At 37.4% G+C, this 72,089-nt stretch overlaps 4 protein-coding genes and 2 pseudogenes across 4 annotated transcripts; all 6 read left to right on the top strand.

Annotated features, from left to right (window-relative positions):
• The first annotated feature begins 12,282 nt into the window (after window positions 1–12,282).
• On the top strand, window positions 12,283–16,071 carry LOC129355893 (zinc finger protein 91-like; annotated as a pseudogene).
• Window positions 16,072–26,241: 10,170 nt separating this feature from the next.
• LOC129355925 (gastrula zinc finger protein XlCGF57.1-like) lies at window positions 26,242–26,820 on the top strand (the record flags this gene model as incomplete). Its single annotated transcript, XM_055025568.1, has 1 exon — window positions 26,242–26,820. A coding segment is annotated over one exon (579 nt), but the record flags the coding sequence as incomplete, so codon positions are not given.
• Window positions 26,821–35,600: 8,780 nt separating this feature from the next.
• On the top strand, window positions 35,601–37,797 carry LOC129355920 (gastrula zinc finger protein XlCGF8.2DB-like). The gene is made up of 2 exons (XM_055025564.1): window positions 35,601–36,075; window positions 36,580–37,797. The coding sequence occupies exons 1-2, from the start codon at window positions 35,656–35,658 to the stop codon at window positions 37,027–37,029; spliced, it is 870 nt and encodes a 289-aa protein (XP_054881539.1). The 5' UTR covers window positions 35,601–35,655; the 3' UTR covers window positions 37,030–37,797.
• A 3,526-nt stretch (window positions 37,798–41,323) lies between these two features.
• LOC129355917 (gastrula zinc finger protein XlCGF57.1-like) lies at window positions 41,324–46,508 on the top strand (the record flags this gene model as incomplete). The annotated part of the gene is made up of 2 exons (XM_055025562.1): window positions 41,324–42,654; window positions 46,233–46,508. Coding segments are annotated over 2 exons (1,515 nt in total), but the record flags the coding sequence as incomplete, so codon positions are not given.
• A 4,999-nt stretch (window positions 46,509–51,507) lies between these two features.
• On the top strand, window positions 51,508–52,948 carry LOC129355913 (gastrula zinc finger protein XlCGF8.2DB-like). The gene is made up of 2 exons (XM_055025559.1): window positions 51,508–52,018; window positions 52,091–52,948. The coding sequence occupies exons 1-2, from the start codon at window positions 51,563–51,565 to the stop codon at window positions 52,766–52,768; spliced, it is 1,134 nt and encodes a 377-aa protein (XP_054881534.1). The 5' UTR covers window positions 51,508–51,562; the 3' UTR covers window positions 52,769–52,948.
• Window positions 52,949–63,664: 10,716 nt separating this feature from the next.
• Window positions 63,665–64,470, top strand: LOC129355924 (gastrula zinc finger protein XlCGF8.2DB-like; annotated as a pseudogene).
• The last annotated feature ends 7,619 nt before the right edge of the window (window positions 64,471–72,089 follow it).

Genomic DNA, 72,089 nt, shown 5'->3' with positions numbered 1-72,089 from the left:
GCACCTCTGAGCCAGGGCGTAACCACATTGTGTGTGAAAAATTAGAAGAATTTGAAAATTTGAAGAATAAGAATAGAAATCCAATAGGTGGCAGTAGTGCGCCAATAATGGATACAAGCTGCCGTTAAAATCCAAAGAAGAAGAAGACCAAGCAGCAGAAGAAGAGGGAAAGAAACGAGAGTGTACGGAACCATCAAGGCGGAAGGATTTGAATTTTGGCGGATCGCATAAGCTGTACATTGACTGTAGCAACATCACATCAGGAGGAAATAGTGGGAATGAGATGGATTGGATGATTTCTAGATCACCACGAAGGAAAGAGCAATTAGGAAAAGACAAGAAAGAGCAAGAAGTTGGTCAGAAGAAAGTGAGGCAAGAGCAGACATTAGCAAAAGGACAACAACAAACAAAATGGCGAATTCAGAAGAACAGAGTCAAGTTAATTTAGAAGCAGAATTTAAAGTTATGGCAGAATTCAAGCAAGAGGGGGGAGCTATACATCCCATAAAACTGACCAAAGCAATAGAGGCAGAAATAGGAAAATTAAAATGGCTAGGATCATGAACAACAGAAGAGTGCTAATACATGCTAACAGCGAATCACAGCAACAGAAGATCATGAAAATGAAAACCCTGATGGGGGAAAGAGTTAGAACTCATATCCCAGGATTGTTAGCCAGACTAAGCGGCTTAAAGACACTATGGCAGTAATTTTACAGTTTGAAAATAGTGTGCCAGGAAATATCCAGCTGGGTTATATGAACTATAGAGTTAGAGAGAATATACCTAAACCCCTCAGGTGTTTTCAGTGTCAAATAATGGGACACACTGCAAAGGAAAAATCAGGTGTGCAAGATGTGGAGGTCCACATGAATGTGAGAAAGATGCGAAAATCAAACGTAATTGTGGAGGAGAACACAGTGCAGCTTATGGTGGTTGTCAAACACAAAATGAAGCTAGGGAAGCTCAAAGAATTAAAATAACAGAAAGAATTTCATATGCTGAAGCCTTAAAAAGAGTAAAGAAAGACAGTGATAGAGGAATGGGAGAAACAGGTCAAAGAAACTCAGCGTGGAATACAAATCAAGTGCAGAACGGGCAGAGACAAAGCTTGGTTCCAAATGCATGCTTGCATAAATGTTGAGTGGATGATGATATAATGGTGGTGAAAAAAGAAAACTTTGTAGCATTTCTATGCCATAAATGTGACATTGCAAATGAAGAAGTGATAAAATAAAGGCAATAGTAACAGCAGCTGGAAGATTTTTAGATATGAAAGAAATACAAGCAGATCAAATACATACCATTCTGAGTGCCACTGAAACTACAGAAAATACTCAGGATTAGGATCCTAGTGTTCTTTTTGATGGTTTTTCATATCCTTCAGTGGAATGCTGGAGGCTTAATAGCCAATGGACAAGAATTTAAAAAGTATATTTATGAATTAGAAATGATCCCTGATATTATATGTATTCAATAAACATGGTTAAAACCAAACCTAGATTTTAAGATTCCTGGATATAGCATGGAAAGACAGAATATAAATAATTGTGATGGAGGAGGATGTGCTACTTTAATTAAAGATGGAATAGCTTATTAGAAAATCCCAACGGGTAATAAAATAGAATGTGTTATTATAGAAATATTTAATGAAAGAAAATATGGAAGTATTAAAATTATAAATTGTTTTAAGCTATGTAAAAATCTCGATTGTAAAATGCTTAAAGAAATGGCTGGAAATTAAATAGAAGAGAATTATGGTGCGGTGATTTTAATGCCATAATAATGTGGGGTAGCAAGAAGACGGACCAAAATGGCAACATAATTGAAGAAATAATGGATGAATGATCATTAGTTTGTCTTAACAATGGAAAGGTACCAGAGTAAATATGCATAAAAATACAACCTCATGTCTAGATATTACATTAGTATCTGACTGTCTTGTAGGTTCATGTGAATGGGACATCAACAGGGAATCTACAATAGAGAGTGATCACTTTCCAGTGCGTACTATCATTAATGATAATATAAAGAGGCAAGAAGATGTCATAATCACAAGATGGTGTTTTAATAAAGCTGATTGGAAAAAATTTAAAGTAAATTGTGAGAAAAGCAGACATTTGGTTACATCAAAAGGCAAAATAGAGGAGCGTACAAGTCAGATAACAAAACATATTTTAAATGCTAAAAATTCAAGCATATCAAAAATAATAATAAAAGGGAAGAAAAAAGTAGTCCCTTGGTGGAATGATGAATGTACTAGAGCGGTTAAAGATCGTAACAGGGCATTTAAAATACTGCAAAAAATTAACAGTTGAAACTAATATTGATTATAAAGAAAAAGCAGTGGCTCGTAAAACTATTAAGAAAGTTAAAAAGAAAATGTGGAGAGAATATTGTTCCTCAATAGGATCAGAAATAAAATTACAGAATGTTTGGTCAATGTTTAGGAAATAGATTGGGAAAAGGAGTGATGTTAAAATACCAGCCTTAGTTACATCAGGAAATAGTAGTGTTAAATAAAGATAAGGCAGATTTGTTGGGTGAATCATTTGCTGTAGTGCATAGTGGCAAACATCTTACACACATTCATAGACAACTGAAAATTAAAAAAATTAGTAAGCATAAAAATATATTGGAAAAAAGTCAAACATATAACTCAACATTAGACATGAATATAACCATGAAAGAAATTAAAACAGTATTGAAAGGACAGGATATTCAGCTCCAGGGGAGGATCAGCTATGCTATGCTATGTTTAAAGATTCCTGAAGTAACATTAGAATTCATTTTGAAACTGTTCAATAAAATATGGAAAGAAGGTTTAATACCAATAGCTGGACGAGGGCAATAATCCTACCGTTTAATAAACCAGGGAAAGATCCTATAAATCCAAATAATTATAGACCGATAGCATTAACTTCACATTCAAGTAAGTGGATGGAGAAATAATAGTTAATAGATTAGAATTTACTCTTGATCGTAAGAAATTAATTAATGAAAATCAGTGTGGATTTAGGAAAGGGAGATCAACAATGGATGCAATAACCAGAGTCAGTAATGACATAGAGAAAACTTTAAAAAATCCTTATGGACAGAAGGTCTACTTATAAAAATTAAGCAGATGGGAATAGGTGGGAAGATGTTTAATTGGATAGCAATTCTTTGTCAGATAGAAAATAAGAGTAAAGATTGGAAATGATGACCCAAAAGAATTTAATGTTGAAAATGGAATTCCACAAGGCAGTGCAATTAGCCAATACTATTTGATATCATGACAAATGATATCTTTTCTGAAACAGAAGAATATAAATTCTGCATTATATGCTGATGACGGGGTTATATGGATGAGAGGAAGAATATAAAACATGTGGAAAGAAAAATTAAGAAAGCAATTAGTGAAGTAGAAAAATGGTCCAATGAATGGGATTTTAAATTATCAACAAGTAAATCTTGTCATAAGGTTTTTACAAATAAGAAAAATATTGATATAGGAACAATAACATATTATGAATAGTTGGAAGGGTAGCAGAATTTAAATATCTGGGATTATGGTTGGATCAATCATATACATGTAAAACGCATATAGATAATCTGGAAACTAAATGTAAGAAAGTTATAAATTTACCAAAGGCTGGGCTGGAAATAACTGGGGTGCAGATAGACAGTCATTATTAAACATATATAGGGAACATATATATTATGGTAGTTTATATATGGAGAAGCAGCTAAAACAACATTACAAAAAATAGATACATTTCAGGATAGGGCTTTACGTGTATGTACAGGAGCAGTGAAAACGACACCTATTAATGCTCTTCTTATAGAGACTGGAGAGATTCCACTGGAAATAAGAAGAATAAAATTAACTCTGACATATTGGATGAAAATAAGAAGTAGAAAGGATGGAAATGTAAATTCAACAATGTTAAAATATTGTTGGGAATACTCAAAGTTCCAGAGTAATGGATTTGGATGGATTTTAATCCATCCAAATTCATAAATTTTAATGGATTAAAATGTATGGATTTGAAGATAAAGAAATAGCTCAATTGAATCCCATTCGTGTTAGTCCTCATGGATTTTTCCGGAGGTAAATGTTGACATGAAACTCCTTAAAATGAAAAATGATTGGAATTTAAATGAAATAGGGGTAAAGACTGACGTATATTTAAGAAAACTCATATTATAATCGCATTCAAATATATTCAGATGGTTTTAAGAATTTAAAAGGATGTGTGGGAATAGGAATACATATATATGAGTTTAAAATTGACATTTCTAGAAGCTTATCTGATCAACTATCTGTATTCACAGCAGAAATGGTGGCAGTTATTATCAGCTTACAGTGGTAGATGAGGTTTGTCCAGACAGAGTAGTAATTTGCACAGATTCCAAAGCAGCAATAGAAAGTATTCAGGGAAGAGGAAATAATAGGAAAGATCTAGTACTTGAAATTCAACATACCTTATTTAGATTATATAGAGGTGACATTGATATTCGGTTCTGTTGGGTATCAGCACATGAAGGTGTAAAAGGCAATGAAAGGGCAGATAAATTAGCAAAAGGGCTTTAGATCAGGCAATAAGAATTAAAATACCTATTTGGAAAGGGGAAGGAAAATCAATTATTAAGAATAAAGACATTGATATATGGTTAAAAAAAAGGTGGAATGAAGATAAGAAAGGAAGAAATTATATAAAATAAAGAAGTCAATATTTAGTAGAAATATTAAGGAGAGAAATAGAAAGGAAGAAATAATAATGATTAGATTAAGAGTAGGGCATACATATTTAAATGATACTTTATATTTAACAGGGAAGAAAAATAGTGATATGTGTGAAGAATGTGGAGAGAAAAGAAAAGAAAATGTAGCATGAGCTGTAAACATGAAAGTGAAAGTGAGAAATTGAGAAGAATAGTTGGAAGGTCAAATCAAGAATAGAGTTTGAAAGGAATACTAGGAAATGATGGGAATATGATGTATATTTGCATATTAAGGAAAGCATTATTTATTTATCTACAACACACAAAATTAAAAAATAGAATCTGACAGATGTAAAATACTGTTGCTACACACTCGTGTACAGTAGGTCGCGGTATGCACCTTAAAGTTGATTGTAATCCGCCATAATAGAAAAGAAGAAGAAGAAGCAGCAGACGAAGTAGAGGAAGCAGAAGATGGCACCTGGTCTGTTTCGTTGAATGTTGGAGAGTTGAGTGAATAAAAGTTTGAAGAAACATTGAAAGAGTTTAAAGAAATCATCGTCCAGTCGGAGGAAGAGATGGATGATCAGCGCAGACTGCTTGATTTCTCCCGGACTCCCCAGATCATCTTACACCGAATAGGTAGGAAACAGCAGCGTTTGGATGCAGGTTAAGGTCTAAATGTCTAGTGTTACTTCACTATTGTATCCCACTTTATGTTGGATAATTACATAAAATTCTTATGAAATATTTTCAGATGTGTTTATGTGATAAAATTTGGAAAAGTTCAAGGGTTAATACTTTTGAAGCCACGGGAGAATCAATGCAGTGAAGATGTGGCGCACCTAAAACTGCCACCATTATTTTATTTTGGTTGTATTAATATTTATTAAATAATTTTAAAATATTTTAATGTATGACTTATTGGATTTATTCCAAAAATGAACAAGTTATATTTTGTTTGTTTCTGAGCAGCAGTGGCGAAGCGGAACTTATGTTTGGGGACGTTGCTCCCGGGTTGGTTTTACGGTGGAGTTCCGGTTTTCTTTTTCTTTTTTTTGTTTTGTTTGGGTGACTTCTCTCTTAAATGATGGAAGTTTTTTATTTACTTCAATGAAGTGAATTCCTAATTTTCTCTGTTTTCTTCTCCAGATCACCTACAACATGATGTTTATGAGGATGAGCTAAGTCAGCAGGAGAGGAGATCCACTCTGGACCAGGAGGAGTTAGAACCTCTGCAGGTGAAACAAGAACAGGAAGAGCCAGAAAATCATCAGATAAAAGGAGAACCGAAGGATCTAGAACACCTGCAGATAAAAGTGGAAGAGAAAGAAGTTTACTACAGTCAGGGTGAAGAGCTGATTGAATTAAAAAAGAAGACTGATACCTGCATGGTGGTTCCTGTTGATGAGCAAACATACCAAACTGAATCAGAACCAAACAGGAACCAAGACATGTTAAAAAAGCCTGATGAAACTGAGAACCAAAATCAGGACAGAAGAAAACCTTTCTCATGTATCATTTGTAAAAAGCGTTTTGCCTTCAGATCTCATACTGGTAAAAAGCCATTTTTATGTCTGACTTGTGGAAAACGTTTTTGTCAAAAAGAGGTTTTAACTCGACACATGACGATTCACACAGGTAAAATGCCGTTTTTGTGTGTGATCTGTGGTAAATATTTTTGTCAAAAAAGGCTTTTAACTGGTCACATGAGGTGTCATACAGATGAAAAGTCTTTCATGTGTGTGATCTGCGAAAAGCAATTTTCTTTCAAATCTGCTTTCGATGCTCACAAGAGAACTCATAGGAAGGAAAAGCCTTTTTCATGTGGTACCTGTGGACAATCTTTTAGCCAAAAACACGTTTTAACTAATCACATGATGGTTCACATCGGTGTAAAGCCTTTTTCATGTGAGAACTGCGGAAAATGCTTTACTTTCAAGTCTGCTTTCAATGTTCATGTGAGAACTCACACAGGAGAAAAGCCTTTTCTATGCTTCATCTGTGGGAAAAGTTTTAGTTGCAAACAATATTTATCTGAGCACATGACGATTCACTCAGGTGAAAAGCCGTTTTCATGTATGACCTGTGGAAAGTGTTTTGCTTTCAAATCTGCTTTTGATGCTCATAGAACTCACACTGGGGAGAACCCCCTTTTAATGCGTCACTTGTGGGAAATGTTTCAGTCAAAAACATGTTCTACTTAATCATATTGTAATTCACACAAATACGAGGCCTTTTTGGTGTCTTATTTGTGGAAAAGATTTGAATAAAAAATTTATTTAACTTTCCACATGAGAAATCACTCGGGTAGTTATTAATTTAGAGCGCAAAAAAAAAAGAAATTCTAATAAAAAAGCCTAATTTGTCATTTTATTCCTGACCATAACATGGTTGTCATGGGTGACATGAATGCAGACATCTCAGATAAAAACTCAGTTTGCTAAACACCATTTTTTTTTACAATTCTAATCTAGTATTGTCAAGTAAAGAGCGTCTGCCAGCTGCTAGCTACATTTATGTAAATGAAGCCTGGCATACTGTGTCTTGGTTGGACCATTGTATGACTACAGCAGATGCTCATCTTGCTATGCTATACCTAAATATCTTATGCAATATGTCCACTGTTGACCACATCCCCTTCGAGGTGTCAACTAAATGTGAACAGTAATCAAATAGCTCATTACTATGCCCAACTGATCAATTGTTATGTACCATTAAAATACCAAGAGAGGCAGTTACTTGTTCAGACGATAACTGCTCTATTATTGGAATATAACTGGATTAGAATATAAGTGGATTATATTCTAATATAATTGAAGCTACTGGGAGCTGGCCTTCCTTATGATAAAAGTAATATAAAGATTCAAAACAGACCAGGCTGCAACACCTATGTGTCTAAATACCACAGTGAAGCTACTACTTCTTGGGCTCTAGCAGGTAAACCTAGGCAGGGCCCTTTATTTGAACATAAAAAGCGGTCTAATGCAAAATACAAATATGCACTATGGTTCATTATCCAGAATAAGAAAACCATGAGGGCTGACTGCGTGGCAAAAAAGCTTATAGGTAAGGATACAAAAGCCTTTTGGAAAGAGGTTAAAACCATCAATAACAGTAAATCCTCTCTCCCTTGCACTGTCAATGGCGCTTCTGGGACGAATATGATTGTTGATTTTTGGCAACGTCACTACAGAAAATTATTTTCCTGTGTATACAGTGAACCCTTTCAAGTTGACAAGGTTAGTACTGTAGAAATGATCAAAACACACGAGGTCTATCAAGCAATTAAGGAACTGTCTGTAAATAAATCTGAAGGAATGGAGTTCAAGGGTCGCCCCTCTTCTTGCCTTGTGTTTCACTGATTTTATTATTCCTGTTTTTATTCCTGATAGCTTGATGAATGTACTTCTACTTCCGGTGATTTAAAAAAAAAGCTGGTAAAATAGGCAGCTCTGATAACTATAACCTAGTACACACTCTGAAGTCTTTGAACTTATTCTTTTGCCAAAATTTGCAGATTGTTATGTCTGTAGACAATCAATTTGGGTTCAAGTCCAACCTGATACATGAGAATTACTGGATAATTATAACAGTAAAAACTCTACAGTTTTTCTGTGTTTTTAGACGCCACTAAGGCTTTTGATCGTGTAAATCAGAAAAAACTAATTTTAAAATTGTGCAACGCTGTTGTGGGCAAATATATAGTAAGATGTCTGTCCTATTGGTGTGCTAATCAAACTATGCAGGTCAAATGGGACAAGTGTATGTCTGCATCCTTTCGTCTGAGATAAGGAAGCATTTTATTTCCTATGTTGTTTAATTTTCATGTGAATGATCTCTCTAATCTCCTGAACCTGTGTAGAACTGGCTGCATGGATGGTGAAACTATTATTAATCATTTAATGTATGCTGATGACCGAGACGTTTTTAGTCCCAGTTCAGCTGGTCTTCAGAAACTGCATCATGTTGGTAACCTACATGATAAATTCAATCCATCAAAAAGTATCTTGATCTGTTGCACTAAGGAGGAAAAATATAGGGCATTTCCAAATTTCAAGCTGTCTGGGACTCTATTGAATTTCTCTAATGAAGTAAAATATCTTGGTCATGTGTCGACAGACTGTCTGTGATTTACCGTCAGTCCGAATGTCATCTGCTCAGGCAAATATCCTTGTTTAGATCATATTGTACATCACTGTATACTGCACATTTGTGGTGCAACGTTCAAAGAGCCAGTCTTCAAAGATTGAAGGTGGCTGACAATGACTTTTGTTAAATAAGCCCAGATGGACCAGTGCCAGTGAACTGTTTGTATCCGCTCGCGTCAGCATTTTGATGGCTGTTTTAAGAAAGCTTATGTTTAATTTTATTTGTCATATAAACGAGTCTAATAATAGCATTATCCTACTGTTGATGAAATATATTGCAGTAAAATATATTGCAGTAAAATACTCATCTGTACTCTGGAGACATTGGTATGACTGCCTCCTGAAACGCTAGTAGCCGTTATTTTATGTATTTTTTCTACTTTTATCAATTTGTTTTTTCTTCTTCTTTTTTTTATGTAATTTGGACTTTGAGTCTGTAATAAAATCTATCTAAATCTATCTATAGTCTTCAACTTATTGAGTAAAATCTGCTAAGTGGCTTGACTTAGATAGGTTGGCTAAGGAGGCTATTAAACAAGAAGTTATTGATATGCCAGTAAAATGATTTAAATCTGAAGACAAAGGTATAGTTTGGAGAGGAAGCAAGAAGATTTGGAAAATTACGTGGAATAATGAAATAAATGGAAGGCATTTATATACATTTGATGTAGTAATGGTTAGAGGAATAAACAGGAGGGAGGAGATAATTATGAATAGAATAAGAACCAGTCAGTTTTTTTTAAATGGAACTCTTTTTAAGATGGGGAAACATCTTACTGGTTTATGAAGTTGGTGTGATTTTATGGAACATGTTTTTATTAGGTATAGAAAATATGTAAATCAAAGATATTAGAGTTTGAGACATAGATATGAGGATCCAATAGGTGGCAGTAGTGCAAGAGCAATGGATGCAAACTGCCGTTAAAATGTAAAGGAGAAGAAGAAGAAAAAGTAGTAGAAGAAGAAGTAGAAGAAGACAAAGAGGACAGCACGTGGTCTGTTTTGTTGAATGTTTGAGTGTTTCTCTAATAAATATCTCCAGTCCAGCTTAAACCAGTGAATCAGCGAGCAGTGAACTGCAGAAACATTGACAGAGTTTAAAGAAATCATCGTCCAGTCGGAGGAAGAGATGGATGATCAGCGCAGACTGCTTGATTTCTCCCGGACTCCCCAGATCATCTTACACCGAATAGGTAGGAAACAGCAGCGTTTGGATGCAGGTTAAGGTCTAAATGTCTGCATCTTTCTGCATGAGGATCATTTTAGTAAACGCTCTTTTCCCGGATAAATGTTTTGTTAGCAGGTAAATGAACGCAGACATCACAATGAGAATGGCTGATTTATGGAGAGAAAATGGAGTTTCTCACAATCTGAGCTTTGTGCTGCGTCAGTGTTTCGTTGTGTAGTGGAAGTAGTGTCAGTAGTCAGTTAAAACGTTGTAGCTCTGGAAGAAGGGACTTTGTAACGGCAGCCCCAAAACAAATACACACTTCATGTGCAAATAAAGTTGCCGAAAGTGAAGAAGAGTCTGTTTCGTGAGTGCAACACTATTTGTGTGTTTGGTTTCCATCCATCCGTTTTCTAACTCGCTTATCGCGAGAGTTGCTGATGCATTTCCAGCAGTTGGATATTTAGGTTTATATTGTACATATTTCATACTTTAGTTGCACTTTTACAACTGGATTTTCTTTCATTGTACATGTGTAAATCCAAATTAATTCAAAGTCTTTATATCTTGTTATTAGAGGATGATCAGGGTCTCTGCTCCAACTCTTTATTTCTAACGGGTCGATTTGTTCAATTTTAGATATTTTTTCCTTGTAGCGTTTTTTTTTGGGGGGGGGGGGCTTCTGGGAGAAGCTTTTCGCAATATAGCCCACTTTGTTTCAAACTGCTTTTCAGCATTATGGGAGAGGAGGATACAGCGGAAACGCTATAAAACCATCAGAAAAGGTTTGTTTTGGAATGTTGCCATACAAGATGGCGCCCAGCGACGTAAACGTCACACGCAGTGAACAGATAAAAATTAAGAAATGATTTAAAATCAATTTTCTAGATCTGGGAAGCAATTCAAACAAATTAGCGAGCTTCACACATTTGAAATTTTAAGTGTCAGGTGTTTTAAACAGACATTTGATGAAGTACATCTGTCGCCTTTCTTGTTGATGCATAAAATATACACATATAGAAAAACTTTCATACATAACATGTATTGCATGCATGAGAAATATTTCACTCAGCAAACTGACAATGACTGAGAGCTCTGGCTCGGATGAAATTTACAGTTCGGACAACCACCTCCATTACATGGTGCATTTTTAGCGACTTGCAGCTTAATGCTTCCTGATGCAAAATACAATGAAATGTCCAAAATTCCCCCCTTTTATTTGCAGCTTGTACTTTCTCTCTGAACTTTGTCACAACACCTGTCTTTTTCCCAATCACTGACGGCGCACCATCAGTAGCCAGGCTTACGGCGCGGGACCGGTCCACCCCGACTCGGTCCATCCCGACTCGGTCCGGCGCTCCAACAACAGAGCAGAAAATGTCTTCAGATGTCGTAGTGTCGGCCATTTTTATTAATTTTTTCTTCAATGGTAATGGTCCGGCTGGGGGCATTTAGACCCCGGGCCGGGCTAAATCGTTCATCGGGCCGCTTCCTGTCTAACTTAGAAAAGCAAATAATAAAGGAACAAAACTAAACAACTATTAACCTACAAATAAATTCATGTTTATAACTCAACCCCAAGGATTTAAAGTGCACAAAAATTAGATTTAACTATTATTCAAAGTAATAAAAGAAGTAATGTATTGAAATAATACAGTTTACTATTAAATACTAACAATAATCCCTACGACATTTAATTTTGTAATCAATAAAATTATTTTTTTAATCCGTTCATTTGAGAATTCTCCAAATGTCAGCTGGATTTGTCGACTGATGTGTATCTCTGTCTACGTTGTTGAATTTTCAATGTTATTTTGTTCATTTGTGTCTTAAACTGTGAACAATTTCTACTATTTACTTCAGTAAAGTTAACAATTATTCTTTTTATCTGTTTGCTTGTCCAGATTCCCTGAAGTGTAACGTTTATAACCAGGAGAGGAGATCCACTCTGGACCAGGAGGAGTTAGAACCTCTGCAGGTGAAACAAGAACAGGAAGAGCCAGAAGATCATCAGATACAAGTCGAAGAGAAAGAAGTTTACTACAGTCAGGGTGAAGAACTGATTGCATTAAAACAGGAGACTGATACCTGCATGGTGGTTCCTGTTGATGAGCAAACATACCAAACTGAATCAGAACCAAATGGGAACCAAGACATCTTAAAAAAGCCTGATGAAACTGAGAACCAACATCAGGACAGAAGAAAACCTTTGTCAGGTGTCATCTGTAAAAAACAATTGATTGTCAAATATGCTGTCAGTGATCATATCAGAATTCATAAGGGTGAAAAGCCGTTTTCATGTCTGAACTGTGGAAAAAGTTTTAGTCGTAAACAGCATTTAACTCGGCACATGAGGATTCACACTGGTGAAAAGCCGTTTTCATGTGTGAACTGTGGAAAAAGTTTTAGTCAAAAACAGCATTTAACTCGGCACATGATGATTCACACTGGAGAAAAGCCGTTTTCATGTGTGAACTGTGGAAAAGGTTTTAGTGAAAAACAGCATTTAACTCGGCACATGATGATTCACACTGGAGAAAAGCCGTTTTCATGTGGGAACTGTGGAAAAAGTTTCAGTCATAAACAGAGTTTAACTCAGCACATGAGAATTCACACTGGTGAAAAGCCGTTTTCATGTGTGAACTGTGGAAAAAGTTTCAGTCATAAACAGAGTTTAACTCAGCACATGAGAATTCACACTGGTGAAAAGCCGTTTTCATGTGTGAACTGTGGAAAAAGTTTTAGTGATAAACTGAGTTTAACTCGGCACATGAGGATTCACACTGGTGAAAAGCCGTTTTCATGTGTGAACTGTGGAAAAAGTTTCAGTCATAAACAGAGTTTAACTCAGCACATGAGGATTCACACTGGTGAAAAGCCGTTTTCATGTGTGAACTGTGGAAAAAGTTTTAGTCAAAAACGGCATTTAACTCGGCACATGATGATTCACACCGGTGAAAAGCCGTTTTCATGTGTGAACTGTGGAAAAAGTTTTAGTCATAAACTTTGTTTAACTCGGCACATGAGGATTCACACTGGTGAAAAGCCGTTTTCATGTGTGAACTGTGGAAAAAGTTTTAGTCATAAACTTTGTTTAACTCGGCACATGAGGATTCACACTGGTGAAAAGCCGTTTTCATGTGTGAACTGTGGAAAAAGTTTTAGTGAAAAAAGGCATTAACTCGGCACATGAGGATTCACACTGGTGAAAAGCCGTTTTCATGTGTGAACTGTGGAAAAAATTTTAGTCAAAAACAGCATTTAACTCGGCACATGATGATTCACACTGGTGAAAAGCCGTTTTCATGTGTGAACTGTGGAAAAAGTTTTAGTGAAAAAAGGCATTAACTCAACACATGATGATTCACACTGGTGAAAAGCCGTTTTCATGTGTGAACTGTGGAAAAAGTTTTAGTCATGAACTTTGTTTAACTCGGCACATGAGGATTCACACTGGTGAAAAGTCGTTTTCATGTGTGAACTGTGGAAAAAGTTTTAGTCATAAACTTTGTTTAACTCGGCACATGAGGATTCACACTGGTGAAAAGCCGTTTTCATGTGTGAACTGTGGAAAAAGTTTTAGTGAAAAAAAGGCATTAACTCAACACATGATGATTCACACTGGTGAAAAGCCATTTTCATGTGTGAACTGTGGAAAAAGTTTTAGTCATAAACTTTGTTTAACTCGGCACATGAGGATTCACACTGGTGAAAAGCCGTTTTCATGTGTGAACTGTGGAAAAAGTTTTAGTCATAAACTTTGTTTAACTCGGCACATGAGGATTCACACTGGTGAAAAGCCGTTTTCATGTGTGAACTGTGGAAAAAGTTTTAGTCAAAAACAGCATTTAACTCAGCACATGATGATTCACACTGGTGAAAGGCCGTTTTCATGTGTGAACTGTGGAAAAAGTTTTAGTGAAAAAAAGGAATTAACTCAACACATGATGATTCACACTGGTGAAAAGCCGTTTTCATGTGTGACCTGTGGAAAAAGTTTTAGTCATGAACTTTGTTTAACTCGGCACATGAGGATTCACACTGGTGAAAAGTCGTTTTCATGTGTGAACTGTGGAAAAAGTTTTAGTCATAAACTTTGTTTAACTCGGCACATGAGGATTCACACTGGTGAAAAGCCGTTTTCATGTGTGAACTGTGGAAAAAGTTTTAGTGAAAAAAAGGCATTAACTCGGCACATGAGGATTCACACTGGTGAAAAGCCGTTTTCATGTGTGAACTGTGGAAAAAGTTTTTGTCGAAAACAGCATTTAACTCGGCACATGAGTATTCACACTGGTGAAAAGCCTTTTTCATGTGTGAACTGTGGAAAAAGTTTTAGTCGTAAACAGAATTTAACTCAGCACATGATGATTCACACTGGTGAAAAGCCGTTTTCATGTGTGGACTGTGGGAAAAGTTTTAGTCATAAACTGTGTTTAACTCGGCACATGATGATTCACACTGGTGAAAAGCCGTTTTCATGTGTGGACTGTGGAAAATGTTTTAGTCAAAAACGACATTTAACACGTCACATGATGATTCACACTGGTGAAAAGCCGTTTTCATGTGTGAACTGTGGAAAATGTTTTAGTCAAAAACGGCATTTAACACGGCACATGATGATTCACACTGGTGAAAAGCCTTTTTCATGTGTGAACTGTGGAAAAAGTTTTAGTAGAAAAAAGGCATTAACTCGGCACATGAGGATTCACACTGATGAAAAGCCGTTTTCATGTGTGAACTGTGGAAAAAGTTTTAGTCAAAAACAGGATTTAACTCGGCACATGATGATTCACACTGGTGAAAAGCCGTTTTCATGTGTGAACTGTGGAAAAAGTTTTAGTCAAAAACAGCATTTAACTCAGCACATGATGATTCACACTGGTGAAAAACCGTTTTCATGTGTGAACTGTGGAAAAAGTTTTAGTGAAAATCGGGCATTAACTCAGCACATGATGATTCACACTGGTGATAAGCCGTTTTCATGTGTGAACTGTGGAAGAAGTTTTAGTCATAAACTTTGTTTAACTCGGCACATGAGGATTCACACTGGTGAAAAGCCGTTTTCATGTGTGAACTGTGGAAGAAGTTTTAGTCATAAACTTTGTTTAACTCGGCACATGAGGATTCACACTGGTGAAAAGCCGTTTTCATGTGTGAACTGTGGAAAAAGTTTTACTGAAAAAAAGGCATTAACTCGGCACATGATGATTCACACTGGTGAAAAGCCGTTTTCATGTGTGAACTGTGGAAGAAGTTTTACTGAAAAAAGGCATTAACTCGGCACATGATGATTCACACTGGTGAAAAGCCGTTTTCATGTGTGAACTGTGGAAAAAGTTTTTGTCGAAAACAGCATTTAACTCGGCACATGATGATTCACACTGGTGAAAAGCCGTTTTCATGTGTGAACTGTGGAAGAAGTTTTACTGAAAAAAAGGCATTAACTCGGCACATGATGATTCACACTGGTGAAAAGCCGTTTTCATGTGTGAACTGTGGAAAAAGTCTTTGTCGAAAACAGCATTTAACTCAACACATGATGATTCACACTGGTGAAAAGTCTTAAAAGTTCACTATAAATGTCATTGTAATAAAAATGTGTTATTTACTGGAGGGTTTACATCTATAAAGTGGTGGAAATTTTTTAATTAAGTTGTTAAATGTGATATTTATTTGCACCAAGGATGTGTGTTTGTAGCAGTAGGAAGCAGGCCGATTTGAGAAGCAAAATGCCTGAAGCCGCAGCTACACTGATAGCTTGACTAGACGATAAATGCCAGTCAGAAAGAAAATGTTATCACCTTAGCAGGAGAATGGATCAAAGACTAGAAGTCCTGAGAAACTCTTGTTTTGTAGCCCAGAGAAACAAGAAACAAGAGAAAAGTTTTATAACCTCAAGAAATTGACAGGATCTTCAAGAGCTACGAAAATGTGCTTGGAAGACAACAGCTGCATGGATGCAGGATGACAACATTGTTTGAGCAGAGACTTGTGACTGAAATCTGGTCTCCTTCTATGCAAATGATTTGTAAGCAACGCCTCAATGTAATAAATATTGAGTGTATGAGAGCACGTTAGAACTGGCCTGGAGACGGAGATAGCAGACGTCCTGAAGCTGGCTCTCCATTCAATTCTATTGCATTTAAAACTTCAACTGTATCTTTTGTCATATTGTGAAATGTTTGATAAATGTTTTGTGTTCAGATCCAACAGTTTCCTTGAGAGATTTTCTTGCTGTTGTTTTGTAATTGTTTTGCTTACAAATATATTCATGCCTTACAATAAGTAATTATCTTGTTTGGATTAAAAACATTTAATCATTCTTATTCAGCGGTTTCATTTATGCATTATAACAAGTAATCGTCTCACAAAGTTTCAATGTTCCAGAATCTTATTGTGGCATTCATATTAATGTTATAATATTGTGCTTTTAATGCTTCTTGGGATTATTGAACATTGTTCTGCAAAAGCAGTGAAAAGGTCAACTGCCATTCTCAGTGCTCTTGTGGTCCATTGTGACTAATTTCATGCATTAACAGAGTTTGACTGGACATGGACTCCCTTCCAGAACATTCTCACAAGATTGGACTTGAGGATTAATTTGTATTATTCTATTCTGTATAGAGAAAGTGTGAGGGATGGATGTTGTTTATCTTAATACACTAATTATCAAAAATACAATGTGCTGTTATGCACTGACTTTACATTTTCTTTGATGATTAGATAAAAAATCCATGTATAAACTTTATGAAATCACTCATTGATTGTTCATGATTTTTTAAAAGTTTGGTTGATTATTATTGTCTTCAGTAATTCTCTGTGTGTCTTTTGTCTTAGTTGTATTTTTGTTTTTTCTGCTCTTTTGTATTACGAGGAAAACATTTCACGTTCTGCCACGAGAAGTGGCACTGAGAAAAATCTGTAGATGTGATGATCGTAGGATCCACAAGGTGGCAGTAATGCAATGACATGAATGCAGTTAGTCATAAAACCCCAAAGAAGAAGAAGACAAAGCAAAAGAGATGAAACGAGGTTATGGCTGTTCATAACAGAATTATTTAAATCTGAAGACAAAGGTATAGTTTGGAGAGGAAGCAAGAAGATTTGGAAAATTAGGTGGGATATAAATAAATGGAAGGCATTTATATACAATTGATGTAGTAATGGTTAGAGGAATATACAAGGGAGGAGATAATTATGAATAGAATAAGAACCAGTCAGTTTTTTTAAATGGAACTCTTTTTAAGATGGGGAAACATCTTACTGGTTTAAGAAGTTGGTGTGATTCTATGGAACATGTTTTTATTAGGTATAGAAAATATGTAAATCAAGATACTAGAGTTTGAGACATAGATATGAGGATCCAATAGGTGGCAGTAGTACAAGAGCAATGGATGCAAACTGCCGTTACAATGTAAAGGAGATGAAGAAGAAGACAGAGGACAGCACGTGGTCTGTTTTGTTGAATGTTTGAGTGTTTCTCTAATAAATATCTTCAGTCCAGCTTAAACGAGTGAATCAGCGAGCAGTGAACTGCAGAAACATTGACAGAGTTTAAAGAAATCATCGTCCAGTCGGAGGAAGAGATGGAGGATCAGCGCAGACTGCTTGATTTCTCCCGGACTCCCCAGATCATCTACACCGAATAGGTAGGAAACAGCAGCGTTTGGATGCAGGTTAAGGTCTAAATGTCTGCAACCTTTCTGCATGAGGATCATTTAGTAAACGCTCTTTTCCGGATAAATGTTTTGTTAGCAGGTAAATGAACGCAGACATCACAATGAGAATGGTGATTAATGGAGAGAAAATGGAGTTTCTCACAATCTGAGGTTTGTGCTGCATCAGTGTTTCGTTGTGTAGTGGAAGTAGTGTCAGTAGTCAGTTAAAACGTTGTAGCTCTGGAAGAAGGGACTTTGTAACGGCAGCCCCAAAACAAATACACACATCATGTGCAAATAAAGTTGCCGAAAAGTGAAGAAGAGTCTGTTTCGTGAGTGCAACACTATTTGTGTGTTTGGTTCCATCCATCCGTTTTCTAACTGCTTATCGCGAGAGTTGCTGATGCATCTCCAGCAGTTGCATATTTAGGTTTATATTGTACATATTTCATACTTTAGTTGCACTTTTCCAACGGATTTTCTTTCATTGTACATGTGTAAATCCAAAGTAATTCAAAGTCTTTCTATCTTGTTATTAGAGGATGATCAGGGTCTCTGCTCCAACTCTTTATTTCTAACGGGTCGATTTGTCTAATTTTAGATATTTTTTCCATGTAACATTTTTTTTGGGCTTCTGGGAGAAGCTTTTCACAATATATCCCACTTTGTTTCAAACTGCTTTTCAGCATTATGGGAGAGGAAGATACAGCGGAAAGGTGATGAAACCATCAAAAAATGTTTGTTTTGGTATGTTGCCATACAAGATGGCGCCCAGCGACGTAAACGTCACACGCAGTGACATAACTTCCAAGCCTCTAGAGCAGGGGTGTCAAATTCATTTTGGTTTAGGGGCCGCATTCAGCTCAACCTGATCTCAAGGGCCGCACAAAATTAACTCATTGCAAGATTAAATGGAACTAATGAAAGTGGACTCGTTGATTTTAAATTAAACAAATTTCACTTTTACAAAATATATTATGAATAACTTCAGACTTTTTAAGAAAAGTATATACATTTCAACAATCATTTTACTCAGTTAAACATTTATTTAAATGCATTATGCATAAGAACTGATCACAGTGATTGTACAAAGTTGCAAAACATTTATTCAGTTTTTGGAACTTCAAACACTGTCCTGCATGACAAAATACATCAAACAGATAAAAATTTAGAAATGATTTAAAAATCAATTTAAATCATTTCCACCCCGACTCTGTCCATCCCGACTCGGTCCACCCGACTCGGTCCGGCGCTCCAACAACGAGCGGAAAATGTCTTCAGATGTCGGTCATGGGCACCAACTCTAGAATCTCCTCTGTGACAGTCAACGTCTCATCAACTCCACGGATAAATATGGCCAGTTGAGCGACAAGAGCAACATCAGTACTCTCTCTCATCAATTGCAACAGAAAATGCCAGAAATGACTCCCTTTTGGGTTTGAGCTGGTTGTCCAAATCTGCCGATAATTCTGAAATCCTGTCTGCGACGGTATTTCTAGTCAAGCTAATCTTGGCAAAAGCTTGTCGCTTCTCAGGAAGCACAACTTGAGCAGCTTCAGCATGCAGTTCTTGACGAACTCTCCCTCACAGTGAGGCTTTGATGCTAACGCTATTTGGCTAGCAGTTAGCTAGCTGGCTTTCACCGCAGCATCACTGGCCTCGACTCTGGCTGAAAACAGATTGCTGTTTCCTCAGACCGTCAACATTTCATTATCTTCTGATTTCTCAGTTCTCCTTGCAAGTGCTTGTATTTTTCACCATGCTGAGTTTCATAGTGGCGGTGAATATTGTATTCCTTAAGCACCGAAACCTGCTGCAGGCACACAAGGCACACGGGTTTTCCATTCACCTGCATGAACAAATAAGCAGTCAATTTTTCTTGAAAAATCCGACACTCTGTGTCTACTTTTCTCTTTTTTGAGAAAGACATGTCGTTGATGAGGCTGCCGGGGCCAAATAACACGCGGATGAAGCGATACAATCGAAGCTGTTTACAGAACCTGAAGCTCATTTGAGAATTCTCCAAATGTCAGCTGGATTTGTTGACTGATGTATATCTCTGTCTACGCTGTTGAATTTTCAATGTTATTTTGTTCATTTGTGTCTTAAACTGTGAACAATTTCTACTATTTACTTCAGTAAAGTTAACACTTATTCTTTTTATCTGTTTGCTTGTCCAGATTCCCTGAAGTGTAACGTTTATAACCAGGAGAGGAGATCCACTCTGGACCAGGAGGAGTTAGAACCTCTGCAGGTGAAACAAGAACAGGAAGAGCCAGAAAATCATCAGATAAAAGAAGAACAGGAGATCTAGAAACACCTGCAGATAAAAGTGGAAGAGAAAGAAGTTTACTGCAGTCAGGGTGAAGAACAGATTGAATTAAAACAGGAGACTGATACCTGCATGGTGGTTCCTGTTGATGAGCAAACATACCAAACTGAATCAGAACCAAACAGGAACCAAGACATGTTAGAAAGCCTGATGAAACTGAGAACCAAAATCAGGACAGAAGAAAACCTTTATCAGGTGTCATCTGTAAAAAACAATCGACTGCCAAATATGCTGTCAGTGATCATATCAGAATTCATGAGGTGAAAAACCGTTTCATGTGTGAACTGTGGAAAAAGTTTTAGTGAAAAACGCGGCATTAACTCAGCACATGATGATTCACACTGGTGAAAAGCCGTTTTCATGTGTGAACTGTGGAAAAAGTTTTAGGACAAAAACTTTGTTTAACTCGGCACATGATGATTCACACTGGTGAAAAACCGTTTTCATGTGTGAACTGTGGAAAAAGTTTTAGTCAAAAACAGCATTTAACTCAGCACATGATGATTCACACTGGTGAAAAGCCGTTTTCATGTGTGAACTGTGGAAAAAGTTTTAGTGAAAAACGGGCATTAACTCAGCACATGAGATTCACACTGGTGAAAAGCCGTTTTCATGTGTGAACTGGAAAAAGTTTTAGTCATAAACTTTGTTTAACTCTGACATGATGATTCACACTGGTGAAAAGCCATTTTCATGTGTGAACTGTGGAAAAAGTTTTAGTCGTAAACAGCATTTAACTCGGCACATGATGATTCACACTGGTGAAAAGCCGTTTTCATGTGTGAACTGTGGAAAAAGTTTTAGACATAAACGGGCATTAACTCAACACATGATGATTCACACTGGTGAAAAGCCGTATTCATGTGTGTGAACTGTGAAATGTTTTTGTCGAAAACAGCATTTAACTCAACACATGATGATTCACACTGGTGAAAAGCCGTTTTCATGTGTGAACTGTGGAAAAAGTTTTAGACATAAACGGGCATTAACTCAACACATGATGATTCACACTGGTGAAAAGCCGTTTTCATGTGTGTCCTGTGGAAAAAGTTTTAGTCGTAAACAGCTTTTAACTCGGCACATGAGGATTCACACTGGTGAAAGTCTTAAAAGTTCACTATAAATGTCATTGTAATAAAAAATGTGTTATTTACTGGAGGGTTTACATCTATAAAGTGGTGGAAATTTTTAATTAAGTGTTAAATGTGATATTTATTTGCACCAAGGATGTGTGTTTGTAGCAGTAGGAAGCAGGCCGATTTGAGAAGCAAAATGCCTGAAGCCGCAGCTACACTGATAGCTTGACTAGATGAAAAATGCCAGTCAGAAGGAAAATGTTATCACCTTAGCAGGAGAATGGATCAAAGACTAGAAGTCCTGAGAAACTCTTGTTTTGTAGCCCAGAGAAACAAGAAACAAGAGAAAAGTTTTTATAACCTCAAGAAATTGACAGACAGGATCTTCAAGCGCTACAAAAATGTGCTTGGAAGACAACAGCTGCATGGATGCAGGATGACAACATTGTTTGAGCAGAGACTTGTGACTGAAATCTGTCTCCTTCTATGCAAATGATTTGTAAGCAACGCCTCAATGTAATAAATGTTGAGTTGTATGAGAGCACGTTAGAACTGGCCTGGAGACGAGATAGCAGACGTCCTGAAGCTGGCTCTCCATTCAATTCTATTGCATTTAAAAACTTCAACTGTATCTCTTTCGTCATATTGTGAAATGTTGATAAATGTTTTGTGTTCAGATCCAACAGTTTCCTTGAGAGATTTTCTTGCTGTTGTTTTGTAATTGTTTTGCTTACAAATATATTCATGCCTTTACAATAAGTAATTATCTTGTTTGGATTAAAAACATTTAATCATTCTTATTCAGCGTTATTCATTTATGCATTATAACAAGTAATCGTCTCACAAAGTTTCAATGTTCCAGAATCTTATTGTAGCATTCATATTAATATTATAATATTGTGCTTTTAATGCTTCTTGGGATTTATTTGAACATTGTCTGCAAAAGCAGTGAAAAGGTCAACTGCCATTCTCAGTGCTCTTGTGTCCATTGTGACTAATTTCATGCATTAACAGAGTTTGACTGGACATGGACTCCCTTCCAGAACATTCTCACAAGATTGGACTTGGGGAATTGATTTGTATTATTCTATTCTGTATAGACAAAGTGTGAGGGATGGTGATGTTTATCTTAATACACTAATTATCAAAAATACAATGTGCTGTTATGCACTGATGTTACATTTTCTTTGATGATTAGATAAAAAAAATCCATTTAAAACTTTATGAAATCACTCATTGATTGTTCATGATTTTTTAAAAGTTTGGTTGATTATTATTGTCTTCAGTAATTCTCTGTGTGTCTTTTGTCTTAGTTGTATTTTTGTTTTTTCTGCTTTTCTATTACGAGGAAAACATTTCACGTTCTGCCACGAGAAGTGGCACTGAGAAAAATCTGTAGATGTGATGATCGTAGGATCCACAAGGTGGCAGTAATGCAATGACATGAATGCAGTTAGTCATAAAACCCCAAAGAAGAAGAAGACAAAGCAAAAGAGATGAAACGAGGTTATGGCTGTTCATAACAGAATTATTTAAATCTGAAGACAAAGGTATAGTTTGGAGAGGAAGTAAGAAGATTTGGAAAATTAGGTGGGATATAAATAAATGGAAGTCATTTATATACAATTGATGTAGTAATGGTTAGAGGAATAAACAGGAGGGAGGAGATAATTATGAATAGAATAAGAACCAGTCAGTTTTTTTAAATGGAACTCTTTTAAGATGGGAAACATCTTACTGGTTTATGAAGTTGGTGTGATTCTATGGAACTTTTTATTAGGTATAGAAAATATGTAAATCAAAGATACGAGAATTGTGACATAGATATGAGGATCCAATAGGTGGCAGTAGTGCAAGAGCAATGGATGCAAACTGCCGTTACAATGTAAAGGAGAAGAAGAGAAAAAGTAGAAGAAGAAGAAGACAAAGAGGACAGCACATGGTCTGTGTGTTGAATGTTTGAGTGTTTCTCTAATAAATATCTCCAGTCCAGCTTAAACCAGTGAATCAGCGAGCAGTGAACTGCAGAAACATTGACAGAGTTTAAAGAATCATCGTCCAGTTGGAGGAAGAGATGGATGATCAGCGCAACTGCTTGATTTCTCCCGGACTCCCCAGATCATCTTACACCGAATAGGTAGGAAACAGCAGCGTTTGGATGCAGGTTAAGGTCTAAATGTCTGCACCTTTCTGCATGAGGATCATTTTAGTAACGCTCTTTTCCGGATAAATGTTTTGTTAGCAGGTAAATGAACGCAGACATCACAATGAGAATGGCTGATTTATGGAGAGAAAATGGAGTTTCTCACAATCTGAGCTTTGTGCTGCGTCAGTGTTTCGTTGTGTAGTGGAAGTAGTGTCAGTAGTCAGTTAAAACGTTGTAGCTCTGAAGAAGGGACTTTGTAACGGCAGCCCCAAAACAAATACACACATCATGTGCAAATAAAGTTGCCGAAACTGAAGAAGAGTCTGTTTCGTGAGTGCAACACTATTTGTGTGTTTGGTTTCCATCCATCCGTTTTCTAACTCGCTTATCGCGAGAGTTGCTGATGCATCTCCAGCAGTTGCATATTTAGGTTTATATTGTACATATTTCATACTTTAGTTGCACTTTTCCAACTGGATTTTCTTTCATTGTACATGTGTAAATCCAAAGTAATTCAAAGTCTTTCTATCTTGTTATTAGAGGATGATCAGGGTCTCTGCTCCAACTCTTTATTTCTAACGGGTCGATTTGTCCAATTTTAGATATTTTTCCATGTAGAGTTTTTTTTGGGGCTTCTGGGAGAAGCTTTTTGCAATATAGCCCACTTTGTTTCAAACTGCTTTTCAGCATTATGGGAGAGGAAGATACAGCGGAAACGCTATAAAACCATCAGAAAAGGTTTGTTTTGGAATGTTGCCATACAAGATGGCGCCCAGCGACGTAAACGTCACACGCAGTGAACAGATAAAAATTAAGAAATGATTTAAGATCAATTTTCTACATCTGGGAAGCAATTTGAACAAATTCGCGAGCTTCACACATTTGAAATTTTAAGTGTCAGGTGTTTTAAACAGACTTTGATGAAGTACATTTGTCGCCTTTCTTGTTGATGCATAAAATATATACATATAGAAAAACTTTCACACATAACATGTATTGCATGCATGAGAAATATTTCTCTCAGCAAACTGACAATGACTGAGAGCTCTGGCTCGGATGAAATTTACAGTTCGGACAACCACCTCCATGACATGGTGCATTTTTAGCGACTTGCAGCTTAATGCTTCCTGATGCAAAATACAATGAAATGTCCAAAACTCCCTCCTTTATTTGCAGCTTGTACTTTCTCTCTGAACTTTGTCACAACACCTGTCTTTTTCCCAATCATTGACGGCGCACATCAGTAGCCAGGCTTACGGCGCGGGACGGTCCAACAACAGAGCAGAAAATGTCTTCAGATGTCGTAGTGTCGGCCATTTTTATTAATTTTTCTTCAATGGTAATGGTCCGGCTGGGGCATTTAGACCCCGGGCCGGGCTAAATCGTTCATCGGGCCGCTTCCTGTCTAACTTAGAAAAGCAAATAAGAAAGGAACAAAACTAAACAACTATTAACCTACAAATAAATTCATGTTTATAACTCACCACAAGGATTTAAAGTGCACGAAAATTAGATTTAACTATTATTCAAAGTAATAAAAGAAGTAATGTATTGAAATAATACAGTTTACTATTAAATACTAACAATAATCCCTACGACATTTAATTTTGTAATCAATAAAATTATTTTTTAATCCGTTCATTTGAGAATTTTCCAAATGTCAGCTGGATTTGTCGACTGATGTGTATCTCTGTCTACGTTGTTGAATTTTCAATGTTATTTTGTTCATTTCTGTCTTAAACTGTGAACAATTTCTACTATTTACTTCAGTAAAGTTAACAATTATTCTTTTTATCTGTTTGCTTGTCCAGATTCCCTGAAGTGTAACGTTTATAACCAGGAGAGGAGATCCACTCTGGATGAGTTAGAACCTCTGCAGGTGAAACAAGAACAGGAAGAGCAAGAAGATCATCAGATAAAAGTGGCAGAGAAAGAAGTTTACTGCACTCAGGGTGAAGAACTGATTGCATTAAAACTGGAGACTGATACCTGCATGGTGGTTCCTGTTGATGAGCAAACATACCAAACTGAATCAGAACCAAACAGGAACCAAGACATGTTAAAAAAGCCTGATGAAACTGAGAACCAACATCAGGACAGAAGAAAACCTTTATCAGGTGTCATCTGTAAAAAACAATTGACTGCCAAATATGCTGTCAGTGATCATATCAGAATTCATAAGGGTGAAAAACCGTTTTCATGTGTGAACTGTGGAAAAAGTTTTAGTGAAAAACAGCATTTAACTCGGCACATGAGGATTCACACTGGTGAAAAGCCGTTTTCATGTGGGAACTGTGGAAAAAGTTTCAGTCATAAACAGAGTTTAACTCAGCACATGAGGATTCACACTGGTGAAAAGCCGTTTTCATGTGTGAACTGTGGAAAAGGTTTTAGTCATAAACTTTGTTTATCTCGGCACATGAGGATTCACACTGGTGAAAAGCCGTTTTCATGTGTGAACTGTGGAAAAAGTTTTAGTGGAAAACAGCATTTAACTCGGCACATGATGATTCACACTGGTGAAAAGCCGTTTTCATGTGTGAACTGTGGAAAAAGTTTTTAGTCGAAAACAGCATTTAACTCGGCACATGATGATTCACACTGGTGAAAAGCCGTTTTCATGTGTGAACTGTGGAAGAAGTTTTACTGAAAAAAGGCATTAACTCAACACATGATGATTCACACTGGTGAAAAGCCGTTTTCATGTGTGAACTGTGGAAAAAGCTTTAGTCATAAACTTTGTTTAACTCAGCACATGACGATTCACACTGGTGAAAAGCCGTTTTCATGTGTGAACTGTGGAAAAAGTTTTAGTCGTAAACAGCATTTAACTCAACACATGATGGTTCACACTGGTGAAAAGCCGTTTTCATGTGTGAACTGCGGAAAAGTTTTAGTAAAAAAAAGGCATTAACTCAACACATGATGATTCACACTGGTGAAAAGCCGTTTTCATGTGTGAACTGTGGAAAAAGTTTTAGTCATAAACAGAGTTTTAACTCAGCACATGAGGATTCACACTGGTGAAAAGCCGTTTTCATGTGTGAACTGTGGAAAAAGTTTTAGTCATAAACTTTGTTTAACTCGGCACATGATGATTCACACTGGTGAAAAGCCGTTTTCATGTGTGAACTGTGGAAAAAGTTTTAGTCATAAACTTTGTTTAACTAGGCACATGAGGATTCACACTGGTGAAAAGCCGTTTTCATGTGTGAACTGTGGAAAAAATTTTAGTGGAAAACAGCATTTAACTCGGCACATGATGATTCACACTGGTGAAAAGCCGTTTTCATGTGTGAACTGTGGAAAAAGTTTTAGTCGAAAACAGCATTTAACTCGGCACATGATGATTCACACTGGTGAAAAGCCGTTTTCATGTGTGAACTGTGGAAGAAGTTTTACTGAAAAAAAGGGATTAACTCAACACATGATGATTCACACTGGTGAAAAGCCGTTTTCATGTGTGAACTGTGGAAAAAGTTTTAGTCATAAACTTTGTTTAACTCGGCACATGATGATTCACACTGGTGAAAAGCCGTTTTCATGTGTGAACTGTGGAAAAAGTTTTAGTCGTAAACAGCATTTAACTCAACACATGATGATTCACACTGGTGAAAAGCCGTTTTCATGTGTGAACTGTGGAAAAAGTTTTAGTGGAAAAAGGCATTAACTCAACACATGATGATTCACACTGTGTGAAAAGCCGTTTTCATGTGAGAACTGTGGAAAAAGTTTTAGTCATAAACTTTGTTTAACTCAGCACATGAGGATTCACACTGGTGAAAGTCTTAAAGTTCACTATTAATTTCATTGTAATAACATTTTAATTAAGTTGTTAAATGTGATATTTATTTGCACCAAGGATGTGTGTTTGTAGCAGTATGAAGCAGGCCGATTTGAGAAGCTAAATGCCTGAAGCCGCAGCTACACTGATAGCTTGACTAGACGAAATATGCCAGTCAGAAAGAAAATGTTATCACCTTAGCAGGAGAATGGATCAAAGACTAGAAGTCCTGAGAAAACTCTTGTTTTGTAGCCCAGAGAAACAAGAAACAAGAGAAAAGTTTTTATAACCTCAAGAAATTTACAGACAGGATCTTCAAGAGCTACGAAAATGTGCTTGGACGACAACAGCTGCATGGATGCAGGATGACAACATTGTTTGAGCAGAGACTTGTGACTGAAATCTGGTCTCCTTCTATGCAAATGATTTGTAAGCAACGCCTCAATGTAATAAATATTGAGTTGTATGAGAGCACGTTAGAACTGGCCTGGAGACGGAGATAGCAGACATCCTGAAGCTGGCTCTCCATTCAATTCTATTGCATTTAAAACTTCAACTGTATCTCTTTCGTCATATTGTGAAATGTTTGATAAATGTTTTCTGTTCAGATCCAACAGTTTCCTTGAGAGATTTTCTTACTGTCGTTTTGTAATTGTTTTGCTTACAAATATATTCATGCCTTACAATAAGTAATATCTTGTTGGATTAAAAACATTTAATCATTCTTTTTCAGCGGTTTCATTTATGCATTATAACAAGTAATCGTCTCACAAAGTTTCAATGTTCCAGAATCTTATTGTAGCATTCATATTAATATTATAATATTGTGCTTTTAATGCTTCTTGGGATTTATTTGAACATTGTTCTGCAAAAGCAGTGAAAAGGTCAACTGCCATTCTCAGTGCTCTTGTGGTCCATTGTGACTAATTTCATGCATTAACAGAGTTTGACTGGACATGGACTCCCTTCCAGAACATTCTCACAAGATTGGACTTGGGGAATTGATTTGTATTATTCTATTCTGTATAGAGAAAGTGTGAGGGATGGATGATGTTTATCTTAATACACTAATTATCAAAAATAACAATGTGCTGTTATGCACTGACTTTACATTTTCTTTGATGATTAGATAAAAAAAAAATCCATTTTAAAACTTTATGAAATCACTCATTGATTGTTCATGATTTTTTAAAAGTTTGGTTGATTATTATTGTCTTCAGTAATTCTCTGTGTGTCTTTTGTCTTAGTTGTATTTTTGTTTTTTCTGCTCTTTTCTATTACGAGGAAAACATTTCACGTTCTGCCACGAGAAGTGGCACTGAGAAAAATCTGTAGTTGTGATGATCGTAGGATCCACAAGGTGGCAGTAATGCAATGACATGAATGCAGTTAGTCATAAAACCCCAAAGAAGAAGAAGACAAAGAGCAAAAGAGATGAAATGAGGTTATGGCTGTTCATAACAGAATTATTTAAATCTGAAGACAAAGGTATAGTTTGGAGAGGAAGCAAGAAGATTTGGAAAATTAGGTGGGATATAAATAAATGGAAGGCATTTATATACAATTGATGTAGTAATGGTTAGAGGAATAAACAAGGGAGGAGATAATTATGAATAGAATAAGAACCAGTCAGTTTTTTTAAATGGAACTCTTTTTAAGATGGGGAAACATCTTACTGGTTTATGAAGTTGGTGTGATTCTATGGAACATGTTTTTTATTAGGTATAGAAAATATGTAAATCAAAGATACGAGAATTTGAGACACATATATGAGGATCCAATAGGTGGCAGTAGTACAAGAGCAATGGATGCAAACTGCCGTTACAATGTAAAGGAGAAGAAGAAGAAAAAGTAGAAGAAGAAGAAGAAGAAGAAGAAGAAGAAGAAGAAGAAGAAGAAGAAGAAGAAGAAGAGAAGAAGAAGAAGAAGAAGAAGACAAAGAGGACAGCACATGGTCTGTTTTGTTGAATGTTTGAGTGTTTCTCGAATAAATATCTCCAGTCCAGCTTAAACCAGTTAATCAGCGAGCAGTGAACTGCAGGAACATTGACAGAGTTTAAAGAAATCATCGTCCAGTCGGAGGAAGAGATGGATGATCAGCGCAGACTGCTTGATTTCTCCCGGACTCCCCAGATCATCTTACACCGAATAGGTAGGAAACAGCAGCGTTTGGATGCAGGTTAAGGTCTAAATGTCTAGTGTTACTTCACTATTGTATCCCACTTTATGTTGGATAATTACATAAAATTCTTATGAAATATTTTCAGATGTGTTTATGTGATAAAATTTGGAAAAGTTCAAGGGTTAATACTTTTGAAGCCACGGGAGAATCAATGCAGTGAAGATGTGGCGCACCTAAAACTGCCACCCCATTATTTTATTTTGGTTGTATTAATATTTATTAAATAATTTTAAAATATTTTAATGTATGACTTATTCGATTTATTCCAAAAATGAACAAGTTATATTTTGTTTGTTTCGGAGCAGCAGTGGCGAAGCGGAACTTTTGTTTGGGGGACGTTGCTCCCGGGTTGGTTTTAAAGTGGAGTTCCGGTTTTTTTTTTTTGTTTTGTTTTGTTTGGGTGACTTCTCTCTTAAATGATGGAAGTTTTTTATTTACTTCAATGAAGTGAATTCCTAATTTTCTCTGTTTTCTTCTCCAGATCACCTACAACATAACGTTTATGAGGATGAGCTAAGTCAGCAGGAGAGGAGATCCACTCTGGACCAGGTGGAGTTAGAACCTCTGCAGGTGAAACAAGAACAGGAAGAGCCAGAAAATCATCAGATAAAAGGAGAACCGAAGGATCTAGAACACCTGCAGATAAAAGTGGAAGAGAAAGAAGTTTACTACAGTCAGGGTGAAGAGCTGATTCAATTAAAACAGGAGACTGATACCTGCATGGTGGTTCCTGTTGATGAGCAAACATACCAAACTGAATCAGAACCAAACAGGAACCAAGACATGTTAAAAAAGCCTGATGAAACTGAGAACCAACATCAGGACAGAAGAAAACCTTTCTCATGTATCATTTGTAAAAAGCGTTTTGCCTTCAGATCTGCTTTTGAGGCTCACATGAAAACTCATACTGGTAAAAAGCCATTTTTATGTCTGACTTGTGGAAAACGTTTTTGTCAAAAAGAGGTTTTAACTCGACACATGACGATTCACACAGGAAAATGCCGTTTTTGTGTGTGATCTGTGGTAAATATTTTTGTCAAAAAAGGCTTTTAACTGGTCACATGAGGTGTCATACAGATGAAAAGTCTTTCATGTGTGTGATCTGCGAAAAGCAATTTTCTTTCAAATCTGCTTTCGATGCTCACAAGAGAACTCATAGGAAGGAAAAGCCTTTTTCATGTGCTACCTGTGGAAAGTGTTTTGCTTTCAAATCTGCTTTTGATGCTCATAGAACTCACACTGTGGAGAACCCCCTTTTAATGCGTCACTTGTGGGAAATGTTTCAGTCAAAAACATGTTCTACTTAATCATATTGTAATTCACACAAATACGAGGCCTTTTTGGTGTCTTATTTGTGGAAAAGGTTTGAGTAAAAAATTTTATTTAACTGTCCACATGAGAAATCACTCGGGTAGTTATTAATTTAGAGCGCAAAAAAAAAAAGAAATTCTAATAAAAAAGCCTAATTTGTCATTTTATTCCTGACCATAACATGGTTGTCATGGGTGACATGAATGCAGACATCTCAGATAAAAACTCAGTTTGCTAAACACCTGATTCATTTTTTTTTTTAACAAATTCTAATCTAGTATTGTCAAGTAAAGAGCGTCTGCCAGCTGCTAGCTACATTTATGTAATTGAAGCCTGGCATACTGTGTCTTGGTTGGACCATTGTATGACTACAGCAGATGCTCATCTTGCTATGCTATACCTAAATATCTTATGCAATATGTCCACTGTTGACCACATCCCCTTCGAGGTGTCAACTAAATGTGAACAGTAATCAAATAGCTCATTACTATGCCCAAACTGATCAATTGTTATGTACCATTAAAATACCAAGAGAGGCAGTTACTTGTTCAGACGGTAACTGCTCTATTATTGGACACAGAGCCAATATAACTGGATTATATTCTAATATAATTGAAGCTACTGGGAGCTGGCCTGCCTTATGATAAAAGTAATATAAAGATTCAAAACAGACCAGGCTGCAACACCTATGTGTCTAAATACCACAGTGAAGCTACTACTTCTTGGGCTCTAGCAGGTAAACCTAGGCAGGGCCCTTTATTTGAACATAAAAAGCGGTCTAATGCAAAATACAAATATGCACTATGGTTCATTATCCAGAATAAAAAACCATGAGGGCTGACTGCGTGGCAAAAAAGCTTATAGGTAAGGATACAAAAGCCTTTTGGAAAGAGGTTAAAACCATCAACAACAGTAAATCCTCTCTCCCTTGCACTGTCAATGGCGCTTCTGGGACGAATATGATTGTTGATTTTTGGCAACGTCACTACAGAAAATTATTTTCCTGTGTATACAGTGAACCCTTTCAAGTTGACAAGGTTAGTACTGTAGAAATGATCAAAACACACGAGGTCTATCAAGCAATTAAGGAACTGTCTGTAAATAAATCTGAAGGAATGGAGTTCAAGGGTCGCCCCTCTTCTTGCCTTGTGTTTCACTGATTTTATTATTCCTGTTTTTATTCCTGATAGCTTGATGAATGTACTTCTACTTCCGGTGATTTAAAAAAAAAAGCTGGTAAAATAGGCAGCTCTGATAACTATAACCTAGTACACACTCTGAAGTCTTTGAACTTATTCTTTTGCCAAAATTTGCAGATTGTTATGTCTGTAGACAATCAATTTGGGTTCAAGTCCAACCTGATACATGAGAATTACTGGATAATTATAACAGTAAAAACTCTACAGTTTTTCTGTGTTTTTAGACGCCACTAAGGCTTTTGATCGTGTAAATCAGAAAAAACTAATTTTAAAATTGTGCAACGCTGTTGTGGGCAAATATATAGTAAGATGTCTGTCCTATTGGTGTGCTAATCAAACTATGCAGGTCAAATGGGACAAGTGTATGTCTGCATCCTTTCGTCTGAGATAAGGAAGCATTTTATTTCCTATGTTGTTTAATTTTCATGTGAATGATCTCTCTAATCTCCTGAACCTGTGTAGAACTGGCTGCATGGATGGTGAAACTATTATTAATCATTTAATGTATGCTGATGACCGAGACGTTTTTAGTCCCAGTTCAGCTGGTCTTCAGAAACTGCATCATGTTGGTAACCTACATGATAAATTCAATCCATCAAAAAGTATCTTGATCTGTTGCACTAAGGAGGAAAAAAATAGGGCATTTCCAAATTTCAAGCTGTCTGGGACTCTATTGAATTTCTCTAATGAAGTAAAATATCTTGGTCATGTGTCGACAGACTGTCTGTGATTTACCGTCAGGTCCGAATGTCATCTGCTCAGGCAAATATCCTTGTTTAGATCATATTGTACATCACTGTATACTGCACATTTGTGGTGCAACGTTCAAAGAGCCAGTCTTCAAAGATTGAAGGTGGCTGACAATGACTTTTGTTAAATAAGCCCAGATGGACCAGTGCCAGTGAACTGTTTGTATCCGCTCGCGTCAGCATTTTGATGGCTGTTTTAAGAAAGCTTATGTTTAATTTTATTTGTCATATAAACGAGTCTAATAATAGCATTATCCTACTGTTGATGAAATATATTGCAGTAAAATATATTGCAGTAAAATACTCATCTGTACTCTGGAGACATTGGTATGACTGCCTCCTGAAACGCTAGTAGCCGTTATTTTATGTATTTTTTCTACTTTTATCAATTTGTTTTTTCTTCTTCTTTTTTTTAGTAATTTGGACTTTTCGTTAAAATATATCTAAATCTATCTATCTATAGTCTTCAACTTATTGAGTAAATTTGCTAAGTGGCTGACTTAGATAGGTTGGCTAAGGAGGCTATTAAACAAGAAGTTATTGATATGCCAGTAAAATGATTTAAATCTGAAGACAAAGGTATAGTTTGGAGAGGAAGCAAGAAGATTTGGAAAATTACGTGGGATAATGAAATAAATGGAAGGCATTTATATACAATTGATGTAGTAATGGTTAGAGGAATAAACAGGAGGGAGGAGATAATTATGAATAGAATAAGAACCAGTCAGTTTTTTTTAAATGGAACTCTTTTTAAGATGGGGAAACATCTTACTGGTTTATGTAGTTGGTGTGATTTTATGGAACATGTTTTTATTAGTTGTAGAAAATATGTAAATCAAAGATATGAGAATTTGAGACATAGATATGAGTATCCAATAGGTGGCAGTAGTACAAGAGCAATGGATGCAAACTGCCGTTACAATGTAAAGGAGAAGAAGAAGCAAAAGGAGAAGAAGAAGAAGAAGAAGAAGAAGACAAAGAGGACGGCACATGGTCTGTTTTGTTGAATGTTTGAGTGTTTCTCTATTAAATATCTCCAGTCCAGCTTAAACCAGTTAATCAGCGAGCAGTGAACTGCAGAAACATTGACAGAGTTTAAAGAAATCATCGTCCAGTCGGAGGAAGAGATGGATGATCAGCGCAGACTGCTTGATTTCTCCGGACTCCCCAGATCATCTTACACCGAATAGGTAGGAAACAGCAGCGTTTGGATGCAGGTTAAGGTCTAAATGTCTGCACCTTTCTGCATGAGGATCATTTTAGTAAACGCTCTTTTCCCGGATAAATGTTTTGTTAGCAGGTAAATGAACGCAGACATCACAATGAGAATGGCTGATTTATGGAGAGAAAATGGAGTTTCTCACAATCTGAGCTTTGTGCTGCGTCAGTGTTTCGTTGTGTAGTGGAAGTAGTGTCAGTAGTCAGTTAAAACGTTGTAGCTCTGGAAGAAGGGACTTTGTAACGGCAGCCCCAAAACAAATACACACATCATGTGCAAATAAAGTTGCCGAAAGTGAAGAAGAGTGTTTCGTGAGTGCAACACTATTTGTGTGTTTGGTTTCCATCCATCCGTCTTCTAACTCGCTTATCGCGAGAGTTGCTGATGCATCTCCAGCAGTTGCATATTTAGGTTTATATTGTACATATTTCATACTTTAGTTGCACTTTTACAACTGGATTTTCTTTCATTGTACATGTGTAAATCCAAATGAATTCAAAGTCTTTCTATCTTGTTATTAGAGGATGATCAGGGTCTCTGCTCCAACTCTTTATTTCTAACGGGTCGATTTGTCTAATTTTAGATATTTTTCCATGTAGCGTTTTTTTGGGCTTCTGGGAGAAGCTTTTCACAATATAGCCCACTTTGTTTCAAACTGCTTTTCAGCATTATGGAAGAGGAGGATACAGCGGAAACGCGATAAAACCATCAGAAAATGTTTGTTTTGGTATGTTGCCATACAAGATGGCGCCCAGCGAAGTAAACGTCACACACAGTGACGTCACTTCCAAGCCTCCGGACTTTCAGCAATGGACCCACAGTTCTTCCAGTCTAACTTAGAAAAGCAAATAATAAAGGAACAAAAACTAACAACTATTAACCTACAAATAAATTCATGTTTATAACTCAACCCCAAAAATTTAAAGTGTACAAAAATTACATTTAAATATTATTCAAAGTAATAAAAAAATAATATATTGAAATAATACAGTTTACTATTAATACTAACAATAATCCCTACAACGTTTAATTTTGTAATAAAAAAATATATATTTTTTATCAGTTCATTTTGAGAATTCTCCAAATGTCAGCTGGATTTGTCAACTGATGTGTATCTCTGTCTACGCTGTTGAATTTTCAATGTTATTTTGTTGATTTCTGTCTAAAACTGTGAACAATTTCTCCTATTTACTTCAGTAAAGTTAACAATTTCTCTCTTCTCTGTTTCCTTGTCCAGATTCTCTGAAGTGTAACATTTATAACCAGGAGAGGAGATCCACTCTGGACCAGGAGGAGTTAGAACCTCTGCAGGTGAAACAAGAACAGGAAGAGCCAGAAGATCATCAGATAAAAGAAGAACAGAAGGATCTAGAACACCTGCAGATAAAAGTGGAAGAGAAAGAAGTTTACTGCAGTCAGGGTGAAGAGCTGATTGAATTAAAACAGGAGACTGATACCTGCATGGTGGTTCCTGTTGATGAGCAAACATACCAAACTGAATCAGAACCAAACAGAAACCAAGACATCTTAGAAAAGCCTGATGAAACTGAGAACCAACATCAGGACAGAAGAAAACCTTTATCAGGTGTCATCTGTAAAAAACAATTGATTGTCAAATATGCTGTCAGTGATCATATCAGAATTCATGAGGGTGAAAAGCCGTTTTCATGTGTGAACTGTGGAAAAAGTTTTAGACATAAACAGAATTTAACTAAGCACATGAGGATTCACACTGGTGAAAAGCCGTTTTCATGTGGGAACTGTGGAAAAAGTTTCGGTCGAAAAGAGTATTTAACTCAGCACATGAGGATTCACTCTTGTGAAAAGCCGTTTTCATGTGGGAACTGTGGAAAAAGTTTTAGACATAAATATAGTTTAACTCAGCACATGAGGATTCACACTGGTGAAAAGCCGTTTTCATGTGTGAACTGTGGAAAAAGTTTTAGTGAAAAAACGGCATTAACTCAGCACATGAGGATTCACACTGGTGAAAAGCCGTTTTCATGTGGGAACTGTGGAAAAAGTTTCGGTCGAAAAGAGTATTTAACTCAGCACATCAGGATTCACTCTGGTGAAAAGCCGTTTTTATGTGTGAACTGTGGAAAAAGTTTTAGTGAAAAACAGAATTTAACTAAGCACATGAGGATTCACACTGGTGAAAAGCCGTTTTCATGTGTGAACTGTGGAAAAAGATTTAGACATAAATATAGTTTAACTCTGCACATGAGGATTCACACTGGTGAAAAGCCGTTTTCATGTGTGAACTGTGGAAAAAGTTTTAGTGAAAAACAGAATTTAACTAAGCACATGAGGATTCACACTGGTGAAAAGCCGTTTTCATGTGTGAACTGTGGAAAAAGTTTTAGTCAAAAACAGGATTTAACTCAGCACATGATGATTCACTCTGGTGAAAAGCCGTTTTCATGTGTGAACTGTGGAAAAAGTTTTAGTCTAAAACAGAAATTAACTCGGCACATGATGATTCACTCTGGTGAAAAGCCGTTTTCATGTGTGAACTGTGGAAAAAGTTTTAGTCTAAAACAGAAATTAACTCGGCACATGATGATTCACTCTGGTGAAAAGCCGTTTTCATGTGTGAACTGTGGAAAAAGTTTTAGTCAAAAACAGAATTTAAGTCGGCACATGAGGATTCACACTGGTGAAAAGCCATTTTCATGTGTGAACTGTGGAAAAAGTTTTAGACATGAACAGCATTTAACTCAGCACATGATGATTCACACTGGTGAAAAGCCGTTTTCATGTGTGAACTGTGGAAAAAGTTTTAGTGAAAAACGGGCATTAACTCAGCACATGATGATTCACACTGGTGAAAAGCCGTTTTCATGTGTGAACTGTGGAAAAAGTTTTAGTCATAAACTTTGTTTAACTCTGCACATGATGATTCACACTGGTGAAAAGCCATTTTCATGTGTGAACTGTGGAAAAAGTTTTAGTCGTAAACAGCATTTAACTCGGCACATGATGATTCACACTGGTGAAAAGCCGTTTTCATGTGTGAACTGTGGAAAAAGTTTTAGACATAAACGGGCATTAACTCAACACATGATGATTCACACTGGTGAAAAGCCGTTTTCATGTGTGAACTGTGGAAAATGTTTTTGTCGAAAACAGCATTTAACTCAACACATGATGATTCACACTGGTGAAAAGCCGTTTTCATGTGTGAACTGTGGAAAAAGTTTTAGACATAAACGGGCATTAACTCAACACATGAGGATTCACACTGGTGAAAAGCCGTTTTCATGTGTGTCCTGTGGAAAAAGTTTTAGTCGTAAACAGCTTTTAACTCGGCACATGAGGATTCACACTGGTGAAAAGTCTTAAAAGTTCACTATAAATGTCATTGTAATAAAAATGTGTTATTTACTGGAGGGTTTACATCTATAAAGTGGTGGAAATTTTTTAATTAAGTTGTTAAATGTGATATTTATTTGCACCAAGGATGTGTGTTTGTAGCAGTAGGAAGCAGGCCGATTTGAGAAGCAAAATGCCTGAAGCCGCAGCTACACTGATAGCTTGACTAGATGAAAAATGCCAGTCAGAAGGAAAATGTTATCACCTTAGCAGGAGAATGGATCAAAGACTAGAAGTCCTGAGAAACTCTTGTTTTGTAGCCCAGAGAAACAAGAAACAAGAGAAAAGTTTTTATAACCTCAAGAAATTGACAGACAGGATCTTCAAGAGCTACGAAAATGTGCTTGGAAGACAACAGCTGCATGGATGCAGGATGACAACATTGTTTGAGCAGAGACTTGTGACTGAAATCTGGTCTCCTTCTATGCAAATGATTTGTAAGCAACGCCTCAATGTAATAAATGTTGAGTTGTATGAGAGCACGTTAGAACTGGCCTGGAGACGGAGATAGCAGACGTCCTGAAGCTGGCTCTCCATTCAATTCTATTGCATTTAAAACTTCAACTGTATCTCTTTCGTCATATTGTGAAATGTTTGATAAATGTTTTGTGTTCAGATCCAACAGTTTCCTTGAGAGATTTTCTTGCTGTTGTTTTGTAATTGTTTTGCTTACAAATATATTCATGCCTTACAATAAGTAATTATCTTGTTTGGATTAAAAACATTTAATCATTCTTATTCAGCGTTATTCATTTATGCATTATAACAAGTAATCGTCTCACAAAGTTTCAATGTTCCAGAATCTTATTGTAGCATTCATATTAATATTATAATATTGTGCTTTTAATGCTTCTTGGGATTTATTTGAACATTGTTCTGCAAAAGCAGTGAAAAGGTCAACTGCCATTCTCAGTGCTCTTGTGGTCCATTGTGACTAATTTCATGCATTAACAGAGTTTGACTGGACATGGACTCCCTTCCAGAACATTCTCACAAGATTGGACTTGGGGAATTGATTTGTATTATTCTATTCTGTATAGACAAAGTGTGAGGGATGGATGATGTTTATCTTAATACACTAATTATCAAAAATACAATGTGCTGTTATGCACTGATGTTACATTTTCTTTGATGATTAGATAAAAAAAATCCATTTAAAAACTTTATGAAATCACTCATTGATTGTTCATGATTTTTTAAAAGTTTGGTTGATTATTATTGTCTTCAGTAATTCTCTGTGTGTCTTTTGTCTTAGTTGTATTTTTGTTTTTTCTGCTCTTTTCTATTACGAGGAAAACATTTCACGTTCTGCCACGAGAAGTGGCACTGAGAAAAATCTGTAGATGTGATGATCGTAGGATCCACAAGGTGGCAGTAATGCAATGACATGAATGCAGTTAGTCATAAAACCCCAAAGAAGAAGAAGACAAAGCAAAAGAGATGAAACGAGGTTATGGCTGTTCATAACAGAATTATTTAAATCTGAAGACAAAGGTATAGTTTGGAGAGGAAGTAAGAAGATTTGGAAAATTAGGTGGGATATAAATAAATGGAAGTCATTTATATACAATTGATGTAGTAATGGTTAGAGGAATAAACAGGAGGGAGGAGATAATTATGAATAGAATAAGAACCAGTCAGTTTTTTTAAATGGAACTCTTTTTAAGATGGGGAAACATCTTACTGGTTTATGTAGTTGGTGTGATTCTATGGAACATGTTTTTATTAGGTATAGAAAATATGTAAATCAAAGATACGAGAATTTGTGACATAGATATGAGGATCCAATAGGTGGCAGTAGTGCAAGAGCAATGGATGCAAACTGCCGTTACAATGTAAAGGAGAAGAAGAAAAAGTAGAAGAAGAAGAAGACAAAGAGGACAGCACATGGTCTGTGTTGTTGAATGTTTGAGTGTTTCTCTAATAAATATCTCCAGTCCAGCTTAAACCAGTGAATCAGCGAGCAGTGAACTGCAGAAACATTGACAGAGTTTAAAGAAATCATCGTCCAGTTGGAGGAAGAGATGGATGATCAGCGCAGACTGCTTGATTTCTCCCGGACTCCCCAGATCATCTTACACCGAATAGGTAGGAAACAGCAGCGTTTGGATGCAGGTTAAGGTCTAAATGTCTGCACCTTTCTGCATGAGGATCATTTTAGTAAACGCTCTTTTCCCGGATAAATGTTTTGTTAGCAGGTAAATGAACGCAGACATCACAATGAGAATGGCTGATTTATGGAGAGAAAATGGAGTTTCTCACAATCTGAGCTTTGTGCTGCGTCAGTGTTTCGTTGTGTAGTGGAAGTAGTGTCAGTAGTCAGTTAAAACGTTGTAGCTCTGGAGGAAGGGACTTTGTAACGGCAGCCCCAAAACAAATACACACATCATGTGCAAATAAAGTTGCCGAAACTGAAGAAGAGTCTGTTTCGTGAGTGCAACACTATTTGTGTGTTTGGTTTCCATCCATCCGTTTTCTAACTCGCTTATCGCGAGAGTTGCTGATGCATCTCCAGCAGTTGCATATTTAGGTTTATATTGTACATATTTCATACTTTAGTTGCACTTTTACAACTGGATTTTCTTTCATTGTACATGTGTAAATCCAAAGTAATTCAAAGTCTTTCTATCTTGTTATTAGAGGATGATCAGGGTCTCTGCTCCAACTCTTTATTTCTAACGGGTCGATTTGTCCAATTTTAGATATTTTTCCATGTAGAGTTTTTTTTGGGGCTTCTGGGAGAAGCTTTTTGCAATATAGCCCACTTTGTTTCAAACTGCTTTTCAGCATTATGGGAGAGGAAGATACAGCGGAAACGCTATAAAACCATCAGAAAAGGTTTGTTTTGGAATGTTGCCATACAAGATGGCGCCCAGCGACGTAAACGTCACACGCAGTGAACAGATAAAAATTAAGAAATGATTTAAGATCAATTTTCTACATCTGGGAAGCAATTTGAACAAATTCGCGAGCTTCACACATTTGAAATTTTAAGTGTCAGGTGTTTTAAACAGACATTTGATGAAGTACATTTGTCGCCTTTCTTGTTGATGCATAAAATATATACATATAGAAAAACTTTCACACATAACATGTATTGCATGCATGAGAAATATTTCTCTCAGCAAACTGACAATGACTGAGAGCTCTGGCTCGGATGAAATTTACAGTTCGGACAACCACCTCCATGACATGGTGCATTTTTAGCGACTTGCAGCTTAATGCTTCCTGATGCAAAATACAATGAAATGTCCAAAACTCCCTCCTTTATTTGCAGCTTGTACTTTCTCTCTGAACTTTGTCACAACACCTGTCTTTTTCCCAATCATTGACGGCGCACCATCAGTAGCCAGGCTTACGGCGCGGGACGGTCCAACAACAGAGCAGAAAATGTCTTCAGATGTCGTAGTGTCGGCCATTTTTATTAATTTTTTCTTCAATGGTAATGGTCCGGCTGGGGGCATTTAGACCCCGGGCCGGGCTAAATCGTTCATCGGGCCGCTTCCTGTCTAACTTAGAAAAGCAAATAAGAAAGGAACAAAACTAAACAACTATTAACCTACAAATAAATTCATGTTTATAACTCAACCACAAGGATTTAAAGTGCACGAAAATTAGATTTAACTATTATTCAAAGTAATAAAAGAAGTAATGTATTGAAATAATACAGTTTACTATTAAATACTAACAATAATCCCTACGACATTTAATTTTGTAATCAATAAAATTATTTTTTTAATCCGTTCATTTGAGAATTTTCCAAATGTCAGCTGGATTTGTCGACTGATGTGTATCTCTGTCTACGTTGTTGAATTTTCAATGTTATTTTGTTCATTTCTGTCTTAAACTGTGAACAATTTCTACTATTTACTTCAGTAAAGTTAACAATTATTCTTTTTATCTGTTTGCTTGTCCAGATTCCCTGAAGTGTAACGTTTATAACCAGGAGAGGAGATCCACTCTGGATGAGTTAGAACCTCTGCAGGTGAAACAAGAACAGGAAGAGCAAGAAGATCATCAGATAAAAGTGGCAGAGAAAGAAGTTTACTGCACTCAGGGTGAAGAACTGATTGCATTAAAACTGGAGACTGATACCTGCATGGTGGTTCCTGTTGATGAGCAAACATACCAAACTGAATCAGAACCAAACAGGAACCAAGACATGTTAAAAAAGCCTGATGAAACTGAGAACCAACATCAGGACAGAAGAAAACCTTTATCAGGTGTCATCTGTAAAAAACAATTGACTGCCAAATATGCTGTCAGTGATCATATCAGAATTCATAAGGGTGAAAAACCGTTTTCATGTGTGAACTGTGGAAAAAGTTTTAGTGAAAAACAGCATTTAACTCGGCACATGAGGATTCACACTGGTGAAAAGCCGTTTTCATGTGGGAACTGTGGAAAAAGTTTCAGTCATAAACAGAGTTTAACTCAGCACATGAGGATTCACACTGGTGAAAAGCCGTTTTCATGTGTGAACTGTGGAAAAGGTTTTAGTCATAAACTTTGTTTATCTCGGCACATGAGGATTCACACTGGTGAAAAGCCGTTTTCATGTGTGAACTGTGGAAAAAGTTTTAGTGGAAAACAGCATTTAACTCGGCACATGATGATTCACACTGGTGAAAAGCCGTTTTCATGTGTGAACTGTGGAAAAAGTTTTAGTCGAAAACAGCATTTAACTCGGCACATGATGATTCACACTGGTGAAAAGCCGTTTTCATGTGTGAACTGTGGAAGAAGTTTTACTGAAAAAAAGGCATTAACTCAACACATGATGATTCACACTGGTGAAAAGCCGTTTTCATGTGTGAACTGTGGAAAAAGCTTTAGTCATAAACTTTGTTTAACTCAGCACATGACGATTCACACTGGTGAAAAGCCGTTTTCATGTGTGAACTGTGGAAAAAGTTTTAGTCGTAAACAGCATTTAACTCAACACATGATGGTTCACACTGGTGAAAAGCCGTTTTCATGTGTGAACTGCGGAAAAAGTTTTAGTAAAAAAAAGGCATTAACTCAGCACATGATGATTCACACTGGCGAAAAGCCGTTTTCATGTGTGGACTGTGGAAAAAGTTTTAGTCAAATACAGGCATTAACTCAGCACATGAGGATTCACACTGGTGAAAAGCCGTTTTCATGTGTGAACTGTGGAAAAAGTTTTAGTCATAAACTGTGTTTAACTCGGCACATGAGGATTCACACTGGTGAAAAGCCGTTTTCATGTGTGAACTGTGGAAAAAGTTTTAGTCATAAACTTTGTTTAACTAGGCACATGAGGATTCACACTGGTGAAAAGCCGTTTTCATGTGTGAACTGTGGAAAAAATTTTAGTGGAAAACAGCATTTAACTCGGCACATGATGATTCACACTGGTGAAAAGCCGTTTTCATGTGTGAACTGTGGAAAAAGTTTTAGTCGAAAACAGCATTTAACTCGGCACATGATGATTCACACTGGTGAAAAGCCGTTTTCATGTGTGAACTGTGGAAGAAGTTTTACTGAAAAAAAGGGATTAACTCAACACATGATGATTCACACTGGTGAAAAGCCGTTTTCATGTGTGAACTGTGGAAAAAGTTTTAGTCATAAACTTTGTTTAACTCGGCACATGATGATTCACACTGGTGAAAAGCCGTTTTCATGTGTGAACTGTGGAAAAAGTTTTAGTCGTAAACAGCATTTAACTCAGCACATGATGATTCACACTGGTGAAAAGCCGTTTTCATGTGTGAACTGTGGAAAAAGTTTTAGTGGAAAAAAGGCATTAACTCAACACATGATGATTCACACTGTGTGAAAAGCCGTTTTCATGTGAGAACTGTGGAAAAAGTTTTAGTCATAAACTTTGTTTAACTCAGCACATGAGGATTCACACTGGTGAAAAGTCTTAAAAGTTCACTATTAATTTCATTGTAATAACATTTTAATTAAGTTGTTAAATGTGATATTTATTTGCACCAAGGATGTGTGTTTGTAGCAGTATGAAGCAGGCCGATTTGAGAAGCTAAATGCCTGAAGCCGCAGCTACACTGATAGCTTGACTAGACGAAAAATGCCAGTCAGAAAGAAAATGTTATCACCTTAGCAGGAGAATGGATCAAAGACTAGAAGTCCTGAGAAACTCTTGTTTTGTAGCCCAGAGAAACAAGAAACAAGAGAAAAGTTTTTATAACCTCAAGAAATTTACAGACAGGATCTTCAAGAGCTACGAAAATGTGCTTGGACGACAACAGCTGCATGGATGCAGGATGACAACATTGTTTGAGCAGAGACTTGTGACTGAAATCTGGTCTCCTTCTATGCAAATGATTTGTAAGCAACGCCTCAATGTAATAAATATTGAGTTGTATGAGAGCACGTTAGAACTGGCCTGGAGACGGAGATAGCAGACATCCTGAAGCTGGCTCTCCATTCAATTCTATTGCATTTAAAACTTCAACTGTATCTCTTTCGTCATATTGTGAAATGTTTGATAAATTTTTCTGTTGTAATCCAACAGTTTCCTGAGATTTCTTACTGTCGTTTTGTATTTTTTGCTTACAAATATATTCATGCCTTACATAAGTAATTATCTTGTTTGGATTAAAAACATTTAATCATTCTTTTTCAGCGGTTTCATTTATGCATTATAACAAGTAATCGTCTCACAAAGTTTCAATGTTCCAGAATCTTATTGTAGCATTCATATTAATATTATAATATTGTGCTTTTAATGCTTCTTGGGATTTATTTGAACATTGTTCTGCAAAAGCAGTGAAAAGGTCAACTGCCATTCTCAGTGCTCTTGTGGTCCATTGTGACTAATTTCATGCATTAACAGAGTTTGACTGGACATGGACTCCCTTCCAGAACATTCTCACAAGATTGGACTTGGGGAATTGATTTGTATTATTCTATTCTGTATAGACAAAGTGTGAGGGATGGATGATGTTTATCTTAATACACTAATTATCAAAAATACAATGTGCTGTTATGCACTGACTTTACATTTTCTTTGATGATTAGATAAAATAATCCATTTTAAAACTTTATGAAATCACTCATTGATTGTTCATGATTTTTTAAAAGTTTGGTTGATTATTATTGTCTTCAATAATTCTCTGTGTGTCTTTTGTCTTAGTTGTATTTTTTGTTTTTCTGCTCTTTTCTATTACGAGGAAAACATTTCACGTTCTGCCACGAGAAGTGGCACTGAGAAAAATCTGTAGTTGTGATGATCGTAGGATCCACAAGGTGGCAGTAATGCAATGACATGAATGCAGTTAGTCATAAAACCCCAAAGAAGAAGAAGACAAAGAGCAAAAGAGATGAAATGAGGTTATGGCTGTTCATAACAGAATTATTTAAATCTGAAGACAAAGGTATAGTTTGGAGAGGAAGCAAGAAGATTTGGAAAATTAGGTGGGATATAAATAAATGGAAGGCATTTATATACAATTGATGTAGTAATGGTTAGAGGAATAAACAAGGGAGGAGATAATTATGAATAGAATAAGAACCAGTCAGTTTTTTTAAATGGAACTCTTTTTAAGATGGGGAAACATCTTACTGGTTTTGAAGTTGGTGTGATTCTATGGAACATGTTTTTATTAGGTATAGAAAATATGTAAATCAAAGATACGAGAATTTGAGACACAGATATGAGGATCCAATAGGTGGCAGTAGTACAAGAGCAATGGATGAAAACTGCCGTTACAATGTAAAGGAGAAGAAGAAGAAAAAGTAGAAGAAGAAGAAGAAGAAGAAGAAGAAGAAGAAGAAGAAGAAGAAGAAGAAGAAGAAGAAGAAGAAAGAAGAAGAAGACAAAGAGGACAGCACATGGTCTGTTTTGTTGAATGTTTGAGTGTTTCTCGAATAAATATCTCCAGTCCAGCTTAAACCAGTTAATCAGCGAGCAGTGAACTGCAGAAACATTGACAGAGTTTAAAGAAATCATCGTCCAGTCGGAGGAAGAGATGGATGATCAGCGCAGACTGCTTGATTTCTCCCGGACTCCCCAGATCATCTTACACCGAATAGGTAGGAAACAGCAGCGTTTGGATGCAGGTTAAGGTCTAAATGTCTAGTGTTACTTCACTATTGTATCCCACTTTATGTTGGATAATTACATAAAATTCTTATGAAATATATTTTCAGATGTGTTTATGTGATAAAATTCAGTTCAAGGGTTAATACTTTTGAAGCCACGGGAGAATCAATGCAGTGAAGATGTGGCGCACCTAAAACTGCCACCCCATTATTTTATTTTGGTTGTATTAATATTTATTAAATAATTTTAAAATATTTTAATGTATGACTTATTCGATTTATTCCAAAAATGAACAAGTTATATTTTGTTTGTTTCGGAGCAGCAGTGGCGAAGCGGAACTTTTGTTTGGGGGACGTTGCTCCCGGGTTGGTTTTAAAGTGGAGTTCCGGTTTTTTTTTTTGTTTTGTTTTGTTTGGGTGACTTCTCTCTTAAATGATGGAAGTTTTTTATTTACTTCAATGAAGTGAATTCCTAATTTTCTCTGTTTTCTTCTCCAGATCACCTACAACATGACGTTTATGAGGATGAGCTAAGTCAGCAGGAGAGGAGATCCACTCTGGACCAGGTGGAGTTAGAACCTCTGCAGGTGAAACAAGAACAGGAAGAGCCAGAAAATCATCAGATAAAAGGAGAACCGAAGGATCTAGAACACCTGCAGATAAAAGTGGAAGAGAAAGAAGTTTACTACATTCAGGGTGAAGAGCTGATTCAATTAAAAGAGACTGATACCTGCATGGTGGTTCCTGTTGATGAGCAAACATACCAAACTGAATCAGAACCAAACAGGAACCAAGACATGTTAAAAAAGCCTGATGAAACTGAGAACCAACATCAGGACAGAAGAAAACCTTTCTCATGTATCATTTGTAAAAAGCGTTTTGCCTTCAGATCTGCTTTTGAGGCTCACATGAAAACTCATACTGGTAAAAAGCCATTTTTATGTCTGACTTGTGGAAAACGTTTTTGTCAAAAAGAGGTTTTAACTCGACACATGACGATTCACACAGGAAAATGCCGTTTTTGTGTGTGATCTGTGGTAAATATTTTGTCAAAAAAGGCTTTTAACTGGTCACATGAGGTGTCATACAGATGAAAAGTCTTTCATGTGTGTGATCTGCGAAAAGCAATTTTCTTTCAAATCTGCTTTCGATGCTCACAAGAGAACTCATAGGAAGGAAAAGCCTTTTTCATGTGCTACCTGTGGAAAGTGTTTTGCTTTCAAATCTGCTTTTGATGCTCATAGAACTCACACTGTGGAGAACCCCCTTTTAATGCGTCACTTGTGGGAAATGTTTCAGTCAAAAACATGTTCTACTTAATCATATTGTAATTCACACAAATACGAGGCCTTTTTGGTGTCTTATTTGTGGAAAAGGTTTGAGTAAAAAATTTTATTTAACTGTCCACATGAGAAATCACTCGGGTAGTTATTAATTTAGAGCGCAAAAAAAAAAGAAATTCTAATAAAAAAGCCTAATTTGTCATTTTATTCCTGACCATAACATGGTTGTCATGGGTGACATGAATGCAGACATCTCAGATAAAAACTCAGTTTGCTAAACACCTGATTCATTTTTTTTTTAACAAATTCTAATCTAGTATTGTCAAGTAAAGAGCGTCTGCCAGCTGCTAGCTACATTTATGTAAATGAAGCCTGGCATACTGTGTCTTGGTTGGACCATTGTATGACTACAGCAGATGCTCATCTTGCTATGCTATACCTAAATATCTTATGCAATATGTCCACTGTTGACCACATCCCCTTCGAGGTGTCAACTAAATGTGAACAGTAATCAAATAGCTCATTACTATGCCCAAACTGATCAATTGTTATGTACCATTAAAATACCAAGAGAGGCAGTTACTTGTTCAGACGGTAACTGCTCTATTATTGGACACAGAGCCAATATAACTGGATTATATTCTAATATAATTGAAGCTACTGGGAGCTGGCCTGCCTTATGATAAAAGTAATATAAAGATTCAAAACAGACCAGGCTGCAACACCTATGTGTCTAAATACCACAGTGAAGCTACTACTTCTTGGGCTCTAGCAGGTAAACCTAGGCAGGGCCCTTTATTTGAACATAAAAAGCGGTCTAATGCAAAATACAAATATGCACTATGGTTCATTATCCAGAATAAGAAAACCATGAGGGCTGACTGCGTGGCAAAAAAGCTTATAGGTAAGGATACAAAAGCCTTTTGGAAAGAGGTTAAAACCATCAACAACAGTAAATCCTCTCTCCCTTGCACTGTCAATGGCGCTTCTGGGACGAATATGATTGTTGATTTTTGGCAACGTCACTACAGAAAATTATTTTCCTGTGTATACAGTGAACCCTTTCAAGTTGACAAGGTTAGTACTGTAGAAATGATCAAAACACACGAGGTCTATCAAGCAATTAAGGAACTGTCTGTAAATAAATCTGAAGGAATGGAGTTCAAGGGTCGCCCCTCTTCTTGCCTTGTGTTTCACTGATTTTATTATTCCTGTTTTTATTCCTGATAGCTTGATGAATGTACTTCTACTTCCGGTGATTTAAAAAAAAAAGCTGGTAAAATAGGCAGCTCTGATAACTATAACCTAGTACACACTCTGAAGTCTTTGAACTTATTCTTTTGCCAAAATTTGCAGATTGTTATGTCTGTAGACAATCAATTTGGGTTCAAGTCCAACCTGATACATGAGAATTACTGGATAATTATAACAGTAAAAACTCTACAGTTTTTCTGTGTTTTTAGACGCCACTAAGGCTTTGATCGTGTAAATCAGAAAAAACTAATTTTAAAATTGTGCAACGCTGTTGTGGGCAAATATATAGTAAGATGTCTGTCCTATTGGTGTGCTAATCAAACTATGCAGGTCAAATGGGACAAGTGTATGTCTGCATCCTTTCGTCTGAGATAAGGAAGCATTTTATTTCCTATGTTGTTTAATTTTCATGTGAATGATCTCTCTAATCTCCTGAACCTGTGTAGAACTGGCTGCATGGATGGTGAAACTATTATTAATCATTTAATGTATGCTGATGACCGAGACGTTTTTAGTCCCAGTTCAGCTGGTCTTCAGAAACTGCATCATGTTGGTAACCTACATGATAAATTCAATCCATCAAAAAGTATCTTGATCTGTTGCACTAAGGAGGAAAAAAATAGGGCATTTCCAAATTTCAAGCTGTCTGGGACTCTATTGAATTTCTCTAATGAAGTAAAATATCTTGGTCATGTGTCGACAGACTGTCTGTGATTTACCGTCAGGTCCGAATGTCATCTGCTCAGGCAAATATCCTTGTTTAGATCATATTGTACATCACTGTATACTGCACATTTGTGGTGCAACGTTCAAAGAGCCAGTCTTCAAAGATTGAAGGTGGCTGACAATGACTTTTGTTAAATAAGCCCAGATGGACCAGTGCCAGTGAACTGTTTGTATCCGCTCGCGTCAGCATTTTGATGGCTGTTTAAGAAAGCTTATGTTTAATTTTATTTGTCATATAAACGAGTCTAATAATAGCATTATCCTACTGTTGATGAAATATATTGCAGTAAAATATATTGCAGTAAAATACTCATCTGTACTCTGGAGACATTGGTATGACTGCCTCCTGAAACGCTAGTAGCCGTTATTTTATGTATTTTTTCTACTTTTATCAATTTGTTTTTTCTTCTTCTTTTTTTTATGTAATTTGGACTTTGAGTCTGTAATAAAATCTATCTAAATCTATCTATAGTCTTCAACTTATTGAGTAAAATTTGCTAAGTGGCTTGACTTAGATAGGTTGGCTAAGGAGGCTATTAAACAAGAAGTTATTGATATGCCAGTAAAATGATTTAAATCTGAAGACAAAGGTATAGTTTGGAGAGGAAGCAAGAAGATTTGGAAAATTACGTGGGATAATGAAATAAATGGAAGGCATTTATATACAATTGATGTAGTAATGGTTAGAGGAATAAACAGGAGGGAGGAGATAATTATGAATAGAATAAGAACCAGTCAGTTTTTTTTAAATGGAACTCTTTTTAAGATGGGGAAACATCTTACTGGTTTATGTAGTTGGTGTGATTTTATGGAACATGTTTTTATTAGTTGTAGAAAATATGTAAATCAAAGATATGAGAATTTGAGACATAGATATGAGGATCCAATAGGTGGCAGTAGTACAAGAGCAATGGATGCAAACTGCCGTTACAATGTAAAGGAGATGAAGAAGAAAAAGGAGAAGAAGAAGAAGAAGAAGTAGAAGAAGACAAAGAGGACAGCACGTGGTCTGTTTTGTTGAATGTTTGAGTGTTTCTCTAATAAATATCTCCAGTCCAGCTTAAACCAGTTAATTAGCGAGCAGTGAACTGCAGAAACATTGACAGAGTTTAAAGAAATCATCGTCCAGTCGGAGGAAGAGATGGATGATCAGCGCAGACTGCTTGATTTCTCCCGGACTCCCCAGATCATCTTACACCGAATAGGTAGGAAACAGCAGCGTTTGGATGCAGGTTAAGGTCTAAATGTCTGCACCTTTCTGCATGAGGATCATTTTAGTAAACGCTCTTTTCCCGGATAAATGTTTTGTTAGCAGGTAAATGAACGCAGACATCACAATGAGAATGGCTGATTTATGGAGAGAAAATGGAGTTTCTCACAATCTGAGCTTTGTGCTGCGTCAGTGTTTCGTTGTGTAGTGGAAGTAGTGTCAGTAGTCAGTTAAAACGTTGTAGCTCTGGAAGAAGGGACTTTGTAACGGCAGCCCCAAAACAAATACACACATCATGTGCAAATAAAGTTGCCGAAAGTGAAGAAGAGTCTGTTTCGTGAGTGCAACACTATTTGTGTGTTTGGTTTCCATCCATCCGTCTTCTAACTCGCTTATCGCGAGAGTTGCTGATGCATCTCCAGCAGTTGCATATTTAGGTTTATATTGTACATATTTCATACTTTAGTTGCACTTTTACAACTGGATTTTCTTTCATTGTACATGTGTAAATCCAAATGAATTCAAAGTCTTTCTATCTTGTTATTAGAGGATGATCAGGGTCTCTGCTCCAACTCTTTATTTCTAACGGGTCGATTTGTCTAATTTAGATATTTTTCCATGTAGCGTTTTTTTGGGCTTCTGGGAGAAGCTTTTCACAATATAGCCCACTTTGTTTCAAACTGCTTTTCAGCATTATGGAAGAGGAGGATACAGCGGAAACGCGATAAAACCATCAGAAAATGTTTGTATGTTGCCATACAAGATGGCGCCCAGCGAAGTAAACGTCACACACAGTGACGTCACTTCCAAGCCTCCGGACTTTCAGCAAATGGACCCACAGTTCTTCCAGTCTAACTTAGAAAAGCAAAATAATAAAGGAACAAAAACTAAACAACTATTAACCTACAAATAAATTCATGTTTATAACTCAACCCCAAAAATTTAAAGTGTACAAAAATTACATTTAAATATTATTCAAAGTAATAAAAAAATAATATATTGAAATAATACAGTTTACTATTAAATACTAACAATAATCCCTACAACGTTTAATTTTGTAATAAATAAAATATATATTTTTTATCAGTTCATTTGAGAATTCTCCAAATGTCAGCTGGATTTGTCAACTGATGTGTATCTCTGTCTACGCTGTTGAATTTTCAATGTTATTTTGTTGATTTCTGTCTAAAACTGTGAACAATTTCTCCTATTTACTTCAGTAAAGTTAACAATTTCTCTCTTCTCTGTTTCCTTGTCCAGATTCTCTGAAGTGTAACATTTATAACCAGGAGAGGAGATCCACTCTGGACCAGGAGGAGTTAGAACCTCTGCAGGTGAAACAAGAACAGGAAGAGCCAGAAGATCATCAGATAAAAGAAGAACAGAAGGATCTAGAACACCTGCAGATAAAAGTGGAAGAGAAAGAAGTTTACTGCAGTCAGGGTGAAGAGCTGATTGAATTAAAACAGGAGACTGATACCTGCATGGTGGTTCCTGTTGATGAGCAAACATACCAAACTGAATCAGAACCAAACAGAAACCAAGACATGTTAGAAAAGCCTGATGAAACTGAGAACCAACATCAGGACAGAAGAAAACCTTTATCAGGTGTCATCTGTAAAAAACAATTGATTGTCAAATATGCTGTCAGTGATCATATCAGAATTCATGAGGGTGAAAAGCCGTTTTCATGTGTGAACTGTGGAAAAAGTTTTAGACATAAACAGAATTTAACTAAGCACATGAGGATTCACACTGGTGAAAAGCCGTTTTCATGTGGGAACTGTGGAAAAAGTTTCGGTCGAAAAGAGTATTTAACTCAGCACATGAGGATTCACTCTTGTGAAAAGCCGTTTCATGTGGGAACTGTGGAAAAAGTTTTAGACATAAATATAGTTTAACTCAGCACATGAGGATTCACACTGGTGAAAAGCCGTTTTCATGTGTGAACTGTGGAAAAAGTTTTAGTGAAAAAACGGCATTAACTCAGCACATGAGGATTCACACTGGTGAAAAGCCGTTTTCATGTGGGAACTGTGGAAAAAGTTTCGGTCGAAAAGAGTATTTAACTCAGCACATCAGGATTCACTCTGGTGAAAAGCCGTTTTTATGTGTGAACTGTGGAAAAAGTTTTAGTGAAAAACAGAATTTAACTAAGCACATGAGGATTCACACTGGTGAAAAGCCGTTTTCATGTGTGAACTGTGGAAAAAGATTTAGACATAAATATAGTTTAACTCTGCACATGAGGATTCACACTGGTGAAAAGCCGTTTTCATGTGTGAACTGTGGAAAAAGTTTTAGTGAAAAACAGAATTTAACTAAGCACATGAGGATTCACACTGGTGAAAAGCCGTTTTCATGTGTGAACTGTGGAAAAAGTTTTAGTCAAAAACAGGATTTAACTCAGCACATGATGATTCACTCTGGTGAAAAGCCGTTTTCATGTGTGAACTGTGGAAAAAGTTTTAGTCTAAAACAGAAATTAACTCGGCACATGATGATTCACTCTGGTGAAAAGCCGTTTTCATGTGTGAACTGTGGAAAAAGTTTTAGTCTAAAACAGAAATTAACTCGGCACATGATGATTCACTCTGGTGAAAAGCCGTTTTCATGTGTGAACTGTGGAAAAAGTTTTAGTCAAAAACAGAATTTAAGTCGGCACATGAGGATTCACACTGGTGAAAAGCCATTTTCATGTGTGAACTGTGGAAAAAGTTTTAGACATGAACAGCATTTAACTCAGCACATGAGGATTCACACTGGTGAAAAGCCGTTTTCATGTGTGAACTGTGGAAAAAGTTTTAGTCAAAAACAGGATTTAACTCGGCACATGATGATTCACACTGGTGAAAAGCCATTTTCATGTGGGAACTGTGGAAAAAGTTTTAGACATAAACTGGATTTAACTCGGCACATGAGGATTCACACTGGTGAAAAGCCGTTTTCATGTGTGAACTGTGGAAAAAGTTTTAGTCGTAAACAGCATTTAACTAAGCACATGATGATTCACACTGGTGAAAAGCCATTTTCATGTGTGAACTGTGGAAAAAGTTTTAGTGAAAAATGGGCATTAACTCAGCACATGATGATTCACTCTGGTGAAAAGATATTTTCATGTGGGAACTGTGGAAAAAGTTTTAGTGAAAAACGGGCATTAACTCAGCACATGAGGATTCACACTGGTGAAAAGCTGTAAAATTATTTTCTGTACATGTCCTATGTTGAGGTTCACTATAGATTTGATTTTGTTAAAAACTAGAATGAAAGACTGGAGGGGTTTCATGTCTATAAAGCTGAAAATTTTAGTATTTAAATGTGATCATATGGACGTTGTGCAACCATCCAACAATAATGATAAACTGTATGTTATTGTACTTATATACTGTTTATATCAGACTGTATTTGTGTTTGTACAACGTGAAGAGCAAAAGCTCAGCTCAGAGCCCTGAGGAGAGCCAGTACTGATGCTGATAGATGAAGAGACATTGTGGTCCATTGTGACTAATTTCATGCATTAACAGAGTTTGACTGGACATGGACTCCCTTCCAGAATATTCTCACAAGATTGGACTTGAGGGATTGATTTGTATTATTCTATTATGTATAGAGAAAGTGTGAGGGATGGATGTTGTTTATCTCAATACACTTATAATCAAAAATACAATGTGCTGTCATGCACTGACTTTACATTTTCTTTGATGATTAGATAAAAAATCCATTTAAAAACTTTATGAAATCACTCATTGATAGTTCTTGATTTTTTTAAAGTTTGGTTGATTATTGTTGTCTTCAGTAATTCTGTGTGTCTTTTGTCTTAGTTGTATCTCTATTTTTTCTGCTCTCTTATATTACGAGGAAAACATTTCACGTTCTGCAACGAGAACTGGCACTGAGAAAAATCTGTAGATGTGATGATCGTAGGATCCACAAGGTGGCAGTAATGCAATGACATGAATGCAGTTAGTCATAAAACCCCAAAGAAGAAGAAGACAGCAAAAGAGATGAAACGAGGTTATGGCTGTTCATAACAGAATTATTTAAATCTGAAGACAAAGGTATAGTTTGGAGAGGAAGCAAGAAGATTTGGAAAATTAGGTGGGATATAAATAAATGGAAGGCATTTATATACAATTGATGTAGTAATGGTTAGTGGAATAAACAAGGGAGGAGATAATTATGAATAGAATAAGAACCAGTCAGTTTTTTAAATTGAACTCTTTTTAAGATGGGGAAACATCTTACTGGTTTATGAAGTTGGTGTGATTCTATGGAACATGTTTTTATTAGGTATAGAAAATATGTAAATCAAAGATTTGAGAATTTGAGACATAGATATGAGGATCCAATAGGTGGCAGTAGTACAAGAGCAATGGATGCAAACTGCCGTTACAATGTATAGGAAGAAAAAAGTAGTAGTAATAGTAGAAGAAGAAGAAGAAGAAGAAGAAGAAAAAGTAGTAGAAGAAGAAGACAGTGAGGACGGCACGTGGTCTGTTTTGTTGAATGTTTGAGTGTTTCTCTAATAAATATCTCCAGTCCAGCTTAAACCAGTTAATCAGCGAGCAGTGAACTGCAGAAACATTGACAGAGTTTAAAGAAATCATCGTCCAGTCGGAGGAAGAGATGGGATCAGCGCAGACTGCTTGATTTCTCCCGGACTCCCCGAATAGGCACTATATGAGAAATTTGTAGTTGTGATGATCGTAGGATCCACATGGTGGCGGTAATGCGATGACATGAATGCAGTTAATCATAAAATCCCAAAGAAGAAGACAAAAAAAAAAACTGCAGCAGAAGAAAACAAAAGAGATGAAATGAGGTTATGGCTGTTCATAACAGAATACGTGAACAAAATAAAAATGTAATATAATTTTGGATTCCTGCTCATGTGGGTATTTTGGGTAACGAAAGAGCAGATAGGTTGGCTGAGGAGGCTGTTAAACAAGAAGTTGTTGATATGCCAGTAAAGTGATTTAAATATGAAGGCAAAAGTATAGTTTGGAGAGGAAGGAAGAAGATTTGGAAAATTAGGTGGGATAATGAAATAAGTGGAAGTCATTTATATACAATTGATGTAGTAATGGTTAGCGGAATAAACAGGAGGGAGGAGATAATTATGAATAGAATAAGAACCAGTCAGTTTTTTTAAATGGAACTCTTTTTAAGATGAGGAAACATCTTACTGGTTTATGAAGTTGGTGTGATTCTATGGAACATGTTTTTATTAGTTGTAGAAAATATGTAAATCAAAGATATTAGAATGAGACATAGATATGAGGATCCAATAGGTGGCAGTAGTGCAAGAGCAATGGATGCAAACTGCCGTTACAATGTAAAGGGGAAGAAGAAGAAAAAGTAGTAGAAGAAGATTTTGATTTGATTTTTACAAAACATTTATTTACAATAATAATAAAACAATTTTATTTTTTTGTTGTTTTACAATAATCCTATGTCATACATTACAAAAAAATACATTATAATAAAACATCAGTATAAATTAGTTCATTATTTTCTGAAATGATGCACAACACTGTCACATCCCATAACTCTAAAAACCCTGCACATTCCCAGTGGCCCTGTGGAAAGCAAACTCCAAACTCAGCCTCGCCTTGATGTTTACTTTCCACAGAGCCACAACATCAACTTGAGGTCCATCCTGCATCTTGTCTCTTCGAGTTATATATATATAGCTAATTTTGCCTCGGCTAATAAATAATTTAAAAGCCTTGACTTAAAACTAGTCGCTTTACTATGACGTACTCCGTTAATAAATAGTGCATCGGTAAAAATCATTTTAAAAAGACTAAAAACAGTCGATAAAAAAACTAAAAAAGACTATCAATCGTGTGCAATCTATAAAAACATGAAAAACTCTCTGACAACCTACAAAATGGACACTCATTTATAAAACCAGGACTAATCACCGATAAAAACGCGTTGGTGGCTATAGCACCATGGAGTATCCTCCACTGGAGGTCGCCAATCTTTTTTCTAATCGGCGGTTTGTACATTGTCCTCCAGTGGATTGGTTGTCCTTTCAGTCTTTCAACCCACACGCTGACGTCCCTCTTTCAAAGTGTTCTCTTGTTTAGGATTTTCACACAGTTTTTATATAAAGTCTTTGGTGCCACTTTGCACAAATCCATTTCTGAGTCCATGGTCTTTAGCAGAGGACCGCTGTCCTCTTCAAAGCTTGGACTCAGAAGAACCTTAGGAAAAGGATCTGTTTCTTTTGGCAGGCATGCTCCATCCTTGTATGCCTGCAATAAACTCTTCTCTTTTCCAGTCAATTTTCTCTTATTCTCATCAGGACACGTTCCATCATTCTTGTAGACCTTACTTTCAGTGCGGCAGCGACCTCCTGGGCATCGCCAAAGTCTGCTCCTGATGCTCGGATCAGCCTCTTTAAGGTCATCATTCCGGCTCTAGACAGCGTCTCTGTTAGCCCCAGGAACGTGTCCTCTCTAACATCCAGTCTTGCTCCGTACACCAAGGGTTCTTCTAATAGCCAATGCAGAGAATCAGTCATTTCCGCTCTACGCAATCTAAAAAGAGCACATGATTTAAAAACGCTCTGATAAAATTGCGGAGTTCCTTTAAACCTTAAAAGACTAAAATTTGTTAAAAACAGAGCAGCATCCAATCCCAAGGAATTCATGCGTCTTAGAATGCAACTGGCTACATCCTTCCACACAGGAGATCCTATCAGGTACTTTTGTAAAAACTGTATCCTAAACACAGTGACTCTACTGGCCAGGTGGACAAGGCCCTGGCCCCCCTCTTCTCTGGATAAAAACAACACCGACTGTGGCACCCAGTGACGATTGTTCCAGAAAAAATTAATCATTTCCTTCTGTATTCTTGCCAGCAGCCCTGACGGTGGATCTAGTACAATGAGCTTGTGCCAGAGTTGTGATGCGACCAGATTATTAAGCACTAACACTCTTCCTCTGTACGACATTTTTTCATGCAACCATTTCCATTTTGCAAGTTTGTTTGATATTTTTTGTTCTAGGTTTTGCCAGATTTTTTCAACAAAACTTTTCTCGCCTAAATATTTTAGGCCATCTTTTCTCCAGGTCATGCCTTTGGGGAGAGCCGGGAGTCCGTCGGGCCACTCGCCAACAGCCAGGGCTTCACTTTTTCCCCAATTTACTTTGGCGGCAGACAGCATGGAGAACTTTCTTATGATTTCTGTTAAAACGCTGACGTCTTTTTGATCTTTAATAAAAACCACGAGATCGTCAGCATAGGCAGATAAAACCAATTTGTCTTTAAAACCGGGTAAAACCAAGCCGTGAATGTCTGATCGCATCTTCTTTAAAAGGGGTTCCAGGGAGAGTGCATAGAGCATTCCCGAGAGCGCGCAGCCCTGTCGAACGCCTCTCTAAAAGGAGCACACAGGCTGCCATTGATCTTCAGCACACTCTCAATGTCACCGTACAACACCTGGATCTTGGCAATAAGACCCTCGCTGAACCCAAACCTCCTCATTACTTTCCAGAGGAAGTCGTGTTCAACGTGGTCAAAAGCCTTTTCTTGATCTAATGAAATCAAGCCTGTCTGTACACCCAAAATATCCCGAATTAGGTAGACATAGTCCACCATGGACCTGCCGGGGACGCAGTAGGTCTGGTCCCGGTGGATGACCTGCTCCATGGCTTTTCCTATTCTCGTGGCCAGGGCCTTCGAGAGGATTTTATAGTCCGTACAGAGGAGGGACACAGGGCGCCAGTTTTTAATCTCCTGCAGGTTGTCCTTTTTCAGCAGCAGGGTGATGACCGCCCTGCGACAGGATAGGGGGAGCGAACCGGTAGCTAGACTCTCGTTGTACATTTCGAGCATGTCCTGGGCCAGAAGGTCCCAGTAGGCCTTGAAAAACTCCACTGTTAGCCCATCAACGCCTGGGGACCTCTGGCCCTGCATGCTCTGGAGGGCTGTGTGGAGCTCTTGTATGGACCGGTTTTTTCTAAAACCGGTCCAAAAATAAGTTAAAACCTCCTTAAAACTCTGATCGTAAGTCAAAGCAGAATTAAAATGCCAGTATGCGCTTCTAGGTAAAATGTTTCTGATAAAAACACTACCTAAAAGCAGCGAATGATCCGTAAAAGCCACAGGTAAGATCTGGCATGTTTTAAACACATTAAAATGGTGTTTAAAACAATAAAAAACGATCTAAACGAGCTAAAGAGATTTTACTATCAACAATGTGGGACCAGGTAAACTGCCTGGAGCCTGTGTGCATCCTCCTCCATACGTCCACCAGGCCATGAGACGAGACCAGCTGCTTCAAGACGCGTTGGGCCATCGGATGCAGCTCTGTGTGATTTCGATCTAAAAACTCATTCTCAGTACAATTAAAATCCCCACCTATAAAAACATAATCCTCAGTCCCGCAATCCCCCAACCGTTCCCCAATTTTCTCATAAAAACGCTTCTTCTCTGCATTGGCTATCGGAGCATAGATGTTAATTAAAACAAAATTAAAAAGCTCAAACTTTGTCTTCACTAAAAGACACCGTCCTTGTATGATGTGCTCAGTCTCTATGCTAAGTGGGGTAAAAGCTTTAGAAAAACAAACCCTACACCTGCACTTTTTGAGGTGCCATGACTCAACACTATTCCCCCCTCCACTTTAACCCATTCTGTTTCAGTCATTTGATCGCTATGTGTTTCTTGTTTGAACAAAACATCAATTCTTTTCTGATTGATCATTTGGTAAACCAAAGCCCTTTTTTTAGCCTCCCTCGCCCCATTAAGATTTAAAGATGCAATCTTAAACGAATTCATAATGAGTAAAAGGCTAAAAACAAAATACAAAAAACAACCCGTGAGTAATGTTAAAAAGCTATTATGCATCATTAAAACTGTTTTCTAACTTTTGTCATTATTTTCTTTAACCTAAAAAAACCTCTGTGTCCGTAAACTCTGATACTTCTTTGTGTTTTGCATAATATCTTGCAGAGGAATAAAATATTTTTAAGTCAGGAAAATAGCTTTCTATTTTTATACCCCTAAGTCCTTTCGTTTCTTTTATGAATGTTCTAAAAGTTTCTACTGGGTATCTTGGTTCTTTACTCCCTTGTGACATCGAGATCTCACTGGTGTCAGAAAAACAGCTCTCCTCATCACTGCTTTCAGACATTTCTTTCCTCTCTCCAGTTACCTTATTAGCCTGCCTGCTGGCCTGCTCTGCGGTCACCACATTCCTTCTCTTACTCCGTCTCCTTGCCGGAGTATTCGCTTCCAAATCCATTTCCTCCTCTGCCTCACCCTTTTCTTTCTCTGTTCCACCTCTTGCAACTGATTTCTCACTGTTTATTTCTTTCACCTTATCATCCACCTGTCCCTCTCCTCTCTCTCCCATATCTCCACACACTAGATGTATCATGTTCTCTTTCACTCCTTCCTCCTGCCCCACTGTACATCTCCACTCTCCCCTTCTACACTCTCACCACCATCACCAGTCAGCCCACCACCACACACCACCGTGCTCTCATTCTCTCTCTCACACACACTCCTACCACTTCCCTCCACTAACTCAACACTCACTTTCTTCAAAAACTCCCCACCTACCCTCTGTTCCCTTGCTACCGTTGAACCTTGTCTTTCTTGTTAAAATAATGAAAAGTTGTCTCCAGTGGGAGACAACATGTTTAACAATGGCGACTTAACCAGATAAGATCTTTTCACCGGTGACACCACTTTTCCATGTCTCGATAATTCCTTTACCAAAAACTTGTCGCTATGAAAGGAGGAACATTAGATAACAACACCCTAGTGCTCGGTAATGTGAGAGGTGACACCTGTAAAAATAAACCATCAATTGATACACCCTTTCCCACCACCTGTTGTGCGTGCTCCACTTTCTCAACAAACAAAACCACTGCCCCATTTATTCGTGCTGCTGACCTGATGCTCCCGTGCCCAATCATTCACCCACCGCCAACAAACTTCCTCCACGCTGCACACAGAGCCAGCACCCACCTTGATGCGTTCTTCCGTGTCAGCGTGGAGAAAGACCCACCACCGACAACACCCACCATTGTTGTCGTGAGACGCTGGCAAGCCAGGCACGCCCGACGGCCACACCCCAAACAAAGGAACAAAAACCCCTTAAACGTGATAAAACTAAACACAAGAAAAAACAATTAAACAAGTAAATTAAACACCCAAAAAAAAAAAACAGTAAGAAAAGACAAAAGATATAGAAAACCACTCGCTCTCGAGCTCTCTTCCTCGCTCTTCCACTCACGTCCTCCTCACACCGGAAGAAGAAGTAGAAGAAGACAAAGAGAACGACACATGGTCTGTTTTGTCAAATGTTTGAGTGTTTCTCTAATAAATATCTCAAGTCCAGCTTAAACCAGTCCAACTTAAACCAAATTTTTGGCTAATTAAAGTTAGCAAAAAAGTTTTTGTGATAGTTTTGTCTTTAAAGTAAAATGAGATTGAAACTGATTTGAAAAGTCGGAAAACAATCAAATCTCTGACCGGCGGTTGCCCATCTTTGTCTCACTTTTCGAGTGCTAGGTGAATGATATTTCACCCTATTTGCTCAAATTATCCAGAATAAACAATGTGAATGTCGACTGTCATAAAGTCTCCAAGAAGAAGAATAGGAGGAAGAACAATGAGATGGCGGATGTTCTGTTTTGTTGAATGTTTGAGTTTCTCTAATAAATATCTCCAGTCCAGCTTTAACGAGTTGTCATGGAAAAATTACTGCTAGTCATGTCATGTGAAATGTTTGTGAACTCTGACCAAAAGAATTGAATTTCTTGTAAAGAACTATTTGGGTTACTTGTACAAGGCTGGAAGGTTGTTTTCCACAGCTGCATAAGAACCAGACCGTCTTGCCCTTGTTTTTCCTTCCTTATCATTGTATAAAACTTGCATGTTGTCTCTGTAGTATGGTTGATTATTATTGTCTTCAATAATTTAGTGTTTCTTTTGTCTTAGTTGTATTTTTCTCTTTTCTGTTGCAGCTTATTCTGTTACTAGGAAAAGATTTTAGGTTCTGCAAAGAGAACTGGCACTTTATGAGAAATCTGTAGATGTAATGATCGTAGGATCCACAAGGTGGCGGTAATGCGATGACATGAATGAACGACAGTCATAAAACTCCAAAGAAGAAGAGAAAAAAGAAGAAGAAGAAGAAGAAGAAGAAGAAGAAGACAGAGAGGCACATGGTCTGTGTTGTTGAATGTTTGAGTGTTTCTCTAATAAATATCTCCAGTCCAGCTTAAACCAGTGAATCAGCGAGCAGTGAACTGCAGAAACATTGACAGAGTTTAAAGAAATCATCGTCCAGTCGGAGGAAGAGATGGACGATCAGCAGACTGCTTGATTTCTCCCGGACTCCCCAGATCATCTTACACCGAATAGGTAGGAAACAGCAGCGTTTGGATGCAGGTTAAGGTCTAAATGTCTGCACCTTTCTGCATGAGGATCATTTTAGTAAACGCTCTTTTCCCGGATAAATGTTTTGTTAGCAGGTAAATGAACGCAGACATCACAATGAGAATGGCTGATTTATGGAGAGAAAATGGAGTTTCTCACAATCTGAGCTTTGTGCTGCATCAGTGTTTCGTTGTGTAGTGGAAGTAGTGTCAGTAGTCAGTTAAAACGTTGTAGCTCTGGAAGAAGGGACTTTGTAACGGCAGCCCCAACACAAATACACACATCATGTGCAAATAAAGTTGCCGAAACTGAAGAAGAGTCTGTTTCGTGAGTGCAACACTGTTTGTGTGTTTGGTTTCCATCCATCCGTTTTCTAACTCGCCTATTGCGAGAGTTGCTGATGCATCTCCAGCAGTTGCATATTTAGATTTATATTTACATATTTCATACTTTAGTTGCACTTTTACAACTGGATTTTCTTTCATTGTACATGTGTAAATCCAAAGTAATTCAAAGTCTTCCTATCTTGTTATTAGAGGATGATCAGGGTCTCTTCTCCAACTCTTTATTTCTAACGGGTCGATTTGTCTAATTTTAGATATTTTTCCATGTAGCGTTTTTTTGGGCTTCTGGGAGAAGCTTTTCACAATATAGCCCACTTTGTTTCAAACTGCTTTTCAGCATTATGGAAGAGGAAGATACAGCGGAAAGGTGATAAAACCATCAAAAAATGTTTGTTTTGGTATGTTGCCATACAAGATGGCGCCCAGTGACGTAAACGTCACACGCAGTGACATAACTTCCAAGCCTCTAGAGCAGGGGTGTCAAATTCATTTGGTTTAGGGGCCGCATTCAGCTCAACCTGATCTCAAGGGGCCGCACAAATTAACTCATTGCAAGATTAAATGGAACTAATGAAAGTGGACTCGTTGATTTTTAAATTAAACAAATTTCACTTTTACAAAAATATATTATGAATAACTTCAGACTTTTTAAGAAAAGTATATACAATTTCAACAATAATTTTACTCAGTTAAACATTTATTTAAATGCATTATGCATAAGAACTGATCACAGTGATTGTACAAAGTTGCAAAACATTTATTCAGTTTTTGGAACTTCAAACACTGTCCTGCGTGACAAAATACATCAAACAGATAAAAATTTAGAAATGATTTAAAATCAATTTAAATCATTTCCACCCCGACTCGGTCCATCCCGACTCTGTCCGTCCCGACTCGGTCCGGCGCTCCAACAACGGAGCGGAAAATGTCTTCAGATGTCGGTCATGGGCACCAACTCTAGAAACTCCTCTGACAGTCAACATCAACTCCACGAATAAATATGGCCAGTTGAGCGACATCTGCAACATCAGTACTCTCTCTCATCAATGGCAACAGAAAATGCCAGAAATGACTCCGTTTTTCGTTTGAGCTGGTTGTCCAAATTTGCCGATAGTTCTGAAATCCTGTCTGCGACGGTATTTCTAGTCAAGCTAATATTGGAAAAGCTTGTCGCTTCTCAGGACACAACTTGAGCAGCTTCAGCATGCAGTTCTTGCCGAACTCTCCTTACAGTGAGGCTTTGATGCTAACGCTATTTGGCTAGCAGTTAGTTAGCTGGCTTTCACCGCAGCATCACTGGCCTCGACTCTGGGTGAAAACAGATTGCTGTTTCCTCAGACCGTCAACATTTCATTTATCTTCTGATTTCTCAGTTCTCCTTGCAAGTGCTTGTATTTTTCACCATGCTGAGTTTCATAGTGGCGGTGAATATTGTATTCCTTAAGCACCGAAACCTGCTGCAGGCACACAAGGCACACGGGTTTTCCATTCACCTGCATGAACAAATAAGCAGTCAATTTTTCTTGAAAAATCCGACACTCTGTGTCTACTTTTCTCTTTTTGAGAAAGACATGTCGTTGATGAGGCTGCCGGGGCCAAAATAACACGCGGATGAAGCGATAGAATCGAAGCTGTTTACAGAACCTGAAGCTCATTTGAGAATTCTCCAAATGTCAGCTGGATTTGTTGACTGATGTGTATCTCTGTCTACGCTGTTGAATTTTCAATGTTATTTTGTTCATTTGTGTCTTAAACTGTGAACAATTTCTACTATTTACTTCAGTAAAGTTAACACTTATTCTTTTTATCTGTTTGCTTGTCCAGATTCTCTGAAGTGTAACGTTTATAACCAGGAGAGGAGATCCACTCTGGACCAGGAGGAGTTAGAACCTTTGCAGGTGAAACAAGAACAGGAAGAGCCAGAAGAACATCAGATAAAAGAAGAACAGGAGGATCTAGAACACCTGCAGATAAAAGTGGAAGAGAAAGAAGTTTACTGCAGTCAGGGTGAAGAACTGATTGAATTAAAACAGGAGACTGATACCTGCATGGTGGTTCCTGTTGATCAGCAAACATACCAAACTGAATCAGAACCAAACAGGAACCAAGACATCTTAGAAAAGCCTGATGAAACTGAGAACCAAAATCAGGACAGAAGAAAACCTTTATCAGGTGTCATCTGTAAAAAACAATTGACTGCCAAATGTGCTGTCAGTGATCATATCAGAATTCATAAGGGTGAAAAACCGTTTTCATGTGTGAACTGTGGAAAAAGTTTTAGACATAAACAGAATTTAACTCAACACATGATGATTCACACTGGTGAAAAGCCGTTTTCATGTGTGAACTGTGGAAAAAGTTTTTGTCGAAAACAGCATTTAACTCAACACATGAGGATTCACACTGGTGAAAACCGTTTTCATGTGTGAACTGTGGAAAAAGTTTTAATCATAAACAGAGTTTAACTCAGCACATGATGATTCACACTGGTGAAAAGCCGTTTTCATGTGTGAACTGTGGAAAAAGTTTTAGTCATAAACTCTGTTTAACTCAGCACATGAGGATTCACACTGGTGAAAAGCCGTTTTCATGTGGGAATTGTGGAAAAAGGTTTAGTCAAAAACAGCATTTAACTCAGCACATGATGATTCACACTGGTGAAAAGCCGTTTTCATGTGTGAACTGTGGAAAAAGTTTTAGTGAAAAACGGGCATTAACTCAGCACATGAGGATTCACACTGGTGAAAAGCCGTTTTCATGTGTGAACTGTGGAAAAAGTTTTTTGTCGCAAACAGCATTTAACTCAACACATGATGATTCACACTGGTGAAAAGCCGTTTTCATGTGGGAATTGTGGAAAAAGGTTTAGTCAAAAACAGGATTTAACTCGGCACATGATGATTCACACTGGTGAAAAGCCGTTTTCATGTGGGAATTGTGGAAAAAGGTTTAGTCAAAAACAGGATTTAACTCGGCACATGATGATTCACACTGGTGAAAAGCCGTTTTCATGTGGGAACTGTGGAAAAAGTTTTCGTCAAAAACAGCATTTAACTCAACACATGATGATTCACACTGGTGAAAAGTCTTAAAAGTTCACTATAAATGTCATTGTAATAAAAATGTGTTATTTACTGGAGGGTTTACATCTATAAAGTGGTGGAATTTTTTAATTAAGTTGTTAAATGTGATATTTATTTGCACCAAGGATGTGTGTTTGTAGCAGTAGGAAGCAGGCCGATTTGAGAAGCAAAATGCCTGAAGCCGCAGCTACACTGATAGCTTGACTAGACGAAAATGCCAGTCATAAAGAAAATGTTATCACCTTAGCAGGAGAATGGATCAAAGACTAGAAGTCCTGAGAAACTCTTGTTTTGTAGCCCAGAGAAACAAACAAGAAATTGACAGACAGACAGGATCTTCAAGAGCTATGAAAATGTGCTTGGAAGACAACAGCTGCATGGATGCAGGATGACAACATTGTTTGAGCAGAGACTTGTGACTGAAATCTGGTCTCCTTCTATGCAAATGATTTGTAAGCAACGCCTCAATGTAATAAATATTGAGTTGTATGAGAGAACGTTAGAACTGGCCTGGAGACGGAGATAGCAGACGTCCTGAAGCTGGCTCTCCATTCAATTCTATTGCATTTAAAACTTCAACTGTATCTCTTTCCTCATATTGTGAAATGTTTGATAAATGTTTTGTGTTCAGATCCAACAGTTTCCTTGAGAGATTTTCTTGCTGTCGTTTTGTAATTGTTTTGCTAACGAATATATTCATGCATTACAATAAGTAATTATCTTGTTTGGATTAAAAACATTTAATCATTCTTATTCAGCGTTATTCATTTATGCATTATAACAAGTAATCGTCTCACAAAGTTTCAATGTTCCAGAATCTTATTGTAGCATTCATGTTAATGTTATAATATTGTGCTTTTAATGCTTCTTGGGATTTATTTGAACATTGTTCTGCAAAAGCAGTGATAAGGTCAACTGCCATTCTCAGTGCTCTTGTTGCTACCTTTCACTCTGGAGCTGCAGCCTATAAGAAAAGAAAGTTTTGATAGGGAGAAGAGAAGTTAACACCTTACCCATGTGAAAAATTCCAGCAACTAGACTGAGTGATTAGAGGGTATAATCTTAAATTTCAGAGGCATAAAAGATCAGATGGGAGAAAATATCCTGTAATGTAAAACGATTAGATGGTGATTAGATGGTTTGTATCAAATATTCTACATAGAGACACCTTCTAGTGTCTTTATGTAGAAAAAAACCTTCTGGTCTCTATGACACCTTTTGGGTTGAAAAATGGGATGCAAATATCGACAGGCCTCAGAATTTGCTTTGCCAAAATATGGATCCCCTGCAAACTCAGAGAGTTGAGAAGGATGTAAACTTTTCTACATTATTACATTTGTACAATAATATTTTGGGGAAAGAGACGGGATGCAGATATTGACAGGCTCCACATCCAAATTGTCAGAATATGCATCATCTAGCTAACTTGGAAAAATTAATAGCTAAGATGAAAATAATATTTTCTACTTCATCACACCAGTACTCTGAGCTACTGGTATGAGTTTGTATACAGGGATTAAATGATGTCATTCAGGGAAGGTGTCTCAGTCAAAGCAGGATATCTTTCCATTTTAACATGGTTTTTATTCATATTTATGTGGCTATTACCAATGCAGAGAAAAGGCGCTTTTTTGTTTTTTAAATTGGGGAATGGTTGGGTGATTGTGGGTCTGAGGATTATGTTTTTCATTCCAACAGACACAACTATCAATCCATGAGAATGGATTGATAGTTAGTTTGCATCTACATGTGAACCCTTTGTATTGCTTTCATGGAGTCTTCTCTTTACTGTTGACTTAGAGACAGATACACCTACTTCCCTGAGAGTGTTCTGGACCTCAGTTGATGTTGTGAACGGGTTCTTCTTCACCAAAGAAAGTATGCGGCGATCATCCACCACCGTTGTCTTCCGTGGACGCCCAGGCCTTTTGAGTTCCCAAGCTCACCAGTCAATTCCTTTTTCCTCAGAATGTACCCGACTGTTGATTTTGCTACTCCAAGCATGTCTGCTATCTCTCTGATGGATTTTCTTTTTTTTCAGTCAGGATGTTCTGCTTCACGTCAATTGAGAGCTCCTTTGACCGCATGTTGTCTGGTCACAGCAACAGCTTCCAAATGCAAAACCACACACCTGGAAACAACCCCAGACCTTTTAACTACTACTTGATTACAGGTTAACGAGGGAAAGGCCTTTTGAGTTACTTGCAGCCTTTGGAGTCCATTGTCCAATTACTTTTGGTCCCTTGAAAAAGAGGAGGCTCTGCATTACAGAGCTATGATTCCTAAACCCTTTCTTCGATTTGGATGTGGAAACTCTCATATTGCAGCTGGGAGTGTGCACTTTCAGCCCATATTATATATAAATTGTATTTCTGAACATATTTTTGTCAACAGCTAAAATAACAAAACCTGTGTCACTGTCCAAATATTTCTGGCCCTAACTGTAGATATATATATACATATATATATATGGCAGGCATTGTGTACAGAAACATCTGTGCAGAAGATGGACTGGAAACCCCGAGATCAAAGTGGGAAACACCCCAAAGGTGGTGGAGAACGCCAGAGCTAAGATCCTGTGGGACTTCCAGATCCAGACAGACAGAATGGTAATGGCGAACCAACCAGACATTGTCGTAGTGGATAAACATCAGAGGAAAGCCGTTGTGGTAGATGTAGCAATACCAAGTGATTGCAACATCAGGAAAAAGGAGCACGAGAAACTAGAGAAATACCAGGGCCTCAGGGAGGAACTGGAGAGGGCCTGGAAGGTGAAGACCACAGTGGTGCCTGTGGTCATCGGGGCCCTCGGGGCAGTAACCCCCAAACTGGAGCAGTGGCTACAACAGATCCCAGGAACAACATCAGACATCTCAGTCCAGAAATGTGCAGTCCTTGGCACAGCCAAGATACTGCGCAGAACCCTCAAGCTCCCAGGCCTCTGGTAGAGGACCCGAGCTCAGAGGATAAGAACCACCCGCGGTGGGTGAGAAGGGATTTTTTTTTTTTTTTTTTTTTTATATATCGTCATATATACTATATATATTCTATGTCTATATATGATTTTTATTCATATATATATATATTCATATATATATATATTCTATGTTATATATGATTTTTATTCATATATATTTATATATATATACTATATATATTCTATGTCTATATATGATTTTTATTCATATATATTTATATATATATACTGTATATATGACAGAGAGATGAAGATCAGTCTGAGGGTAGGAGGCCCTGGAAAACTGAGAAGAGATCAAAAGATATTTTGACAATCAACATTGTATGTTATATTATGTTGTAATGTTTAGAGTGAATATGAGTGAATATGTAAGTATTAATTTATAAACACATCACACAGCTCTAAATAAAGGTTTGGGAGGCTTTTCCCTCGAAAGAGGCAAGCCGGAGCACCCGGAGAGAAGCTAAAAAATTTTAGAAAGGTAGCACAAAAACACACAAGACAAACAACCAAGCACACACACACACACACACACACACACACACACACACACACACACACACACACACACACGCACACACGCCCACACACACACCCACACACACACACCCCACACACACACACACACCCCCCACACGCACACACACACACACATACACACACGCACACACACCCACACACACCCACATACACACACACACACGCACACACCCCCCACACGCACACACACACACGCAGACACACACACGCAGACACACACACACACATGGGGGAAGGGGGGTCAATTTAGAGAGACCAATTAAGGCGGTGGATGCTTTTGTATGGTATTGTGAAACCGGAGCACCCGGAGAGAACCTAAGTTAGGAAGTCTACCTATCCCTCTATCCGTCCATCCCTCTATCCGTCCATCCCTCCATCCTTCTGTCTACCCATCCTCCTATCCATCCTTCCTCTCCCTCCATTAAAAGGTCTTCCACCATGGTGTCTTTCCGCCTTTTACGCCGTCCTTCTTACTGTCAGAATGTGCTGTTTGTTTACATTTGCCCTCATAAATATCTGACCTCGGACTTTTCTTCGACCGATTGTCGCTTTTTCCTTGGTAATCTGTTGAATCATCTGTAGTTGAAGTTGTTTTGCTTTCAGAAAAGTCCTCTTCTGCGAGGTAGAAGCTGTCTTTTCTTTGGGGGGAATCTGTTAACTCACTCTCTGAATGATGTAGGAATGGTCTTGGTTCAGGTGTGAGTCTAGGGCTAGTTTTGGGTTTTGGACGTTCATGGTCGGATTCTATTGAGCCGGAACTTGAGCTTTGCTGATGATCTACACCACTTGAAGACGACTCTGAAAATTTTTCTGGTTTCCTGATTTTAGTGATGTTCCTTATTGAATACAAGTCCGCTGCTGGAGTATCTAATGTCACTGCATCATAAAGAGGTTTAATGTCTCCCAGAAATTTCTCAATTTCTGGTTGAAAGGCCTTGTATTCCTTCAGGAGATTATTGATTTTAGCCTTGAAATAATTCAAGCGTTTGGTCAGCTTCTGTTTGTTCTTTTGAGTTTTTGAAAATGAGGAAAGCACTGCTTTGGTCCCAAATTTTTCTTTTGGTATCAACTCATGAATCTTCTTCAGTTGTTCATTTTTAGCCTGCTCCAGCTCTCTGATCTTCTGCTCCATCTCTTTGTAAGTAACCTCCCAGGCAGTTTGATCCGAAAGTCTGTCTGTTAAGACCAGAATCACAGTGTCTAGCTCTTTGATGAGGGCTGTGAGCCTTCGTTTCTCATCGACTCCACAGAGAAACTGATATTTCAACATGGGCACATTGATCGCTTGTTGTTTCAACGTCTTTATTTGCTTCACTAGATCCTCGTTCTTTTTTACTTCTGCTTTCATTTCTTCCTGTTGCGCCGCTACTTTCTCCTTCACACCATCCAAGTTGTACACTTTTAATTTCTGCCTGACGTCTTTAAAGTACTCCTCTTGAATGTCCATCATCTCCCCGGTTTCCCTTCCTTCTCTGTGAACTCATCAAATAGTTTAGTTTGTTGTACAAGTTGTCGTGACAAGATGGCGACATTTTTTTTTAACTCCTTGTTAAGAAACGTCAGCCGTTCCTGCTGCTGTTGCGCGGCAATTTTCAAAGATACCATCACAGGTGTCTCAAGTAGTTGTTCGATCATGTCTTTCATTACATTAAAAAGCACATCTCTCCTTTTGCACAGATTGTCCAGTCTGTCTTTCTCGTCAATCCAGATGTCAGATTCCAAATTCAGCTTAAAGAGCCGTCTTTCGCATTCTTTGAAAAACTCAATCTCGTCTCTCTCCAGTCTTTTCCGATTTTGATAACGTTTCCTGCGGTCTGTCGCGTTCTCCAGTTCTGTGTTGACTTTCACGAGCTTCTGGAGCGCCCTCCTGTTCTTTCGGCGGACTTTTTCAGCATCAAACATGGCGACCGCTGCCTTCTCCTTCTCAACTTTATACATTTTCGTGGGGGAAAAGCCAAAAATGTCAGAGCAAAACAAAATGTAGATCCTACAGTGTCCAGGCCAAAAGCCAAATGGAGAGAATTCTGAGGACTCATTGCGCTTTAAGGCTACGACATCAAAGGATGCTCTTGGTGACATCATCAGCCAATGTTTGAGACATCATTGTTGTGATGTCATAACCTCCCAGAGCTCTTTTTATTAATCATTGTTTGAGTGACTTTTAAAAGTGAACTGAAAGTTGCATTTCCCTCACTGACTGAAGCACTTTGGGGCCAAATGTCTTAAGTTAAACGTACATGTTGCCACGGGGATTCATTGTAGCAACGTCTCCAAAATTTGTTGCACTCTGAACTGATTCAAAGATTTATTTTATTGTCATACCATTTTTGTTTATTTGTGGTATGAAATTCAGACTAAGATCCCTGATTAAGAAATATAATAGTAAAAGTGTGTGTGTGAATAGTTTGAAATGTGAGATGAGGCTGAATTAAGTACAGCTCCAGTTCAGCAGTCTGATGACTGAAGGGTACAATCTGTTTCTTAGCCTGGTGGTCTTAGTTCTGGATGCTCTGGAACAGTTAATGTGCAGGATGGGTGGAGTCCTTCGTTTTGTGGAGCGCCGTCCTCCTGCATTGGGATGTGTGTCCACTGTGCAGCTTTTACCATCATCTGCAGAGCCGTCCTCTCAGCGTCAGTGCAGCTGTGCCACGTGGTGATGCAGGTTTCGAGAATCCTCTCCGCCACACGGTGATAGAAGCTCCTCAGGACTGTTGTTGGAGCTCACAGCCTTACAGGGCTGATTTCCTGGAGGGTCTGCCTCACATCTGCTGTGGTCACACGCAGGGGTGTGTCTCACCAGGTATAAGTCAGCATCTCTCCTATTGGTCAACATCAAAACACAAAAGTCCAGATCCAAAACTTTGTGTTGTGTTTCTGGTACGACTGTAAATCTGAAGCACAAGCGAGATCTGCAAACAGCAGCAATGGACAGGAAAGCCACTTTACTGAACACATTTGGGGTCAATTTTTGCTTCACACATGCACCTTTTTTCTCGCTGTCTGCAGTTAAAATAGAGCATAATTTTATTGACTTAAACAAATAAAAATGAAGCTATAAAACTAAAAATGTGGCTATAAAGCTGTGCTCAAATCTGCAGGTAAAATTATATATATGTTTAGAGAAGACAAAGCAGCAGCAGATAGATGGATAATGCATCAAAATGATAGCATATAGATTTTACATTAATAAGTTTACAAGGAGTAAAGAACGGGCGAATAATAGATAATTATCTAGAATTAGATTTTTCTTTCACTGCTACTTTTATGGAAATATGAGTCAAGTGGATAACATGAATCATGGATGTAAATAAACTAGAGAGCTGAGGTTTAAATGTATTTGTTTTATTTCGATGAAGTTGAAAAGAAAAATACGTCTAAAAATATTTTTTTAGACGTGATGATGTTATGATCCAGCAGGTGGCGATAAAGAAACAACGTAGATACCAGCATTCATAAAAGAAGAAGACGGTCCACGATCTGTTGTTTTCTGCGGGGGCGAAAAAATGCATTCCGTGTGTTTAATATTTCCCTCTGAAGAAACATTGACAGAGTTTAAAGAAATCATCGTCCAGTCGGAGGAAGAGATGGATGATCAGCGCAGACTGCTTGATTTCTCCCGGACTCCCCAGATCATCTTACACCGAATAGGTAGGAAACAGCAGCGTTTGGATGCAGGTTAAGGTCTAAATGTCTGCACCTTTCTGCATGAGGATCATTTTAGTAAACGCTCTTTTCCCGGATAAATGTTTTGTTAGCAGGTAAATGAACGCAGACATCACAGTTGTCCTGATTAAACTGTTTATTTTGGGGGAAAGAAAATGGAGGCAGTGGAGCTCAGCTAAAACCTCAGCTCTGCTTTATTTTTCTTTTTTTCATTGCTTTGCAGACTCGCATTTGAAAACGGATGGAATAAACTATGCATGAATAGTATAGCAGTATTAAAATGCTAGAATCAGTAATAAATACAAAATAAATCATTCATATCATGTAAAAAATAAAATAAAAAACTAGAAAAAATGCATTTCCTGCGACAATGAATGTTGTAAACTGATTTTTATTTTATTTTTTTTAAATGAAGTGTTTTGTTGTGGATTCTGTGTTTTTCCTTTGTCTCTTTTATCATTTCTACATGATTACATAACCATATCACATCAGACTGGGCTGACAGTC

This window comes from Poeciliopsis prolifica, unplaced genomic scaffold, assembly GCF_027474105.1.
Source record: "Poeciliopsis prolifica strain line A6 unplaced genomic scaffold, Auburn_PproV2 SCAFFOLD150, whole genome shotgun sequence".
Classification (NCBI taxonomy): Eukaryota; Metazoa; Chordata; class Actinopteri; order Cyprinodontiformes; family Poeciliidae; genus Poeciliopsis; species Poeciliopsis prolifica.
Note: the sequence above shows the minus strand (reverse complement) of the source record. Positions and strands in the feature narration are given on the sequence as shown.

Excerpts from the sequence above, each read along its gene's own strand:
- LOC129355920 (XM_055025564.1), top strand. The coding sequence starts at position 35,656 with ATGAGGATTCACACTGGTGAAAAGCCGTTTTCATGTGGGAACTGTGGA. Across the intron at positions 36,076-36,579 it reads AACAGGATTTAACTCAGCAC|ATGATGATTCACACTGGTGA; the intron begins ATGATGATTCAC and ends TTAACTCTGCAC.
- LOC129355913 (XM_055025559.1), top strand. The coding sequence starts at position 51,563 with ATGAGGATTCACACTGGTGAAAAGCCGTTTTCATGTGGGAACTGTGGA. Across the intron at positions 52,019-52,090 it reads GTGAAAAGCCGTTTTCATGT|CCGTTTTCATGTGTGAACTG; the intron begins GTGAACTGTGGA and ends TCTGGTGAAAAG.